A 70394-nucleotide genomic window follows, 5' to 3' on the forward strand; every position below is an offset into this window, starting at 1 on the left:
TGCTTCACAAAACCGGGACATGCTGGAAGGATCTTGGTTAGACAAAATAATATGGGAGCCTGATAGTGATACACCTACTGAGAAGCCAAAGCTTATCATTGATCTTCAAGATGAGCAAATGCTTTTTGAGGTTTTGGATAACAAGGACAGTGAACATCTAAGGCTTCATTCAATGGCCATGATGGTCTCTCGCCCCCTAAAGCCAAGCAATGGAGATTCTTTTGAGCTGATAGATAATGAAGGTCAATTTGGTTGGCAAGATGTTGCCGGTGATAGATATTATTCAAAGAGAAAAACTGCTTATCAACTGAAATCAAATTCTAAAAAAACACAGTGAGAGGCATAAAGGTTTATCAATCCCAACCTGCACTGGGAAAGAAAAAGTCTGCTGCTTGTCGAGGACACACCACTGTTACTGGAGCAGATCATACTGATCCGCGCAAACTAAGCAGGGAGGCTGCACGAGAGGTTCTTCTTCGATTCGGTGTTTCTGATGAACTGATTGCGAGGCAGACTAGATGGCATCAGATTGCAATGATAAGCAAGCTTTCCAGTGAGCAAGCTGCATCTGGGGTCAAAGTTCAGAGTTTTTCTTCAGCCATAGGTGGGGACAAAAATGAGAATGGCTGTGAAGGAAATAATGGCGATCTAGATTCTTTTGCGGGCGATTTGGAAAATCTGCTTGATGCAGAAGAATGTGATCAAGAAGATCTAGGCATAGGAGGTGACCATGAATCCAAGCATGATAAACCGGATGGTGTCAAAGGGCTTAAAAAGAGAAGCCGGCCATCCATCCCTCAGACAGAAGAGGAAATTGAAGACGAAGCAGCTGAACAAAACAGGCTGCTCATGGATGATGATAAGACTCTGAGGAAGAAGAAGAAAGTAAGATTTGTGGAGGAAGCAGGGTTGGCTTCTGGCTCGCAAACATGTTTTGGTATCGAAAATCCAGAGAGGCCATTGAAGCAAATTATTGGTGCAGGCAAAGCTAAGGGATCCTATACTTCAAATGAGAATCCAGTGGGAGATGCAAAAGTTGCTGGTAATCTTCCCAAAAGAAACAAGACCAGAAAATGTAAAGGAAATAGAAATAATGATACTACTGAAGATACAGATCTGATGAATAAGAAACTGATAATATCAATAAATGGAGATAAGGGGTTTCAGGAGAAGAAGTCAGCGAGACAGAGTTTCAACTGTGGAACATGTGATCAGCCTGGACACATGAGAACAAACAAGAACTGCCCCAAGTATATTCATGGAGAAGATATCCATAGAGCTTCTCAAAAATCGGCTACTCCAAATCCATCTTGTCAATCTCAGCCAAAAACAAGGGCAAAGGAGCTGATACCTAAAAGCTCTGCAACTAAAATTTCGGTGATCGAAGCTTCCCAGGTTGAAAACCTTGGTCTGAGCACAAAGCTTCCTAGATTGAAATTCAAATGTGGGCCTAAAAAAATGAAGTCTGAAAATGTGCCAGTTGAACCCCCTAGTGTGAACCATGATACTGAATCACAAAGGGCAACTGTTGTTATACAGGCACCAGCAAATACAGATAGAGAAGAGGTAGAAAGTTCCCAACAGAGAGGGCCATCTGCGGAAGCGAAGAAAGAGCTGCATCGATATCATAAGAAAATTGTAATTAAACTTCCAAAAAAACTATTGATTTTAGATCATGATCATCAGGTCGATTTGCGTAAAGAAAATATACAACTTTGACTTCATCTCAGATGGCAGAAGCATCAATGAAAGAAAGTAGTTGCATCTCTTGTGTAAATTTATGACTCTGAGTTGTAATTTGCGTAACAATCATTTAACCAATAATACCATCTTTGAAATAAGACTTTCTCTTAAAGATTTTTCTTCCCAAAACTATAGCTGCCTCCCAAAATTTGTCCACATATGTATCAGTTCCGAAATAATTTGTGAATGCTCAAACAATAATTCTTCGGTGAAAGGCAACCAAGACACCAGCAAACAAAGTTACAAAACTAAAGTTAATTTGAGGGTGACAAAGAAAGAGACTCTACATCTATCGAAACACATGTACCTTAAGATACTTAAAAGAAAACTTACGAATCAATAGGCTGCTTGAGAAAAGTAGAATTATGTGATAAAACCCAATGACAGAACAACTACTTTTATTTCGATATTCATTTTGAAATCTTCTTGTAAGGGTAGGAGATTTAGTCATAAAACCAAAAGGCTCAGTAATTTTAGGATCACTTGCTTTACTTCTAGAAAATCAATACTTAGCCATCATGAAGGATTGAGGCTTTCTGTTTATTGAAAATGTTAGTTTACTGAGAAGAAACTAAGCAAAATCATCAGCATTCAAACGAAAGCACTAGAATCTATTAATCCCTAAAAAGAAGAACAAACTTAAACAATAACAGAAAACCCTACTTTCAAGATACCATTTTCATAAGACAAAAAGTAGATTGTGAAGTCATATCTTGGGAAAATCAATTGAACAAAGAAAACGATTTTACTTCTTAATGGGGAATATGTAATTGCAGCTTCTTTGGAGCAAAGGACAATAGCAGACAATCCATCACTCTAACTCGTTGATACCCATTGCTTGTCACTATCATCAGTATATATTTCAACATACATTCAAATATACATAACCTGTATTTTCTGCTCACTAGTGTCTGACAATCTCAAGGATATGCTGATATCTATAACTTGCATTGGGAAGATATACAATTTCTCATTAAGTTATAACTTATAATTAAAGGAGATTTATCAAACTCACTTAACACAACAAATTGACAGACATTATTGAAATGATTAAACATTTCAATGAGGAAAAAGAAAAAGAAAAGACAACTCAAGGAGTACCTTTTCTGAATATTGTCAGATGATGAAACACAAACTTGCCGAGCAAACATATTGATCATTTCATCCACCTCCTGTCTTGATACTTCATTTATGTCTCGAATCTACAGATTATATACAAAAAGGTAATAGTAGTTTAATGTTAAAAAAAAATTGTGAAGTGATCCAACAGGAAATGTCGTTTGAATCCAATTTTACCTTATTTAGTAATAAGTTCTTCGGTGGCTCTTTCAAGAGCAGTTGTGACAGAAGTGAGAAAAGAACCAAGCAAACTATGGGAGGAGTTGTCGTCGGTGTGGTGAGGTGAACATGTCGTTTGGGAGAGTGCCAAGAGAGAAGAGAATAAGGCGGGAAACATGGAGAGGAATGGAATTAGATGAATTAAGAGTCTCATGATCTGTTCTTTTATGGACCTGACTTGTGGTTCACTGCTTCGGCTTCCCAGTCTCAAGCTCAAATTTGCAGCTAAATTTTTTCAATTTCGGGTTTCAAACTTTCAGTCAATTGGCTAGGCGGGCGCTAGGCGGCTCGGCGGGCTCTAGGCGGGCGCTAGGCGGCTAGGTGGTTTCTAGGCGGGCTCTAGGCGGTGGCTAGGTGGCTAGGCGGTCGCTAGGAGGCTAGGCGGTCGCTAGGCCGGCTCTAGGCTGCTAGGCGGTCGTTAGGCAGTCCCTAGGTGGCTAGGCGGTCGCTAGGAGGCTTGGCGGTCGCTAGGCGGCTAGGCGTTCGCTAGGCGGCTAGGCAGTCGCTAGGGGGGGAGCTAGGCGGCCAGGAGGATTGGGTCTTTTCTCGGTGCCGAACCCCGGAGGACGAAGCAGTGACTGCGAGTGCAAGTTCCGTCCTCTGCGAGTGCAAGCTTTGTGGAATATATTTAAATAGTATAGCCGCGCGGCTATACTTTTAAAATATTCGAATCTATTTAGACAGTATAGCCAAGCGGCTGTACGTAAAAAAATTCGAACGCATTTGCAGAGTATAGCCGCGCGGCTATACTCTTTAAATATACAATTTTGTCATATTATTTTAGAGTTTGGGGCTAAAATACAAAAAACATGAGAAGAAGGTTCCAACTGCACATCATATCTCATTGAAAAATCTACAAATTACTGTCCAACTTCTTAAATTACCGTGACAAGAAGATGAACTAGGTATGCACAATGCTGGAGGATGGTGATAGCTCTCTTTATAAGGCATAAGGTAGTTCTTTGTTAGTAAGTTACAAAAATATGGAATGCAATGTTTTTCACCATATAAAATCATATTCACCTCGATACAGTCATATCGATGGATAATGCCAAGATATTAAGCAGCTGCTTTTTGTACTTGTGTATTCACTTTGTCTGCACATCAAACATTGCATCTAAACTAGCCTGCAGTTGAAAGTGTTAATAAATTTCAGTGTAATCTATTAGACATACCTTCAAGACAAAAGAGAAAAGATGAACAGGATAGAAGTTCTAAGAACTTGTGACCAAACCTTCACACCACTCATTAACTTCAATGTACTCAGCGAGCCTCATTTTGTTAACCTTCTTAACCTACAACACGAGCAAATATACAACAGATTTAAATAATAATAATAATACAATAGAAGCCAAAAGCTTAATATATTTTTGGTTCCTGAGCAAATATCAAGCCTAGAGAGTACCATCATCCATTCTTGTTGAAGGTCAGGATCTGCTGCATATGCTCGCAAGCCAGTTGCAAGTAATGCCCCACGCTTTATTCCAACCCAAATGTTCTTCACGAACAAGCACTCTCATGACCTCAGCTATCTTTTAGAGATGGGTGAGAATCACTGACCTGCAGAGCACCCCCCTAATTAAGACAAGGAAAAATGAGCCTAGGAAAAAAGGAAACAGAAAAGCAAACATGAATGACCATCAGAGGAAAGTAATAAATATAAGTTCATTGTAGCTAAACAAGCTGCCAGATTGGGTATTCCCTAGAAATCAACATATGATAAAACACATACTATTAGGACTTAGACCTTCTCTGGAAATTCATCAAAGTTACTGTGAGCCTCTTTATATCTCCGAATTATGTCTCATATGGATGCTGAGACAAAGACATATATTGTTGCTTCAATCGCAGTTCCTTCCCCTGTAATACAAAATAAAGTGAAAAGGGAAACATACTAAATGAGAATATATATGAGTTATCCGCATAGAAACCAGGTAACTGAGTTGATGACTTTTCTCCGGAACTTCTAAGAGAGTACATTTCTCAGAAACATGCAGATAAAACAAAAAAACAATAATGATGTTTAATGTTTACATGGTGGATAGAAACGCAGGGAAATAAGATATGCAAAAGTAAGAAGGAAAGCTTGGTGTTGGTGAGAGATAAGACTTTTGGGGCATAGGCATGAAGAAAGACGTGCAAAAGTAAACAAGGAAGGTAAAAAAAAAAAAAAAAAAAAAGGGACAGGATGTTAAGTTTGACATTATTTGGGTTAGAGTAATTATTATTTTTAATTAAGAGTAAATTGGGTTTTTGCTTGAAGAATTATGTGTCAATTTTTAAAATCTCTTATATTATATTTAATGAGGTGGCGTACGGAAGACAAAAGTCATGCATATCCAAGCAAAGGTAAAAGTCAGGAATTTAAGAGGAGAAATTGTCAATTCCATTGTTTGGCAAGTTAAGTTCGGAATTTATTAAATAACATGCGAAAAAAATCATGAAAATTGGAGCATCAAATTCCCGAGTTTAATTTCCATCAAAATAGGAGTCATTTAACAATTTCTATAGTGTCATTTACAAAATTCGACATACATAAATCCAAATATTTAAATATTCAATTGCCATAAATTGAAATGATGAAAATCAAAATTCCGTCATTTTAGAATTCTATGTAATTTTCAATTTTTTCATCCAAACGGAAGGTCATGTTTCCCTCCTATAATAAACTAAGATCATCATTTAATACAACATTCAAGACCAATTTGTCCCCATTAATAATTTAGAATTACAATTTTATCCAACAATAAAAACCTTTTGTAATTTTTATTTTATTTTATATATTTCTAACTTAGGTATAATTGGAAAACTAACCAAAGTTTGCTTTCCATTGTAGAGATGAGAGAAACGCATGCTAGTCTAAATACTTATTAGTATTACCAGTCAATGAAAGATTGAATTTCTTCAAAATGCTAAATAAATAAATAAATAACTTTAATTTTAATTACCTAGTGCCAAAATCCACATATTGAGTCCAACTTGTACATGTATGAGTATGACACGATTTGTTTTCTTCTCTCTTATTTTTTGTCTTTTGGTGTGGAAAGCTTGCGGCCTTTTACCTTTTATTTTTGGACAAGTTATGTGATGTTTTTAATTTTTTACCTTCTCACAAAAAAGTTGAAACTTTTAATTTCTCCCCCTAACAAACTTAATTAACAGATGAGTTCGTTTTTCTATTCTCCTCCTAAACTAAAGTTGATTTAGAGGACTTTAGTTGGCTTTGCTAAAGACTCTTTTGTTATAAGAGGCAACAAGATGACATGAGAACAGAAAACACAGCACAATCTTAACTACTGTTTACACAATATCAACTAGAGCTCTTGCATCTTTTCACAATGTTGGAAGAGGCGCAAGATCGAATCTCCCGTCTCCGTTAATAAATAAAAAAACTATAATTAACATAACACAGCATAAGATAAAGGATCAGATAAGGAGAGAATCAATGTTGATTAGGAAACTACACTTGCTAGCGCAAGCTTTAGCAGAGCAAGAACAAATAAAGAAACAAACATCATATTAGTACCTGGGCAGCGCCACCAAGGCTAATGGGCTGGACTGGCAAGATTTTTTAACTGCTGTTATCCAATGGTTCACGTTCAAACTGGTTTTTTTTTTTTTTTTCCAAATAACTAACAGCCATCTCAATATCTAACGGCCCACATTCAATCAAATAAAGTTCAACAGTATAAAATAGAATCCAAAGTTTTACTATCTATCAATCTAGCTCATATCCAAATTTTCACGAACTCCTTCCTGCATATATATCATGATGGCTTTAACTTTTCAAGCTCCATCAACGAGCTCAAGGGCATCGATCTCATCACCATCTTCCATTCCAAGCTGCACAAAGTTAAGCAGCAACTAATAAGAATCAATGGACACATGATTGAAAACAGAAATATATAGTGCTTGACTTTAAATTCCACAAGAAGCATAATTTTTGTTCAAACTGGCTTTGATGCATCAAAGGGCATCAGGTAGTAAAGTAACAATCATTTCACCAACAATTAAATTACAGCTTGTGATGACCTATCATGAATTCGATGGTAGTCGAACCTAAGCCCTGTCGGATGTAACACAAAGCCAACAAGCTATAAAGGGTAGTTTTTAGCTGTATACAAGTCATGATGCATAATATAATCCCCACTTTGGAGAAATACAACAATAATCTACATTATCAACTACAACTAATTGCATCGAGCCCTTTTGAGTGAAAACCGTAAACGTAGAGGGTCCATTGAGCATTCTCCCACCCAAAAGGTAGTATAATATTTAGTTCACGCTTGGACTTAGTAGTGTGTTCCGACAAGGCCCGTGACACAACTCTTGCAACAATGAAATTTATTTTCATGATGATTAACATTCTAAGTAACTTTTATGAACTTTTACCTCCTCCGGAGTTTTGTTCTTCTCGAGTCCGACGCCATCAAACGTGAATTGCATTGATTTGGGGTCAAGGGAACGCTTTTTGCAGAAGGCTTCCATGAGTTTTTGCAGTTTGATGCTTCGTTTAACCCGGAAAAAAGTTTGAACTCCATCCTACACGTGGATCTCATCATATAACAAATGAATCCCATCAAACTATAGTGGATCTATTTATTCTAAGATATGGCATTATAATTCAGTGATAATTTGGTGATATATTCAACAGAGAAAACATGAAACTAAATAAGGTACGGCGGGTAGAAAAGTCAATGTACACAATCAACAGAGAAAACAAAGAAATTAATTAACAAAATAAATAAACAAGAAGGAAAGATGATTGGTAAACTAACAAAACATTGAAATTTAAGGGGGAAAAAATGATTGGTGCTTGAGTTAATTGAGGGCAATTAATATAAAAATCATGAGAGAGAATATTTTATCCATCTTAGTTCTTACATAAACCCATCAACCCCCGAAGTCTCCCTCCCAGTAACCTCAACGGAAACCCAATTTCTTCCTTTCATTTCGTTATAGGAAAAGGAAAATTAGAAAGGGAAAAAGAACAAGGTTAACATATTTCATTAACAACACATGCAAGGATAAGAGTTGGAGATAATCAAACCTTGTTGTACTGAACCTTGAGCTTCACAGTGTCTTCATCAGATCGACCTCTAGACATCTTAAGAGCTAGGGTTTTTCCTTTCTCTGTGTAACTGTGTTGTGTTCTTGGGAGCTTTTTTTGGAGTCAGAAGTTCTGTTCTTGGGAGCTTTGTGTCTTTGTGTTTTTCTTTTCGGTTTTTTTTATTTAAGTTTTGTCTGAAATAGTTCATGCGTACGTACTACGTACATAGCTTTGAAGAGCAGAGCAGGTGAGGTGCAATCAATGTAATAGATTTGGGAAGGTTACGTGCTGCACCAACTTCAGAGACTGACCCGTGACTTTCCCTCTTTTGGTAAATAAAATTATGACTTGTAAACTATTTTTAATAAATGATTTCAAAATGAAGGGTATAATGGTAACTTCATCCAATTTGTTTATTTACAAATTGGATTAAAGTTCTCTCCCCATCTCCTTTCGGAAATATTTTTGCTCACCACTTAACTTTTTATTTTGTATTTATAGAACTATGGTTATACTCATGAACATATGTCAAATGTTGAGAAAGATGATGAGATCAGAGTACACATTGGATCAAAGTAGTGAGCAAAAATACTCTCTATCATTTCCCTCCTAATATGCCACACCCTCAAACTTCTACAAGTCAGCTCACCATTGCAAGTCTAGTAGTAAATTGTTATATCCTGGTTTTTTTTTTTTTTTACCAAGTGAAAATTGCAATTATATTAACATCTAGATAATATAATCTTTCTCCCATCCGCCACAAAAGCCTAATGCAAAGACAACTGATTTGCAAGTCAATGCTATTTTTAACCATGTTATACCCCGTTGGCAAGGCCAATACAAAGACTAACATAAGGATTTAGTGAAAATCTATTTTCTATAGAATTGATTTCAACTGAGCATCATGAACAATTTTATTTGTCAAATCATATGGAGTTTATAACTATGATCGCTAATGAAATTGATTAATTTTAATTTTGAGTTAAAATTCATGTTTCATTGAAAATCTATTTTCTATTAAGTTGATTTCAAAATATGAATATATTTGGATCAAAACTAATTAGCCTTGCTGCATGAATTAAATACAATAAGGAGTGGACTGTTGTGGAATGTAGCTTATTTTCAGTCTTTGATATCTCATAACTTTGTTACCCACAAGACTTTGATTGCAAGAGAACGAATTCACTGGTCAATTAACATAAACCACATTTACATATTATACATAACATTAGATATAATAAAAAACAGATAGAGGAATTCGGATTCCATTTCCTCTATGAACTTGTACCGATTATCCCGCATTGTCATCAACGAAACATTGTAATTTTGAAAGAGGTCCCCAATAATTATTGATGAAACAAAAATAAAAAATAAAAAATTGGGCCCTCGCGTGAGTGAGAGATCAGAATTTCTTATATTGGGCCCTCGCAGGCTTCCAAATTTCTGGGCCTCTAATTTCTCAGTTTTCTCCACAACGCTCAGCCCAGAGGCAGAGACCTCCTCTCGCTCTTCACTCAAAACCCTAATGGAGAGCAACGAACGCTTTTACTTGCTAAATCCCAACATTTGTGTGAGAAGACCACCGATTCTTCATGAAGCAGATACATATATAGATGTATATATACATATACCCTTTTGCCAAGCACCTTTGAAAGTAAAAATTGGGGCAAAAAAGAGGATACTTTTAAGGCTCCAGCAGCAATCCCTAACAGGCCTGAAGAAAGCAGAGGGCGCGAGGGAGGAAGAACAACATGGGTTACGATTCGTGTGATGAGGAAGTTTACGAGGAGTTTGGTAGGGGTAATCGATTTCTGGGGTTCATGTTTGGCAATGTCAATGAATCTGGTGATCTTGACGTCGATTATCTTGACGACGATGCAAAGGAACATCTTGCTGCGTTTTCTGACAAGCTCGGCCCATCTTTGATAAAACTAGATCATACGGATGTTGAACAAGAATATGATGGTAACAAGGCTGACAATGCAGTTGATTATTTTGATTTTGATGAGGATTTTAAGGAGGAGGACCATGACCCCTTGTTGCCCAGAAACGAATATGATCTTTATGTTGATCAAGTCCCATTGGCTTCTTTGGTGCCCACTACCACCACGGGTTCTGTGTTTGATGATGAAAATTATGATGAGGAGGAAATTGAAGAGCAAGTGGAACATGATCATGTGGTTGCAACTGAAAACAAAGTTGATGTTGATGTTGATGTTCAAACTATTTATTTACCAGCTGAGGAGGGTCAAGTGTTTTCGGATAAAAGTTGCACTTTAACTCCCACTCCACTGCCAGTTCTATGCATAGAAGATGGATTGGCTATCTTACGATTTTCGGAAATCTTTGGTGCAGATCATGATAGGCTTAGCTACTCCGCTCCTAAACATAGGCATACGAAATCCATGGATGTTTCTGATGATATTGTTGAAGACGACGAAGAAGAGGCATTCTTGCCAGGATTTCAGTCTTTGACAGTGAAACATGGCATCTCAGTGTCCTCATTCAAGGATGATGATTCGAACTTCACAAAATTAAAAGACTCGTGTTTTGTTGCTGAACCAATGAAACAGGATCTAACAGTACATGTTTCTGAGGAAAGGGAAAGGCAATCACCTTTGGTTTCTAAATTTTTCCCTCTTGATCAACAAGACTGGGCAGATGGAATTGTTTGGGGCAATTCTCCTATAGCAAGCGACAGTGACGTTGAGAGTTGTGAAATATCAGGACCTGATCATGAAGCCTCAGTTAAAAATGACACAGAACCTGATAATGGGCCACAAAATATGCTGCATAATAGCTCATCTAGTAATTCATCACTTACTTTCTCAGCAAGCAGATGCCATCCCCAAATTTTGAGCCTAGACGTGGATGTCAGTGCAGACGGTACAAGGCAGAATGCTGGTGAGAAGCTTCAACAGAGTGATGGTGCGAGGCAATTAATTCGCAAACTTGCTTCACAAAACCGGGACATGCTGGAAGGATCTTGGTTAGACCAAATAATATGGGACCCTGATAGTGATACACCTACTGAGAAGCCAAAGCTTGTCATAGATCTTCAAGATGAGCAAATGCTTTTTGAGGTTTTGGATAACAAGGACAGTGAACATCAAAGGCTTCATTCAATGGCCATGATGGTATCTCGCCCTCTAAAGCCGAGCAATGGAGATTCTTTTGAGCTGATAGATAATGAAGGTCAATTTGGTTGGCAAGATGTTGCAAGTGATAGATATTATTCAAAGAGCAAGAGGCATAAACACACAGCGAGAGGCATAAAGGTTTATCAATCCCAACCTGCACTGGGGAAGAAAAAGTCTGCTGCTTGTCGAGGACGCACCACTGTTACTGGAGCAGATCATACTGATCCGCGCAGACTAAGCATGGAGGCTGCACGAGAGGTTCTTCTTAGATTCGGTGTTTCTGATGAACTGATTGCGAGGCAGACTAGATGGCATCGGATTGCAATGATAAGCAAGCTTTCCAGTGAGCAAGCTGCATCTGGGGTCAAAGTTCAGAGTTTTTCTTCAGCCATAGGTGGGGATGAAAATGAGAATGGCTGTGAAGGAAATAATGGCGATCTAGGTTCTTTTGCAGGCTATTTGGAAAGTCTGCTTGATGCAGAAGAATGTGATCAAGAAGGTCTAGGCCTGGGAGATGACCATGAATCCAAGCATGATAAACCGGATGGTGTCAAAGGGCTTAAAAAGAGAAGCCAGCTATCCATCCCTCTGACAGAAGAGGAAATTGAAGATGAAGCAACTGAACAAAGCAGGCTGCTCATGGATGATGATAAGACTGCGAGGAAGAAGAAGAAAGTAAGATTTGTGGAGGAAGCAGGGTTGGCTCCCGGCTCGCAAACATGTTTTGGTATCGAAATCCAGAGAGGCCAGTGAAGCAAATCATTGGTGCAGCCAAAGCTAAGGGATCCTATACTTCAAAAGAGAATCCAGTTGGAGATGCAAAAGTTACTGGTAATCTTCCCAAAAGAAACAAGACCGGAAAATGTAAAGGAATTAGAAATAATTATGCTACTGAAGATACCGGTCTGATGAATAAGAAACTGATAATATCAATAAATGGAGATAAGGGGTTTCAGGAGAAGAAGTCAGCGAGACAGAGTTTCAACTGTGGAGCATGTGATCAGCCTGGACACATGAGAACAAACAAGAACTGCCCCAAGTATATGCATGGAGAAGATATCGATAGAGCTTCTCAAAAATCGGCTACTCTTAATCCATCTTGTCAATCTCAGCCGAAAACAAGGGCAAAGGAGATGATACCTAAAAGCTCTGCAACGAAAATTTCGGGTGGTTGAAGCTTCCCAGGTTGAAAACCTTGGTCTGAGCACAAAGCTTCCTAGATTGAAATTCAAATGTGGCCCTAACAAAATAAAGTCTGAAAATGTGCCAGTTGAACCCCCTAGTGTGAACCATGATACTGAATCACAAAAGGCAACTGTAGTTATACAGGCACCAGCAAATACAGATAGAGAAGAGGTGGAAAGTTCCCAACAGCAAGGGCCATCTGCGGAAGCAAAGAAAGAGCCACATCGATGTCATAAGAAAATTGTAATTAAACTTCCGAAAAAACTACTGATTTAGATCATGATCATCAGGTCTATTTGCAAAAAGAAAATAGGCAACTTTGACTTCATCTCAGATGTCAGAAGCATCAATGAAAGAAAGTAGTTGCATCTCTTCTGTAAATTTGTGACTGTGAGTTGTAATTTGCATAACAATCATTTAACCAATAATACCATCTTTGAAATAAGACTTTATTTCTTCCTAAAATTATAGCTGCCTCCCAAAAAGAACCCAAAATTTCGCCACATACGTATCAGTTCTGAAATAATTTGTGAATATTTCAGGGTGACAAAGAAACTGACTCTACACCTATCGAAACACATGTACATTAAGATACTTAAAAGAAAACTTAAGAATCAACAGGCTGCTTGAGAAAAGTAGAATTATATGATAAAACCCGGTGACAGAATAACTACTTTTAATTCAATATTCATTTTGAAATCTTCTTGTAAGGGTAGGAGATTTAGTCATAAAAACTAAAAGCTCAGTAATTTTAGGATCAGTTGCTCTACTTCAAGCCTGATGGCTTTCTGTTTATTGAAAAAGTCAGTTTACTGAGAAGAAACTAAGCAAAATCATCAGCATTCAAACAAAAGCAGCTAGGGTGGTCATTCCAAAATGTTATAAATAGCTCTAGACATGTAAGAAACTTGAAGAGAGCAGGCGTATGCATAATGAACCTACAACCAGATCAAGTTTTAACTTTTGGGAATGAAAGGACTGTAAGTAGAGCATCGCGGTGCTTTTGGAACAAGCTTCTTTCTTAACCTCCTTATTTATTCCTCTTTTAACAACTGCATCACCACAATGCATATTTCAGAGAGGGGATTATGATGATATAACCTCAAGAACTACAACTATTCTTCACACATGGTTTAAATTCTTCAAGCTCAACTCTCATACACATATGCTCAATTACCACTAGCCAATACAACACCCCTACCTAACAAATTTGGTCAGACTACATCTGCCACATACAAAACAACTCAGAAATGATATTAATCAAACAAGTTCATCATCAAGATGAAGGTTTGGTCAAAAGTTCTTTGAACTTCTATCCTGTTCATCTTTTTCTCTTTGGTCTTGAAGGTATGTCTAATAGATTACACTGAAATTTATTAACACTTTCAACTGCAGGCTAGTTTAGATGCAATGTTTGATGTGCAGACAAAGCAAATACACAAGTACAAAAAGCAGCTGCTTAATATACTTGGCATTATCCATTGATATGACTGTATCGAGGTGGATCTGATTTTATATGGTGAAGAACTTTGCATTCCATATTTTTGTAACTTATTAACAAAGAACTACCTTATGCCTTCTAAAGGGAGCTATCACCATCTTCCAGCATTGTGCATACCTAGTTCATCTTCTTGTCACGGTAATTTAAGAAGTTGGACAGTAATTTGTAGATTTTTCAATGAGATATGATGTGCAGTTGGAACTTTCTTCTCATGTTTTTTGTATTTTAGCCCCAAACCCTAAAATAATAAGTAAATTTGGCCTTTTCCAAAATAATATGACAAAATTGTATATTTAAAGTGTATAGCCGAGCGGCTATACTCTTCAAATCTGTTCGAATATTAAAGGTATAGCCGCATGGCGATACTCTTTAAATATATTCCAACGAACACGAATCTTGCACTCGCAGATGACGGAACTTGCACTCGCAGTCACTGCTTCGTCCTCCGGGGTTCAGCACCGAGAAAAGACCCAACCCGCCTAGGCGGCCGCCTAGCCGCCTAGCGGATTGACTGAGAGTTTGAAACCCGAAATTGAAAAAATTTAGCTGCAAATTTGAGCTTGAGATTGGGAAGCCGAAGCAGTGAAGCACAAGTCAGGTCCATAGAAAGAAGAGATCATGAGACTCTTAATTCATCTAATTCCATTCCTCTCCCTGTTTCCCGCCTTATTCTCTTCTCTCTTGGTTCTCTCCCAAACGACACGTTCACTTCACCACACCGACGACAACTCCTCCCAGAGTTTGCTTGGTTCTTTTCTCACTTTTGTCACAACTGCTCTTGAAAGAGCCACCGAGGAAGAATCCTTACTACTAAATAAGGTAAAATTGGATTCAAACAACATTTCCTGTTGGATCACTTCACAAAAAAATTTTAACATGAAATTACTATTACCTAATCTGCAGATTGGAGACATAAATGAAGTATCAAGACAGGAGGTGGATGAAATGATCAATATGTTTGCTCGGCAAGTTTGTGTTTCATCATCTGACAATATTCAGAAAAGGTACTCCTTGAGTCAGTGGCGGATCCAGGATTCTCGAGCCAAGGGGTCACAGTGTAAAAACTTCGAAATTTTTATAAATTGCTATTGTACTAATATATTAGTTAAATATGTCACTGGGTATAGACTAAAAGGTTTAATTAAAAAACATTTGGGCCAAACCTTTTAAAAAGACCTACAGGTTATTAATAAACATTTGGGCCAGACTTATACATGGCCCAGACTTTTTTTAAAAACCTAGAACTAGTGAAACGGTGAGTTTAAACTAAAATGAGGCATAAGCTAGGCAAATCACCGACATCATCTTCTTCGCTGCCTCTGCAACCCAAAAAAAATTCAAGTCGTGGTGCTGCCAGATCCGAGCAGCTGCGTCTGGAAAAAGTTTAGAGAGCAGCGCAAGGCAAGCCCACAGGGGACTTTCATCGAGCACCTTGCACACAAGGGGTCGCTCAGCTAACGGCCAAGGGGTCGCTGGTGGAGTCCACGGCTAGATCTCCTGCATTCCAAGGGGTCGTCTGACCCCTCTTGTCCCAACGTGCGTCCGCCACTGCCTTGAGTTGTCTTTTCCTCATTGAAATGTTTGCTCATTTCAATAATGTCTGTCAATTTGTTGTGTTAAGTGAGTATGATAAAACTCCTTTAATTATAAGTTATAACTTAATGAGAAATTGTATATCTGCCCAATGCAAGTTATAGATATCAGCATATCCTTGAGATTGTCAGGCACTAGTGAGCAGAAAATGCAGGTTATGTATATTTGAATGTATGTTGAAATATATACTGATGATAGTGACAAGCAATGGGCATCAACGAGTTAGAGTGATGGATTGTCTGCTATTGTCTTGAAAGTAGGGTTTTCTGTTGTTGTTTAAGTTTGTTCTTCTTTTTAGGATTTAATAGATTCTAGCTGCTTTCGTTTGAATGCTGATGATTTTGCTTAGTTTCTTCTCAGTAAACTAACATTTTCAATAAACAGAAAGCCTCAATCCTTCATGATGGCTAAGTATCGATTTTCTAGAAGTAAAGCAAGTGATCCTAAAATTACTGAGCCTTTTGGTTTTATGACTAAATCTCCTACCCATACAAGAAGATTTCAAAATGAATATCGAAATAAAAGTAATTGTTCTGTCACCGGGTTTTATCATATAATTCTACTTTTCTCAAGCAGCCTATTGATTCGTAAGTTTTCTTTTAAGTACCTTAATGTACATGTGTTTCGATAGATGTAGTCTCTTTCGTTGGCACCCCGAAATTAACCTTAGTTTTGTAACTTTGTTTGCTGGTGTCTTGGTTGCCTTTCACCGAAGAATTATTGTTTGAGCATTCACAAATTATTTCAGAACTGATACGTATGTGGACAAATTTTGGGAGGCAGCTATAAAAGTTCTTGCAGTTAATGCTGATCTGCTCAATGATTTTCACAAGATTATAGCTGCCTCCCAAAGAAAGCTCCTCCAAATTTTTATGAGTTCTGGAAATATGCATCTAGTTTCATACAAGAGTTCTTCAGCCACCGACAAAGAATTGAGGCAAGGACAGCTGCAAAGATAATTAAAGTCAACATATAAACACTAGCAAAACAATTATATTACATTGAACTTAAGTAATCTTGAGATTTAGACTTACAAATCTGCAACAAACATCAAGGCTTCTTCAGTGCACCACCCAGGTAGCTTGAGAAAAGTAACAATACCGTTGCTACAGCTAATGACAAACATTATAAAAACAGTGACAGAAAAAAATTCCCTACTAATTCCATATAAAAATTGAAACTTTCTTAAGAGGGTAGGAGTTGTCAAGAAAGGAAGGACCTCCGCAACTGAAGGGTCAAATACTTTTACTTCTGGAAAATCAATACTCAGCATAATGGATTGGTGCTTGCTCTGTACCATGACTTGCAAACAAAAGGGACATCACAAAGCAGCAAGACCAAGCCAACTCTACCAAAAATATTCACGAGACAGTCAATGTGCAACTCCTCCCATCTTCGTTGATCCTCCATCTACAACAAAGCAATGCAGCTATAAGTAAATCTGTCTTATAATTATATATAGAACCAAATGCTACCAAACGATTGCCAATGGACATGAAAAAGATATCACTCGTAAAAAAATAAAAGACATCACTTGGAAAAGAATTAGTACCTCAACGCAGGAGAAAGCTGGAGATATTAAAGTAGTTGAAAGCAAATGGACTTCCCATATGCTCACCCAAATTTTAAAAAAATAAAATAAAATAAGAAACAGAGCGTCGGGTTTATGCATTACCAATTTTTAATCTTTCGGGAGGCAAAGAATATGACTTTCGGTTTCCCCAGAAAAAAAAAAAAAAAAAAAAAAAAAAAACACACACTCCAATTACACAGCGAACTGCTAGAAATGAGTGTATCGTTTGCTCTTCTCAATAAAACCCGAAATTCCTTGTTGCTGATCAATTGCTCTTCTAAATACCCAACTAAAATAAATAAAAGAAAATAGAAATTCATCCTACCATAAACTGAATCTTCATAACTACCTAGCTAGAACACCTAATTCAAAATTTCTGAATTCTCTCTCCTCAGTTGTAACATCTCACATCGACCAACGGAGAAGGGGTGATGTACCTTAATGTGCCCAACTCCATCTAGCACACAAGGCTTTTTGGAAGCTGGCTTCAGAGTCATAGGAACTCTGAAGTTAAGCGAGTTTGGGCTAGAGTAATCTCAGGATGGGTAATTCACTGGAAAGTTGCTCATGAGTTCTCAGAATCAAAACCGTGAGGGCAAAGAGGGGGGTCCAAAGCGGACAATATTGTGCTACGGCAGAGCCGATCCCGGGATGTGACAATTCGGTATCAGAGCCACTCTGCCGTGTAGTGCAAGTGTGCCGACGAAGACATCGGGGCCCTAAGGGGGATGGATTGTAACATCCCACATCGACCAATGGAGATGGGGTGATGTGTCTTATATGTACATGCCCACCTCCATCTAGCACAAGGCCTTTTGGGAGCTCCGAAGTTAAGCTAGTTTGGGCTAGAGCAATCCCAAGATGAGTGACTCACTGGGAAGTTGCTCATGAGTTCCCATAAACAAAACCATGAGGGCAGAGAGGGAGGCCCAAAGTGGACAATATTATGCTACAGCGGAGCCGATCTTGAGATGTGACATCAATCATCACTTGTAACTTGTAAAGCTTACACACTTTTAAGTATTTTTAAAAGGGAGCTGATTTTCCCACTCCTTTTTTCTCCACTTACACTCCCTTTTGTTTTTTTAATACTTTTTAATCAATTTTTTTCTTTATTATTCTTTCTCTTTCCTATTTTACCCTTGATGACATGGCAAGTGAAATACTCACTTTGGTGTTGATGTGTGAAAAAAAATAATACATAATTCTTTAAAAATAATATTTTGAAACCAAAAAACATAATATCCAAACCCTAGCCACGCTCTTTCTCTTCTCCCTTACACACCCACCCTTCCGTGTTCTCTCTCCCCTGTTTCTCTCTTCCCCCCTCTTTCTTCAACAACAACCAAGCCCACCCCTTCTCATTTTCTCTCCCTCTTTTTCTCTCTTCCCCCCTCTTTCTTCAAAAACCATCCAGGTTTTTTTTTTAAAGTTTTGGGGTTTGACTGTGGCTATAGGTGGGGCGATAAGGTCGTTTGTGGTTGGCTACGTTGGGGCAGCGATGGCTATCGGTGGGTGGGTGGCTGTGTGGGGTGCGGCATGGGGGTGGGTTGAGAAAGCTTTAATTGGTTTAGCTGAATCACAGAGTGTAAAGCTCCTTGAAGCGAAAAGCTTCAGACCCAAGCATTAGAAATTTCTCTTTGTTATCACTTAGTAGAAATGTTACAAGGAAGGACAACAAGTCAGTGACATTTGAGAATTTGGTGGGAATAAAACATGATTTTGACTGATGTTGCTTTTGGAGATGAAATAGAGAAAGTTGGCTTTGGAGATGAAAAATAAAATTTTGGTTTTTGAATTTGCAGAGAGAGGAGTAGAGAAAAGGAGTCGAGGGAGTCCGAGCCATTGATGTTGTTAGGGCTAGGGGTAGTGCAGTGGTGGATGGTGAGGGTGGTAATGGGGTGGTGGGCCTGAGTGCAGAGATGGAAGGAGGAGGGGGCTGACGGAGAGAGGGGGGTTGTTGGGGCTGGGGAAAATATTTTTGTTTTGTTTTGTAAAATTTTAAAGAATTCATCTATCCATTGAAAAATATGTATATTAAAAATGAAGTGCAAGTGGAAAAATAATAATATAAAAGTGAAGTAAGATAAGGGTAGAATAGGAAAGAGAAAGAATAAAAGAGAACAAAAGTGAATAAAAAATATTAAAAAGTAAAAAGGAGTGTAAGTGGATAAAAGGGGAGTGGGGAAATCAGTTTCCTTTTTAAAATTGTCACAGTTGTATGAGTAATAAAGTAAAAATAGGCCAACAAAAAAGGTGAACAAAATGACCAAGAAGTGTCTAGTAGGGTAACAGAGGGATTGGGGTACAAAAAAGTGTTTGTAATCTAATTAACTTCCATTTCTTCGATTCGGAGGAAAACTTGAACGTAACTTGTTTCATACACATTTCTCACAATTCCATATTTTGTCAAGTTCATACTACTTGAAAACTATATAATAGTTTAGGGAAGATTATATGTAGTGGGCTGCAAGAGCTGCAGTTCCCAATTCTAGCAATGAAGAACTTATTGGTTGTGATCTGGTATACAAACTTGGGGAAGACGTATTATTCTACTAGGTTATATTTCCTGGCCCTAACTTCCCTTCCATTAATATAAAATACGACCTTTTCTTCACCATTAAGGACAGCTGCAACAGTGGAAGCACAACGAAACACAAGGGAGGCATAGCGACGTTCCCTGCCTCCTTGCATATACAGTACACAGCTTCAATTTCTCCAAATGTACTATCAATTTTAAAAAGAAAACCAATGTTAATTAATGATGAAGGAATTAACTAATACGAAAATTGCATACGTACTAAAGTTCGTGTATATATATATATATATATATATTTATTTATTTATTTATGCAAAACCGATATATAACAAGCCATCGATTGATAATGCATGCATGCATGCATTTATATATATATATATATATATATATATATATATATATACACACACACACATACCTAGTGAAGAAGTGTATGATTTCATGTTCGCGAGTGATGCCTGTTCTGGAGAATGTCAAGAAAATGGTTCTCTCGTGATCATAATATTGCTGAATGGCGTCCACAGTCCACTTCCTCCTCATGAGTGCCCTTTCATCCTTCAAACCTCCATAGCCCTGTGGGTGAGTTGGAATTTCTGCAAAATGGTGAGCCATGTTGGAAGCGAGATAGAAATAAAATGAAAATGAAAAACAACTGAACATTCTTCTTTACTTCTCATTCTCATATCCTACATGTTTCATATAACCATTCACCGATTCTAATAGGAACATTCATAATAACAACTGAAGTGAAATGCAATATAGTGGGGTTTGCTGCTGTTGAATTTTTGGAGAATGATTGTTAGGACTGGGGGAGTGTCCACAAAGGGGTATATTGCTCTCCAGTTTCCTTTGTGACTAATCCATCTTCTACCTTCAACTTGAACAAATTTGGAAGTTGGCCTTCATTTTTTTCTTCAACATACCTTGCATAATCGAGTGACTTATCCAATCTAAGGCACGCTTAGGTTATAGAAAAAAAAAAAAAATTGCGTCCTTTACAGGGGCATATCATGGAGAACCAAACAAAGGGTTTGCATTTACTAATTTTGGATGTCAATCATCTCCTTGTTCTAGAAATCCTCTCTTTTAGTAACACAACTCAAAAATGAATTACATCCTTGGATTTCTAATGAACTATTGGGATTCAAATGAGTAACCATAGCTAAGAAAAGAAGAGGATCTAGATCCTTATAATTTTCGGTTCGTGTTATTAAATCCTCTTATTCAATTAGAAATATGAGTGATATACCACACAATTAATTAAATTTGAAAATTCCAAAGAAACAAAAAAATATATACAGTTAAAATGAATGCTTATATGTTGAGAGACTACGAATTTGTTCTATATGTGTGATTCTTACTTGAATATGACCAAATTCACAGCTTCACATCAAAACGCCAACAAAGAATTAATCCTAGATATAAACCTTGTAAGACATATTCAAGTAAGGTTTTAGCTAAAATCATACTAAAGAGGAAATCGAAGAAGAAACTGGAAAAAGAAAAAAAAAAATTAAACTCACTTATAATGTCACCATGGAAAGTCCTCGAGGTAGGCCATTTTTTGTAGTCAATGTTATCAATGGTAGTCCATCCAGTAGGCTCTCCATTCTTGTATACAACTGCACAGGAGTCCTGCACCACAGCCATCATTACCACTAGCATAGCTAACACCTTCATCGCCATAATCATGGTTGCTAGAATCTCTGTGATCAAGATCAGTTGTATATCATGGGAGTCACAGGTTGGAGTTTTGTTTTATCTCTTTTGGCTCTTTATGTCGATCTGAGTACGTGTACCTCTTTATTTTTTCTAATAATAAATTTGTCTCATATCCGTTTAGGTTGTGTAAAAAACAAGTTTACTAATTTTTTTTTAGGTCGATTGTTGTTTTCTTTAATCAATTACTGTTGCTTGATTTGTTCTTTTTTATCCAGTGAAAATTTTCATTAACAATCTAGTTAGAGGGAGTGACAAGGGTCAATACACTCGAGGAGGTGGTACGTCCACATCATCCAGAAAATATTACCTTCCTTCCTCCCATCACATCGTCAAGGGGGTGTCAATGCACACATGGAAAACCTCAAAAGGCGTGTCAATGTATGCAAGTGTACAAAAATAAGACTTTCTTTTCAAAAGCCCAAAACCAAATAAAACCAAAAGTTACAGAGCCCAGAATCTGAAACCAAATAAGTGAAAAATCCAAGGGGAGCCCATAACTGGCCACGAAGAAGTTAACGGCTACTAATTCCTAACAAGATTGGGAAACAAAGAAAACAAGGAAGCCGCTCATAAATACCCACTTACCCAAAAGAAACACCAAAAAATAAAAAAACTAAAAACCCACTTCCCACCCCTCCCTCTCTTCTCCTCTTTCAAGTCTAAAACGATCAGAACAGAACCCTTCTCTCTCGGCTCCCCACTGTAACTGTCTTTCGTGCTCTCTCTCCTCTCTCTTACCAGGTGATCTCTCACTCACTCTCTTTCTTTCTCTCTCTCTTGTGCCTTTCTCTCTCGAATTTCAAGAAGAGAAGGGTATATAATTGATTTCTTTGTATGCAAGATTTGATTTTTAACACACTTGCAGCACGCTAATGCTTTCACTTTGTCTATTAGGGTTTTTCTTTTTGTCTTTTATTTTCTGGGTATATACCTATTAGGGTATTTGATAAATATTGTTAATTTTTTATAATCAAGTTTGAGTGCTGCTAAATTTACGATATAAAAATTGGGACTGGGGCCGCTGGGATATGCGGGTCTTTTAAATTCGTAGGGCTAAGGATGAGTGGGGCCCTCATGTGGTGCAATTACCACAGTGGGGTTCGTCTTCAAATTTCAAAACCTCATCGGTTGGAGGTGGAGTGGAGGTTTACTTTTAAGCTTTACCTAGGACTCTTCAGGAGAGGAATTTCTGTTCATCTGGTTCTCTAGAAATAGAGATGGTTTGTCGGGCACGCATGCATTGTAGTTCAGTGATCAGAACCATTTATTTTGTTTATTCGTTATGAGATTTTAGTGTTTTCTAGAAACAGTGTGTTCGCTTGTTCATAAGCTATCTGTCTCTTCTTGCAAAACAAATCCCTCTCCTAAAACTCCCTCCATCCCTCATCATGTGTCATATAATGTGATTAGAGAGAGAGAGAGGTGTATCCCGTTTCAACAATACATACAAAATTATTTAAATTTTTTTTGTTATTGGTTGCTATTCCCTAAAAGTCTTTCTAACTTCATATGGCAGGTTGCATCAGTGTGATGAACCAAGGCATCAGTGAGGAACCAGGGCACTAAATTTCTCTCCTTGATATCCTGTCCTGAAAAAGAAAATTTCCCGCATTCGTTTGCCGGGAAATTTTCTGAGAAACGGAAAGAAGATCAAGATGGAAAATAATCCAAGAGAAAATGCCTTGGCCTACGTACTGAATCAAGTACAAGGAGTCAAACATTTCAAGGATGCTCAAGAGAAGTTAAAAAAGAGCATATATGATAGAGGCTTTCTTCTCTTCAAAAAGGTTAGAGAGAAACTTGGTAAAGACAAGTTCGTCGAATTCCTAAAGCAACTGCAAAGGTATAGCAATGGAATTATAGATTTGACTGAGTTTTTAAACTTGGTGGACGATGGAGTTCGAGACGATCAAGATCTTATGAACGACATTGATGCTTTCTTGGAGCATTGTGATAAGGAGCAGATGAATTGGTCGCTTAGGAATGAAAGTTGACCTTTAACAAGTTTTGTTGTAGTTAGTTCCATTCACCATTTTATGAACTTGTGGATTTTGAAGGTGTGAATTTGTTGAACTTCTCTTTTCTGCTGTAACATTTGAACCAAGCTTTTCATCGGTCTTTGTATTTTTGGATATGACCCTGGCTAGGTTAAATGTTGAGCTTTGCGAGCTCCCTATTATGAACTCGATGCGCAATTGTTATTTCCAGGGGGTTTTACATCCTCACCTTCCACAAGTCAATCATTTTTGGTCCTCTACATTGCAAATCAAATAATGCGATCCTCAACCTCATGCTCCTCGCATCAGTTTTGTCTTTGCCGTTCAATCCGTCAAATTTCATCACGTGACCACAACTTTAGGGGCACCTTTGTCAAAGCTATGTGTGGAGGACCAAATGATGACTTTTGAAATCTTGAGGGAGACTTGTCAAAGCAATGTGGAGGACCAAATGATGACTTTTGAAATCTGAGGGACCACATAGATAGATTTGCAAATCTTACAAGTATGACTTGATTCCCGTTCCTCCCACTATGTACGATTAAACTGGTTAGTCCAAGATTGAATGCATGCATTGTTGGGAAGAATAGTTATGACTTATACAAACATCGCAAGAAGAAAACAAGGAAAACTTCTCTGGAGAGTTGCAGTTACATATTTCTCACCCTTTGCAGATCTGTATTCATCACATTTTTTTAAGTGTTGGGATTTCCAATTGAGGGTTCATAAATTAGGAATGGGCTTTCTTTAGAACGCTACAAGTACGAGAGTAATATCCGATGAATGACACCAATCCTTGTATTTGTTTTCACAAGTATATGCTAAGCATATTAATATTAATACCGTACAAATTTGTCACTTCATGTGTTATGCTTTGTATGGATTGGTAACACCAATTAGGATTAAATTCGTATTTCCTATCAATATTCAAAATTCTGGATTGGTATAAATAAAAGGCAAGGTGCTCCACTAAAAACTTGCACCAAGGTAAGAATACAAATAGTACATTTACAAAGTTGACATTAACTTACAGCCAAAACTGGTATTTGAGAGATCACGTATCTATATAATCTACAGATTGAATGGTCCTTACAAGCTCCTTCAAATTGGCCAGGACATGGCGTGGTCCTAAGCTCTTAACACCAATGTAATTCAAAAGCTGCTCTAAATCCTACATCACACCCAAAAAAATATGCTAAGGTCAACTAAGTATAGATAAAATGCAACAAAACCGTGACATTTAATGGTTAAGAAATTAAATAAAGCAAAACAAAACCCCCAAAAAAAATTCCTTCACTCACTAACAGAAGCGGAATTTTAAAAACAAAAAAAGTATCTTTGTCAAGGCAACATGCAGATGTAAATGCTGGAAGTACAATGCCAGATTTGAGTGGGTTAAGGAGCAGCAAGATTTTGTTGTCTCTTCTACCTTCTCTCTCTATTCCTACATCAATTTGGTTTCAGGGAAAACCTCGTGCTCGTTCTAAATTATTGAGTTACCACGGTTACCATTCCCAAAAAAAAAAAGATTCAAAAGGAGAACTTTAATACACACAAATGCACAAAGATCAAACGAATGAAAATATTATAACCATACGCAAACTAACGAAACTATTCTAGTCTCAATAGGTGTTATGGAGCCCATGAAAAGATATGAAGAAAATTGCACCTTGTTTAGTAAGAATACAGCATATGCCGCTCTCGTTGTGTCTTGACCATCTAAAAAGAGAGGGAACTCCACATGCTTCACATCTGTGGAAACCACTGTATTTGATGACAAATCAGATGAAGTAGCCTCTACGGATGGTCCATAATCAATAATATAGGAATGTGAACCACCCAAGCGCAATGGATAACGCAATGGAACTTTTAAGTAGGAAGCTATAAGTAAGACAGCCTGCATTCAAAATCAATATAATAGAGCATTTTTATTTGAAACAACTATGGCTAAACAAACAAAACAAATTGCCCCCAAAAAAATGTACTTCAATATGACCGCATAACTGTTACTGAACGAATATAAATTTCTTCTGGCACAGGAAAATATTATAGCATTTTAAAGTAGAATCATCTAAATTTATCATGTATGAATTGACAACTTTATAGTTTATATCAAGCAAAGAAAAAGTACTACGCACATGACCGACATATCCCAGGGCAGTTGCAGACTTCTGAACCTCCTTCTTGTTGGTGAAAAAACTCATCATTTTAAAAGGCAGCATAGTTAAATGGAGACCCAAAATTGTCAATGTTCCTTGATTTGCAGGTTTAAATCGAGCAGAATTACCTGTATTGAAGAAAAATATAATCCAAGTATCAGAGCACAGCACAATACATTACAAGAGGTTATTAGCCTTGACACCACGAATATATTAATTTTTTCGCAATAAATACTCTACACAAGAAAATAAACCTGAAAATGGATATTGCGGAACTGTCTGGCCAACAAAACCTTAAGAATGTATAATTATATCAAATAAAATAAATAATAACAGTGAAAATCATTAAATATACAAAGCAATATAGACAGTATAAGATCATGATACATATTTTGAATATATAAATAAATACATAGATACAAATACGATATACGCAAAAAACTTCAAGAGCGAAGATCCACAATGTGGACAGCCCCGCTGTTTGAAAAGTGATATATTTTTCCTTTTCTTTAAAGTTTTCATTTACAAGTTGCAACAGAGTTTATTCTTTAGAGCCTAATAGAGTTTAGAGGTTACGGTTTAAAATTTAGCTCTAAGGTTAGGTTTAGGGGGTAAGCCCAAACTCCAAATCCTAAGCCTTGGATGGAAAGAAAAAAAACAAAAACAAAAATAACGTAACTATCAAATGCCACAGGACATTTGAATGCTTACGTTCACTTAAGAACTATCCCGCAATCCCGACTAGCAATATCATAAGGAAATTGCCCATATTTTAGATAGAGATCGAGGTCAAGAACGTAATTTAGACTATCTAGAGAACTCCAAAGAAACAAGCTTTTAATAAAGGAAATAAGGACTGAGATTCTGGGGAAAAAAAATTACCAGTACATAACCCCATAAATTCCTGAGCACTTGTACAAATTAAGCACATGGGAAATATAATATATATATATATATATAGTTGAGATAGAAAATATTGCCATGATATCCAAAATTTCATGAATGTGGATAAATAACTAGGAAGGAGCTGTAGTAATTGCTTGAACTATTAGCCCCTTTTTTCCTTCCATTAGTCATATGGGTAATTATTGATTCTACTACGGCTACTCTTTTTTAAGATTGCAAAAATTAAACAAGGTCTTGTACAACATGAAATAAATATCACAAGGTACAACTCGCTAGCATATACCTGATCTACTAGTGTTAGGAAATGAATCAAGTTCCTGTTCTTGTGCAGGACCCATAGTGAACTTTACTGGATAGAGCAATGAAACTTGTGATATCATATGTTGTTGTCTCCTTCTTAGCATCTTTTGCAAGTTTTTAAGACGAACATACCCCTTTTCTGTGGAAAGTAGCCGATTTGATTCCTGTAATGAAAGTACAATCAGATTTTTACCAGCATATATCAAAAACTAAAGTTTAACAGTAACCATTAACCTTGAAAAGGCACATAGAGAAGAAAAATTAAAGGTTTTTAAGAAAAGTATAGCATGATGAGTTTTGAATTGAAATGGATCAAAGCAAAGCCAATAGAAAATAAGAGTCAAACAAAGAATTGATGAAATGAAACAAAAGAATAGAACATATGTGTACATATGCACAACAACTACTAGTTTACCAACAATGAAAGAAACTTTCAATTCAAAAATGACCCAATATAAGTAATTTACACTAGTCATATATACATTCCTTATTAATGGTATAACTTAAATTAACTGCAATGGAATTTTTGGAAGAAAAAAAAATGCAATGCGAGAAATTTTTGCTTCTCAAGACGGCTAATCCAAAAGAAACTAGAGTTTATATTTCACAAGCTAATAAGTTCTCTTTCACCCAACCACTGTTTGGTACATAATAGTTATAATCAATTCTACCTCCAACCGCTTCCTAGCAACTGATAGAGCCGTCCCAGCAACCAATAGTGACCTAAGCTCTATACTAAGCTGCTCCTCTTTCTTTTTAGTATCTTCCACAGCAAGCATAGAATGCCTCGACATGTTTCCCAACACCATTTTTCTAGCCTCCAATTTCTGGTGCATCTCCTCAAGCTCATTTGATCGACTCAATGACTCAGCTTCAACCTGCCAACAATATTGCCGCCCGCTAACCCGCGGGCTAATCAATTAAGTAACAACACAATATGTCAATGACAACTTAGTGCACAACCAGAATACACTTTCAATTAGTCCCAACTCCTTTAAATGCCCTAACCAAAAGCCAATGCACAGTCAAGGGAGGGGGATGAGGAACCCTTTACATTTTTTTAATTCCTTTATATAGTTACTAACAAACTCAATAACTCTATTTTTCCTTGACTTAAAATTTGGGTCAACTAAGCAACATTTTTATTATTGTAAATACTAACCAGCAGAAACCAGAGACAGTAAGGCACTTTTACTAATTTCTGAAGATTGAAGTATACAAACTACGCTGCAATGCTTTATTTGATAGACGAACAAGAAATGAGACAGCACAAACAAATAAGAAACTAGTATAAAAATTCTGACACTGAGTAAATGTAAATTTAATGCATGTTCTTTTCTTACATCAACTCGGCAAAAAAGAGAGGAAAGTTTAATAGCCCAAATGACTCAACTTACAAGGTCCTCAATAGCCTCGTACCACCAGTTTAGCTGAAACTAGATTAAACTAATCTAAAAAAGAATATTTATATATCCATGCCCTCAGAAACCAAATTAAATCCGCATACCAGTGGCTCAGCTAAAAAAGAAATTTCTTTTACCTACGAACACCTGAACAATTCTAATTTTTCCCTCTAAATCTGCTAATTTAGTAACTAAACCCAGTTACATCTAAATAGGTAACTGAAGAACTTTTTAACTCCAATTTGTAACTGCACAAAAAATAAAATTAAATATCCCTATTCACTCACTTTTTTTTTCAGAACTTAAGACTATAATACAACTAACATCAATATCAAGAGCACGAAGCATCCACTAAAACCCTACCTCAATGAGAGATTCGAGCTTCCGCTGAAGACTCTGTTTCTTCTCCTGAGCTTCGCTGAGCGCAGAAGAAAGACTCCACAACCTCACAAGCTCTTGCTCGAATTCTTCCCATTCGATCACCTTCACATTTTCGGGATCGCTCTTCTTCGGCTCTGCGGACAGGGTTCGGTCTCGTTCCATTAAGAAAAGGAGAGAGAATTTTGTTGTGGTTCGAATTTGAGACGGGGCCACGGGATCGACATCATCGTCTCAGAGTCGCCAGTTAGGGTTCAGAACTCATTTTCTGGGGAAAATGTTATGGTTTCCTTTTTTTTTTCTCGGGAAAATTTGTTTCTTAGACCACTTTGAAAGAAGGGTTGGTTAGGCAAAGAATGACAAGTGGAAGGAAGACTGGAAGTTATTCAGACGAGGATATAAATGTCATTTCAGTATAAATCAGATCTCTGCAGTAAAGTTCACCCGGTTGCATAGGATACAGCCTATAAAAATCAATTCTCTTTTTCTTCTTCTTTCGAGAAATTATATTGTGATACGGTATTACCACGGCAATGTGGTAGTACGGACTAATAAAATTATGATATCTAGCATTACTGTTATTAGAAAGAGAGGAGTTTCATTAGAACGACTGTTAACGCCGTTTACTCTCTTCCTCTCTTTTTTTTTTTTTAAATGTTTCTTTCAAAGCAAAGTAACCCTAACACGTGAATTGTCATTGGAGTATTCATAAAATGTAATTCACGTGTTAGGGTTACTTTGCTTTGAAAGAAACAGAAAAAAAAATTAAAAAAAGAGGAAGAGAGTAAACGGCGTTAACAGTCGTTTTAATGAACCTCCTCTCTCTCTCTAATAACAGTAATGCCAGATGTCATAATTTTATTAGTCCATACTACCACATGACACTGCCACATGGTAGTACCGTATCACAGTATAATTTCTCCATAAGTTTGAAGCAGAAAATAAACTCGAAAAATAAAAGTCAGAATTTATAAATGAACATATAACAATATCCTTCTTTGATTTATAAACAAAAAAAAAACTTAGAATATCTATATGAAAAAGAAAAAAAAATTAAAATTTAGATGTGATAGATTTCAACTTTAAATTACATCTAACTAGTTGTCATTTATAAATTTAAGAAAGAAAAAAAAAATCATGGACAACTTTAAATTATGATTGAGCACTTATTTTTACTTTGTTCGGTAAAACTGTGACATCCCGAAATCGGCTCCGCCGTAGTACGATATTGTCCGCTTTGGGCCCCCCTCTCTGACCCACACGGTTTTGTTTCTAGGAGCTCACGAGCAACTTCCCAGCGGGTCACCCATCCTGGGATTGCTCTAGCCCCCAACTCGCTTAACTTCGGAGTTCGGCCTACGACTCCGAAGCCAGTGAGCTCCCAAAAGGCCTCGTGCTAGATGGATGCAGGTGTGCACATATAAGGCACATCACCCCCTCTCCGTTGGTCGATGTGGAATCTTACAATCCACCCCCCTTAAGGGCCCGACGTCCTCGTCGGCACACTCGCACTACACGGCAGAGTGGCTCTGATACCAAATTGTCACGTCCCGGGATCAACTCCGCCGTAGCATGATATTGTCCGCTTTGGGCCCCCTCTCTGCCCGCATGGTTTTGTTTCTAGGAGCTTACGAGTAACTTCCCAGTGGGTCACCCATCCTGAGATTGCTCTGGGCCCCAACTCGCTTAACTTCGGAATTCCTACGACTCCGAAGCCAGTGAGCTCCCAAAAGGCCTCGTGCTAGATGGATGCGGGTGTGCACATATAAGGCACATCACCCCCTCTCCGTTGGTTGATGTGGGATCTTACAAAAACTCATTATATCTCTTAAACAATGCTTGGTGTTTCAAAAAAGAGTTAATCATATTTTGCAAGTGATTAAACGATAGGGAAATATTTCATTCATGAAAATCGTCGTTTTCAACAGTCACTGAAGGCATAAAAATCTCCAAAGGGCACGGGTCACAATAGTCATTCTATAGTGAGGGTTATATATATGGCCCTTAGGTGAGACTCTATTTCTTAACCGTTCGATCAAATTAATTAATCGTTTGATTAAATTAATAAGTATGATCCAATGATTAAGAGATAAAACTTCACCTAAAGACTATATATAAGTCCCTCACAATAGAATTCTTGCGGGTCAATACAACTTTCAATGGGGAACAAGAGGTAAACATATATGACGAACCTCAACAAATGACCCAAGAGTTACCAAGCTGGCCCAAAGCCATAAGCAGAAACCCATATAGAGCAAAACAAACTCGCACCAATACAATGGTGTACTTGAATGACCTTTTGTTCATCTCAAACAAAGTCCATCATTTTCAGAATCTCAATTGAAAAAGACCATCGTTTCGAAAATCATAACTTCCATAAAAGAGAGTGATCCGGCATATGTTAAAGTTGATTCTGACTACTGTTAATACACCGTTTAGGGTTCCAAAGTTGTGAACGGAATGGGAAGCAAAGCTGATATAATAATGACAAACCAACCAGAAACCAATTGGAGGCTCCAATTTGGAGCATCCCAATTCGAATACCACCAAGAGTATAATGAACATGCTTTAATAAAGGCCACAAGATATCCACTCAAGGATATATACAATATTATCTCAAGAAATAACCAAAACTCAGATGACTCGACAGTAGTTGGATCCATCAAACCAAGAATTAAAAATACTCCAAAGCCAAATATATAAGGTTGAAAAAATTATCCATTCGACAGACGCAACAAAACTTGAAAATTAAATAGTCCTCAACTCTCAACATCCCTCCTTAAAAAGGCGGAATTGACTCAAACATAAACCAGCAATGTGTCACCACCGCCTGTCCAGCACCCAGTTCTGAGCGCATACACCGGAGATGGAGCCCAGAGAACTAGCAGAAGCAAAAGAACTACAGACTAAACTGGCTAAACAATTTAAAAACACACAACTTAAATATGAGTCTTTAAAAGCAATGCATAAGTTTGCATCATTGAAATTTTGATACTGTGACATTATTCTTCACTTCTTCTTGGCAGCAGACTTGGTGACCTTGGCACCACTGGGATCCTTCTTCTCCACGCTCTTGATAACACCAACAGCAACAGTCTGACGCATGTCACGGACAGCAAAACGACCCAATGGAGGGTACTCAGAGAAAGTCTCCACAACCATGGGCTTGGTGGGAAGCATCTTCACCATACCTGCATCTCCGTTCTTCAAAAATTTGGGCTCCTTCTCAATCTCCTTACCAGACCTCCTGTCAATCTTGGTGAGGATCTCACCGAACTTCACAGCAATGTGAGAAGTGTGGCAATCAAGAACTGGAGCATATCCGTTACCAATCTGACCAGGGTGGTTCATGATGATGACCTGGGATGTGAAGTTCGCAGCCTCCCTGGCGGGATCATCCTTGGAGTTAGATGCAACGAAACCACGCTTGAGATCCTTCACAGCAACATTCTTAACATTGAATCCGACATTGTCACCAGGCAGTGCCTCCTGAAGGGCCTCATGATGCATCTCTACAGACTTAACTTCAGTGGTGAGCCCAGTTGGTCCAAAAGTGACAACCATACCAGGCTTGATAATACCGGTCTCAACACGGCCCACTGGCACAGTTCCAATACCACCAATCTTGTACACATCCTGAAGTGGTAGACGGAGAGGCTTGTCTGAGGGCCTCTTGGGCTCATTGATCAAGTCAAGAGCCTCAAGAAGGGTTGGTCCCTTGTACCAGTCAAGGTTGGTGGATCTCTCAATCATGTTGTCACCCTCGAACCCAGAGATGGGAACAAAGGCAATTTTGTCCGGGTTGTACCCAACCTTCTTCAGATAGGATGAGACTTCCTTCACGATTTCATCGTACCTTGCCTTGGAGTACTTGGGAGTAGTGGCATCCATCTACAAGTAGCAATAACAACAGAATACAAACAAGTTAAAAAAACAAGACTTCAGTGCAATTTGTACAAAGAAACCACAACCAACAACACAGGATGTAAAATGTAAAAACAGAAAGGAATACATCCACTATCAGTGATCAAATAATAATACCAGAGACCCAGAATGGAAGCATAAATGTAACCATATGCAATAGGCAAAAGCACTTAGATATTTAACAATATGTGACACAAAACAATAAAGCATTAGCTATTCTGTAAAACTTAACAAAATCATAACAGCACTGTGAGGCATATCAAAACATTGCAGTGAATTGCTTAAAAGACGCGGACCCAAACCAACAAAAAGAAGAGAGAGGGAATCGAACCCTCAATAGTTCACAGAGAACTATGCCACCAGGCAATCCCTCCAATACATAAACATAAACATCTTCTAATAAAGTGGACACTACCCCTAGTTCCGGACACCATCGATGTCCACAAATGCAAATCCCAACAACCAACAGTGCATTTGAACTACAGGAGTATCCCTTTATCAGACAGAACCAGCTGCTAGCAAAAACTCAGTTCTAACATATGAGAATTAAATCATATAGCATTAGCGGTTTTTATACCTTGTTACAGCAGCAAATCATCTGCTTCACACCAAGGGTGAAAGCAAGAAGGGCATGCTCACGGGTCTGGCCATCCTTGGAGATACCAGCTTCAAAACCACCAGTGGTGGAATCGATGATGAGAACAGCACAGTCAGCCTGTGAGGTTCCAGTAATCATGTTCTTGATAAAGTCACGATGTCCTGGGGCATCAATGACTGTGCAGTAGTACTTGGTGGTCTCAAACTTCCACAAGGCAATATCAATGGTGATACCACGCTCACGCTCAGCCTTAAGCTTGTCAAGCACCCAGGCGTACTTGAATGACCTTTTGTTCATCTCAGCAGCTTCCTTCTCGAACCTCTCAATGACACGCTTGTCAATACCTCCAAGCTTGTAGATAAGATGACCAGTTGTGGTCGATTTTCCAGAGTCGACATGGCCAATGACCACGATGTTGATGTGAAACTTTTCTTTGCCCATTATAAGCGATTAAAATTTACCTGTGAAATCAACTATTAGATCTCAGAAAACAAAGAAACTGTTGAAAATAAAATCCCAAATAACAACAACACATTTCAAAATTCTGAAGACCACAATTACAAGAAACATATATATATATATATTATAATAACTTTTAAATTATTAAACAAACATATAATTTCTAAAAATCTTGGAAAAAAAATCTCAGCAAGATTAATCATAGCATTTAATCCGATGAACAGAATAACTTAATCGAAGACAATAACGAGGTAATCCCAAAATCAAGTCCTTTTGTTCAGTAAAAATATTAACTCTACTACACTGTGAAAACCTATAACACTTCAGATTGGTTTTAAGAAATCGATCTATTATATAACAGACTAAGTTAAGACCATCAAGTTTCTCAGATTATTATCAAGAACAAACTAGAAAAGCATGCAACAAAACGAGCCGAGAACAAAACACAGGTGAGCAAAAATGAAATCAAGAGCACAGATGAAAACGAATACAAATCTAAGATCTACAAAGTAAAAGAGAGCAATATACGAGAGTGAAGAGGAAAATACCACAGATCTGAAGCTCAAACGCTAGGTTCAAGCAGAGCGGCAGAGGCAGTGAGTAAGAGAAGGCAGGGTTTGAGAAGCGCTACGTGACTTATTTATAGGCTGAGAGAGTCGGGGAAATATCTAGGGTTTGCTTTGAGAGACCTAATGCCTGCCGTTTTGTTGGTTTACAACGCTGCCCCTGAGTCGTACTCGAAATGACGAGTTTGCCATCCTGGATTGCTGATCAAGTAAGAAGTCAACGTGAATATAGGAATTTTTTTTTTCCTTAATATTTGGCCGGTTTTGGTTTAGTGCTAATTAATAATGGTGCTTAGAAAATTGTCAGAAATGGCCAAACTGGCGAATCCCGTGTCTGTAGGAGTCGGATCCCCACTTTCAATTTCGTCTCAAATTGAAATTTTGATCGTTTAATTTCCTTTAAACTAAAACTCTGAGCCCTAGACTTTAAAAATAAAAAATTTAATGAGATTCACCCAATAAATAACAAATAATACTTGGACATCTAATGATAGTGTAACGTATATCATTAAGTATTTATGTGTGTGGTTGGTTGATGAAAAGAAAAGTAAAAGAAGATTGGATGTTTGGTTGCATGTGTTAAGAATTTTTATTTTATTTTTTTTGGTTACAACATGTGTAAAGAATTTTTGTTATAAAGGCTCAAGGCTCCTTTAAATTGAAATCAATGGCAAATGATCTATTAGTATAGTGATTTGGAATAATTGCTTCCTCCAGGTTCTAAGTTCAAATTTTCTAGTATCCGTTAGTGTGTGTGAATTTAGTATACTATCACCTATTTCAATAGAACAAATCCTCAACAAAAAAAAATATAATGAATGTGGTTAAATTTTAGTAAATTTCCAACGAAAATGACTAAAATATTTATAACAAATTAATAATAAGTGTGAAACCCACACTGGTTCGATCTATCAAAAAAAATGAGCCAAGCTTTTCCAAAGGCTTAGTTATATTTTGGGCTCCGTGATTTGGGGCCTTGACAATTTTTTTCAATCACTTTTAAATATGGGTAAACACACAACCTTAAAATTAATATCCTTACATTATTGGCTAATTTGTTCATTAAAATATCAAACTAACTGACAATTTATATTTTGACATAATGGTGCAAAGTAAGAGTGGATATGGTCTGGATTGGATCAGTTTCATTTTAAAATTACGGTCGAACCAATTACAATATAATGATTTAGTTTGGTGCAGTTTTTACAAAAATTACAAAGAAAATCGAACCAAGTCAAACCAATTAAACACGGTTTAGTTTGACTTGGTTTAATTTGGCTGGCTTGGGCTTAAGCCTAATTCTATTTCCTTTTGAATTGTTTCAACATTGTTAACCCAATTACAATAATTAAAAAATTCACAATTTGCACTATACTTTTTTCATTTTCTAGAGTATCAAACCATCCTAAAACTCAACATGCCATAAAACTTCAAATTTCAATAACTAATATAGCTACAATTCAAATATCTATATATAGTTACTACACCTGTAAAATAAAAATAAAAATAAATAAATATACATGTAGATAGTCCAATTCGTTTCAGGGCGGTTATACAAACTCAAAATGAACAAAACCAAACCATATAGGCCCAATTTGGTTTTTAAACTGTTTGACTTTTTCTTGATCAAAACCAAACTAAATCAGTCATTACAGTTTGGATCGACTGATTTCATTAGTTCAACCGAATTGATGCCCACTCCTAGTACAAAGTGTAACTGACCTTAAAGTAAATGACATATGTGGTAATATTATTGAATTGTGTGAAGTGTTAAGGATAGTTTAAAATCACTGGTTCATGAATAAATGTTTATTTTAGTGGCAATTTCAACTTTTATGTAGGAATTTATATCCAAATATCGTTTATTATATGTAAATGTTCTCATATGTGAATTAGGCTAAGTGATCAAGGTAGTGTGCTTGGCTCCTTGCGATTGTGTTCAATATGCCTCCCTTGAACTCCAGTGTAACACTCCGACTCTAAATTTAATTCCTATTTTAAATTATTTAAGTGAATTTACGAATTTACCCTTAGAGTAGGGGTAAATTGGTCATTTTCTTGCCTGAAAAATATTTGGGGCAGTGACTGGTATTTTTGGGTAGGTGGTACTGAGACGAATTCGTAGACACGCGGTAGGCTTGAATCGGAGTTGTAACGAAAAAGCTACGAGCAAAACATCGACAGTGGCAAAACCGTAAATATTTCAAAGTTTGAGTTTAAAATATCTGACTTCTCTCTCTCTCTCTCTCTCTCTCTCTCCCCCTCCCCGAAAACCCAGCAGCGACGGTTCCACCGTCGCCACCGCTGCCACCGGCCACGGCTGGCCTCGAGACCGGTCCCAATCGAACCGCGGTCGCTCGCTCTTCCTCTCCTGGCCAGCACCGTCCCTGGAACCACCGAATTCCGTCGGAAAATGCTTGGAATCGCGCCGGTTTGACAGAAACTTCCAGCCGATCGATCTCCCTGCTCCGGCCACCGTTTCTGGTGAGTGAGGTATGGTTTCTCACCTATTTTCCGAGCTCTAGCTGATGGTTGGATAGGATTTCGTTAATTTTGAGCCTAGGATAGTCGATCTTCGGTTTGAAATTCTGCCAATTTTGGGAGTTTGTGTTCGGCCATTTTCAGTCACTTTTTGGGGTAGGCCCAAGAACAAAAGTGACTCTAAATAGGGTGTTGTACCTAGGGTAGGAATCTTGAGCCGAGATGTTGAGTTTTTCCGACGAAGCTTTATCGCTTTGGACACCCGTGCGCTGCCGGCACGTGTGCGGCGCGTGGGCACTGTAGCAGAGGGGCATATTTGTCCCAATGCGATCTCCTGGTTGTCACGAGTACGTAGGATTCCGCGGATCTCAATTCGGACATCGTTTGACTATCGAACAGATTATCGCATATTGTGCGTTATCCGGGTTCGATAGGTTCCGACCGTTAGATCCTTTCCGAATTAAAATATGTTGTTCTAGGTATTCCTAGGATCGTATAGGAATTCGCGGATCGTGAATCGGAACCCCGGATGTTCCGATTCAATAACTTAAAGTTTGCATTTTATAATAACCGTCCGATTGTGCGATCGTAAGTGATCTAACCGTCCGTTTTGGACTAAACTTGCGAGACGGGTATCTGAGACCTTGTGAAACCTTTAGGAACTTTCGGATTGTAAAACGGAGGTCGTGGGTCCCGTGGGCCCGTTTGACCCAAATTGGGAAGTTTGACCGCCGGTTGACCGAGTGTCTCCCGAAGCTGTTCCATCATCCAAATTGGGTAGTTGGACCTTAGAACGTCTCGTTCCTAGTACATTTACTAGAAACCTAGGAAATTAGGATATTTAATTTAAAGTACTCGTTCGAAACGTTTCGTATTAATCTCGTATACGTATTCTGAATTAGGTACTCCGACCACGCATACACAGCAGGCGGAACCCTCTCAGGGTCAAGCAGCGTTGGACTACTTGTGAGTGGACTTTGTTTTCAAATCTTATGCATGGTTTTATTGATGAAAGATTTATGCATAATGTTTTTAATGATTTATTGAATATATTATATTCATGAGTTGAACTTAATGTTTTTATAGCGCTTTGGTAAAATATTGTGGGTTTGGTATAGTTGGGTATTGAAAGTAAATTTTCTATGGATTTTGGGAAATACCATGCATGATGTTTTAAAATGGTATTTTGAATATATTATTTATGAAATTGTTGAAAGTGATATTTTTATGAGGCATTGAAAATATATTTTGGGTTTTGACGTATTCGAGTATCTTGAGTATGAATATATGGATTTTGGGGATTTCTATATATATTTGGCTATGTGTGAGGTATTTGGGTTGTTGAGATGAGATTGTGGAAAGTGGTGAATATAGAATGTCAGTTTGGTGTGCTGTAAGCACTACCCTATGTACCTCCCCAGATGTGGAACTTGGATACGGAGACTTGAGATACGGAGACTTGAGATACTTGGAATTGTCGGGACCCGGGGCATCCTTGACAGGATGTTGCTGTAGACCCTTAATTGGGTAGTCTGCGCGCGTAGGACTGTTCACAAACGTACGGGTTTTGAGGTTATCGACGGTACGTTCTGGCTGAGAGTTGGTCCCCCAGTTGGACGGCTCGTTCCCTAGTCACATGGTGGATTGATGACTCATCACGAGGACTCTGCCAGGGTAACTAGTCAAACAATCCCCTGGTTGGATTGTTTCCCCGGTACAACTAGGTGATGGTTATATTTATACTATATATATATCTCTTATATTATATATTTATATCTATTCATTCATTCTTGTTTCTTGGTGTGGATACTTCCTTGCCGGTCGTGCCAATGGGTATGCTTTCGAGAGTTTGGATGTGGGATTTATAAGTTTTTGGATGGTGGGTTTTGTAAAGCGTTCTTTATGGATTTTGGACTTGGCATCTGGTATTGATTTGTTTTGATATATATATATATATATATATATATACTTGAGTATGACGGTTTTGAGGTGCATGGGATTTCTTGCATGGTTTTCTAAACGGTGGGGTTATATTACGTTGGTTTACACTGAACTGAATTTATGTTTGTCCACTCACAATTTTCTGTTTTGCGCCCCCCAGCCAGTAGTTGACTGAGCTCCGCAGCAGAGCCGGATCGTGCGCTTCCGAGCCTTGAGTCATCGTAGGACTCTTTCTTCCTGTTATTTCCTTTGCACTCTGTTTTGTTGAAATTGAAGTTCTTAGACATGCTCTGTTATCGCCCTTGTTAGGGTTTGAATTGTGAGGCCGGAGGCCATTTTGTAGTAAACTGTTTATTCGCTGTAAAGCATGCTGCTGGTTGGGATTATTCTGTATTTTTATGCAGGTTGAATTTTGTTGGGTTGTTCAATTTATAGGGGAGACTCTGCCAAAATTTTGGTAGAGAGTCTCGGTTTCTAGTAAGTGGGCCCGGCATCGGGGTGATGTCGGAACAAAGACGGGGTCCACTCCTGTCTCCGGGGAAATTCCGGGGCGGGTCCTGTCATCCAGGCCCCGTTTGGTTCATGGGGAATGAGATTTGGAGATAGAAAATCAATTGTTTTTCCATGTTTGGTAAAGTCCAAGCATGAGAAATCGTTACCTGGGCCATGAGAAAGTATGGGGAAAGTGAAATCATCCTCCAAACTTGGATTTTGTTTTCCCTCGTCATGAGAAAGTTTGGGAAAATGAACCAATATTAAATAAATATTTTTCATGACCATTTTGTCCCGAGTAACAATTTAGAATTACAATATATCATTATGCATTCTTTTTTTATATGATTTAATATGGGTACAATTGAAAATGTATACAAATTTTGTTTTTCATTCTCACTCAAAACAAACATGGGAAAGGAAATAAAGTGATATCTCCCGGTTACTTTCCCAGCATTACCAAACGTAAGAAATGAATCTTCCATTTCTCATCTCTTAGGAAATGACATGGGAAATAATTTCCTCTCAAATTCGTTCTGTGAACCAAACAGGGCCTTAGAGTAAGTAAAATATTTCTTCGTTAAAAAAAAAAGTACATATACATTAAATTACTTCATGTATTCGTGCTTCATATGTTTTCATTAATTGACTAAGATTTGTCTTTTCTTAATTGATTAGGATTTTGTGTTTTAATTAGTTGATTATGAATGAAAGTGCTATCATTTAATTTTTCAATGTTATTTTATTCTAAAAAGAATTTCATAACTTTTACATTATGACTCCATGCTGTAAGAGTTCTGAATCCGCTACCTATTTGATCACTTTTTCACTATAATGCCACCTAGGTCTAGGCACGGATAGGTTCAGTACGATAGAAGTCTCTTCGGTTAACCAAACCAAAGATTTCGGTAGACCATTTTCTCTTCCGTTAATTAAACCAAAGACTTCGGTAGACTTCGGATCGATTAACCTAATATTCGGTTCGAATTGGTTCGGTAAGCCGGTAGTACCGTAATAAAAACATACTAATAAAAATACAATTTATAATACTTCACATAACATAAGTTCTTGAACAAATACACCAAATTATCCTTGTAAAATATAAAAATCCAATAGTTTACTTTATCCAAGTATGAAATCAAATAACTTAGTCACTATATCATTCAATATATACTCAAGATGTATTAGGAGCCACTTGTGTTTGTTGTTTGAACATTTGAGTGTTATTTTTACTGAATTCTCTACATTTATGTAAATGATTTTGACTTTTATTTTGCGTTAAGTTCTTTATTTTTTCATGCTGAATCCAACCATGTAAAGAACATAAAATATGGATCAACGGTTGGAAAGTTACAGGTAAAAAACAAGACAAATGTCGAACCTGGAAAACATAGGAAATTCATAAATTCCTTTATGACCAAAAAGTGCTACAGTACCCGAGTGATAAAGGAGTGATAGAATGGTGATAAAGCAGTGATACAATGGTGATAAAGAAGTGATACAGTAGTGAGTCTAGGTCTGCATATCTTTGATGAGATGCCAGCCTGCATTTCTAACATCCTGGCTGCTGATACTAGGGGAGACTCTAGGCCTCGTCTTCTCTGCTTCTAGGTGGCTGGCTTGTTTCCTTGGGCGTTAGTCCCTTCTGTTACCAAAAAAAAAAAAGTGATACAGTAGTGATAAAGGACTGATACAAAATGTTGATTGTATTTATCTTTAGTTTCTTGTTTTGTACTTAAATAATAAAATAAGTACAAATATCGGTTCAGTACGGATTTCCGTCGGATTAGGAATATTGTTTCCGTTAACCAAACCGAATAGCTCGGTACGGATTGAATCAGAATAATTAAAATTTAAAAGTAATTATTTAACCAAACCAAACTAAACTACCGATACGGTACGGTCGATATGCGAATAATTCGGATGAGATGCCCATCCCTAACACCACCTCATGTATAACGCTCGTATTTTAAAAAATAATAATTAATGGGCTATGAGTGATAAGAAACCAGAAATTTTTTTGGGAGCAACCACGGGCCAACCCACCTGCTACATACTTTTGGGTCGAGCAGCCCACCTGTCAATGCACTTTCGCTTTAATAAAGAAAAAAAAAGTTATAAAAAAGAAAAGAAAAAGTTATACAAAAAGAAAAAAAATACAAAAAGAAAGAAAAAGGAAAAAAAGAGAGGAAAACTTCAGGGAGTGCCAGACTCCTGATTTCCACCGAGTAGGTGCAAGAGAGACAATCTCGATAGCTTTCATCAATGGCTGGCGTATCTCTGAAGTGCGGGGACTGTGGGGCTCTCCTGAAGTCCGTGGAGGAAGCCCAAGAGCATGCCGAGCTTACCTCCCACTCCAACTTCTCTGAGTCAACCGAAGCTGTTCTCAACCTCGTCTGTTCTTCTTGCGGCAAACCATGCCGATCCAAAACCGTATAGTCCCTACTATTTCTTTCTCTCTTGAAATTCAATTGTTTTTGTCTTTACTCTGAATTTGCTCATCTGGGTCAGTAGGATTTCAGTTTAATTTTCATATACATTAGTTGGAATTCAGCATCTTTGTTTCTTAGTAAATTTTGAAACTTTTGGTTGTTCTGTTTTCTATTATTTTCAAGTATACTGAACTTAATGACCAGCAATGTTTTTTTAATTTATCAAAGGTACTTAGGTGTATCAAAAACGGGATTGATCCTCACATTATCTGTTATATACTGTCATATTGAAATTTTTGGTCTCCTTATTAGATTTGCTTTTCTGGGTTGTTGATTCAAATTCAGTTTCATGTGGATTAAATTAAAGATTTTTTGGTTATTCGAGCTCAGAGAGTGAGGAATGTGGTAGCAAGCTGAGCTCACTGAGTAATTATCGCATGTGTGTATATTTAGAAGATTGAAGATTAGACTATTATTTTCTTGGCAATAGAGAAAACTCGTTTGATGATTTTTTGGTGCTTGGATATGTTTGATCATAAAGGAAAGTGATTTGCATACCAAAAGAACGGGGCATACCGAGTTTGTTGATAAGACTGCGGATACAGTAAAGCCGATAAGTTTGGAGGTTCCAAAGGTGACAGCTTCAGAGTCCGAAGAGGCTGTTGGTGCAAGTAGACAGGCAGAAGGTACTTCTTCCGGTTGAGTGTTTTGTATATCTTGAGGTTCTGTTCAGTGAAAGCATGAAATTTGATCTTATATATTTGGAAAGCTTTTTAGTGCAAATAGGTTGGATAGGTTGGATTTGTACAGTTTTTCGGTAGATGCTATATTCTGTATGAATTTACCGTATCTGTGCAACAATATGATGCATAACTAGAGTTTATGTTGTTTGGATGTTTGATCCTGGTGCACTTCTTCCTTTCTTTGTGCCTTTTTTTTTTTGGCATGCCTTCCTTCCTGCTGTTGGAAATCAGTTTTATTTGAAGGGCTTTGGTTTTTTTTGGAGCATTAATTTTGTACCTCTGTGTATCCATGTTCTATTCAAATTAAGTCTGAATATATACTATGATAACTTTGGAGATATGCATAATTCTTCCCCCAATGCATGGATTTGCACAGAAGTGCATAAAGTTATATGACTACCTATACTTGTTCTCATCGTTGTTTTGTTAATGGTCGTTATTCCTATAAACAAATATTAATGGTCTTTCTTAGAAGTTCTTCACTAAGAAGGCTGTCGGCAGTCAGTGCTTCTGCTTGTTCAGGTCTAGATTAGAAATCATGGTTGTAGATGAACATGGAAGATGCATTTTAACTTTTCAAATTAATTCTGAAGTCAGGCTTTACAACCTGGTTATTTATGATAGGAAACATACTGCCATTGGCTGGTTTTTTCTTTATGGTTAGTCATTTCTGTTACTCTTGTTTATTGACTCGATGATTACCTGATCAATGTTTCTTCATCTAGAAATGGTTGTTCCAGAGGTTGACAAAAAGCTGCTTGAGGAACTCGAAGGAATGGGATTTTCAATAGCCCGGGCAACCCGTGCACTTCACTATTCTGGTGAGCTCATGAAAAAAAAAATTGTATATTTATTAAATGATATTGAAGCTTCTTACATTTGGCTTGCTTTTAGTGGTTTTGTTTATGTTTTACCCCATCTTTTGTTCCCATCAGAAAAATGATGGATGCTAATGATTATTAGGAGACTTGTGATTTCTGTTAGTTGAAATACTGCATGATTAGGACTCAGGTTCATTTGTTTATAGTTTTGGGGCCTGTTCTTCTTGTAGCTACCATTTGAGATAGAGCCTAGAAACAGCCTGCACAGTGGAAAGCATTAGAAGAACTAGAATTCATAAAAGTTGAGCGAGTGCATACGCTGCTGTGCTTATTAAATTTATTGGATTTCACAGAGTATGAAATTCTTAGGATTCAGCTATTTCTGCTAAAACCAATGAGCTCTGTTCTATATTTAATGGTTTCTAGGCTTGTAAGCGTGTGAATTTTTTCATTTTGAAACCGTTCCACATAATTGAAAATTTGCGACCTGACAATATTAATTCTCTCAGCTCATAATATCTTTTTTTTCCCAGGTAATGCTAGCCTGGAGGCTGCAGTCAATTGGGTGGTTGAACATGAGAATGATCCAGACATAGATCAAATGCCCTCAGTATGATACCTTCATTCTGATCCTTGATATGAATCATGTGCATCTTCTCCTCTCTCTCTCTCTCTCTTTCACACACACACACACACACACACACACACACACACTCAATGCAAACACTTTGCGGCAGAAATGGTTGGGGCAGAAAAGGTTGGATAGACTGGTTATGTACTTGCATATCTTTTGTACGATGATGTTAATGATATACTACTGGTTGAGAAAATATCACTTACTCACACACTCAATGCAAACACTTCGCGGCAGAAAAGGTTGGATAGACTGGTTATGTACTTGCATATCTATTCCATGATGATATTAATGATATACTACTAGTTGAGAAAATATCACTCACTCACTCACACTTTGCGGCAGAAAAGGTTGGATAGACTGGTTATGTACTTGCGTATATATTCTATGCTGATATTAATGATATACTACTGGTTGAGAAAGTATCTTCCAAAAAATGTATCTCAATTAGGGAAGATAGGAGGAGGTTTGACATCCTAGTGATGACTATTAGTAGAAATCAAGTTTTATAAATTTATCTATTGGAAACTGAACAATTTTATTTAGTGGATGATTTTGGTGTTGGAAATTTCTAGGGCATTATTTTTCTTTAAGAAAAGTCCAGGATTTTTTTATTTGTTTATTTAATGGTAAATCTTACTAATGCAAATTTTATTTGCCTTATTCCAAAAATAAAAAGAGACCAGACTCCTTGACAATTAGCGGCTACCGCACTATAAGTTTGCTCTCAAGATTTTACAAGGTGCATGCTAAAGTGTTGGCCCTGAAATTGAGAGAGGTTTCTTAAGTAGTCTATCAGTGGTGCGAAACGGCTTTGCCCCCTTTCAGTAGGGGGGCGAAAGGTTAGACCTTAGAAAGTCAGCGAACAGCGGTTTGGGAAACAACTTCTCAATCCCAAGGTGCTTTAGTGAATGAGAGGCAAAGTTTAGACATACTTTTGGCTGGTTATGAGGTTGTGCAGGGCTGGATATAGAAAGATGGGAAAGGAGGAAGGGTTGGTTATTAAGGTTGACTATAAGAAGGCTTGTGATTGAGGTGATTAGGGATTCCTAAACTTGATGATGGAGGTTAGAGGTTTTGGTGAGAGATTGTTCTTAGGGACAGTTTGTGTTTGTTAAACTTAAGACTTATGATTTTGCTTGACATTGTAATGTCTTCTCAGTTACTGGGTTTCAGAATTTGGTGAATAGTTTAGCTTTTTATTGTTTGTTGTTGCTTTAGAAAAAGATAAAGAGAGAGAACTTCAGAAATATGTAAAACTTGCCTACTTATTTGTGCTCAGGTACCAGTCAACACCAAAGTTGAGGCTCCAAAACCTTCTCTCACGCCAGAGCAATTGAAAGCCAAGCAACAAGAGCTTAGGTAGTGCTTTTTATTCATTCTTAGTGTCACTGATTAGATCATCTTGATCATACCAAAAAAATGAGATAATCTTGATATCAAAGTTATTGCAGATTCTAGTTTCTGCTTGTCATAATAAATCTCATTCTTTTTATTGGATGCTATAGCTCCCAATTTTGTTTGTTGAAGCGGATACGTATTAGCATGTGTAAGGTTTATAATTTTAGATTGAAGCTCCCTGTTCCTCCTTTCATTTATAACTGAGAGCAAACTAATCACTTCAAAAGTCTTTCTTCCCTAGTATGGAAATTGGACTCTGCAATTAACCCTTAAAAGTTAATTACTGGTTATTCAACCTTTCCATTGAACTGGGAGGAATACTCACGCTTGGGCATATGATTCATCCTTTTACTCGAATTTATCGTGTAGGTATCCTTGTATGGACTTGCCTGTAACTTCCTTTGACAACATGGATTTGAGACATACTCATGTTTTAAAATTTCTTTAGACTTGCTTAATGCTTCTCACTATTTAATTCGATTGCCTTGTAACTTCTTTTCTACCATCCTTTAAGGGAGAAAGCTCGCAAGAAGAAAGAAGAAGAGGAGAAGAGAATGGAAAAAGAAAAAGAAAAGGTACTTTTGAATGTCTTCTCTCGTATCTTTACTTGCATTACAAAAGTAACCTTTTCCAGCTATTATGTGCATGTAAGTGCATGCCTGGTAGTCTTATTGTGAAAAAGTTACATCCCAATATTGGACATGCCTTCTGAGAATAAAAAAAAAAAAAAAAAAGAGGAAGGAAAAGAAGCAGAAAATCTTGGACATGCCTTTCCTTTTCGTCATCGTGTATTGTTTGTTCATGTGCGTCCTTATGAAATTTTTAATGCAATTAATTGAAAATTTCAGCTCTTTTATAATATTGCTTATTATTTTGTTAATACTTGATAGTTTATGTTCTCAATAAAAGATTTTGCTTCTTGAATCAATCCTTTTTTTTTTGCTGGTTCAGTTCAAGGAGAAATATGTTTAATTTTTTTGGTTATCTGGATATATATGTTGAAGAATTCTGGTTGGATTCATTTATGTTAGGAAGTTATTAAGAACCTACAAAATCCTGCCCTGTGTATACAATATGTAGTACTTCAGTTTATCTCAATTTTCGAATCTACGTTCTTTGATCAAATGTGGATGATATGTTTATTTTTATTTATATATATATATTTTTTTCAGGAGAGGATTCGAGTAGGCAAGGAACTCTTAGAAGCGAAGAGAATGGAAGAAGAAAATGAAAGAAAACGGTTTATCTTCATCTAGTGATCTTTTGTGTTTGTTTTCCAATCTACCATTATATGACATCAATGCCCTTTTTTCCTCACATTACTTGGATTCATCTTCCATTGGGATGGAAATGTGATTCTTTCTGATAGGATTGTGGCCTTGCGAAAAGCGGAAAAAGAAGAAGAGAAAAGAGCTAGGGAAAAGATTCGTCAAAAATTGGAGGAAGATAAGGTAAAGATATTCAGAGCCACTTTGTTTAATCCTGTACTAAACTAATTAAGACTAAGTTCTTGGCTTTACATGCAATTTGTTAAGTTTTTGTTCTTTTATCATTTGTCTAAAGCTTTCCACTCAGAGACTGGTGAGTGAAACTCACACCTGAATTATGTCTTTTTCTTTAATCAAGTCTGTGAAGCATTATTAGCAGAGGAAACCTTTAATCGAGTTTAATGGACAAAAAAGAATTAGTGGAGGCAAACCTTGTTCAAATTCTTGATTGCCAATTAGTTGAGAAAAGTAGGGAGTAGTTTATTTTAGGAGCCTTTTGGTAGTGGAATGAGTTCTTCAGGAATGAAAGTTCCTTTGTTCATTCCTTGGGGATGAAAGTGAAAACAGTATCTCATTCCACTGTTTGAAAATGCTGGGAAGTGATAACCAGGATATACCTGTTATTTCCATTCCCATGTTTAGTTTTTGTAGGTAGTGATGAAAATCAAAATTTGTTCATTTTTTCACTAATACCCTTTTTTTATAAAAAAATTCCAAGATTTTTTATGGAAAACAAAAAGGTGGTATTTTAATTTATAATGTGGTTGGTTTAGCCATCAAGAGTGCAATAAATGTATTCCCAAGGCATGGAAACTGCGTACCCGAGGGGGTCCAAGGGTTTGATTCCATCCTTCATGGGTGTGCAATTCCTATGTAACATGTATCACATTCCAAGGGACTTGTTTACCATATTTGGAATGACATACCCATTCCCAAACTTCTGATTCGCGAAACCTAACGGGCCCTAAAATATGTAAAATTATTAGAACCATATAAGGCTTAACATAAATTTGAACTTTTGATCTATCTTGTAGGGCATGTGGAGTCTGGATTATTTCATCTGAATTTGTGTTATAAATGCAATGACCATAGGGTTTCTGTAGTCTAGTAAAGCTAAAGCACTGTGCACTAAGTGAATTCCCATTGTGCTTCACATAAACAGCTAGTCTAAATTTTTTGTTTCCTTTCATATTTTGAACTTTCTATGTTGTTGGAGGGTTAACAAGTGTGGATCTGGTCTGTATTTAGATTAGTATAAAGAAGATATCCACCTCCCTCTCAACCCTCTTTTTAAAGTGAATGGAAAGCACTTGCAAGTAATTCGTCTTAAATGTTCACTGGGAAAATTTACTTCTTAATTACATGACTTGACAACTAGGATCGACAAGTAAGTTAGTAGATATAGTACCATGACTTTTCTTTTAGTTTGCTGATGTTGTTTTGAGTTCTCACTCTTTAATCCTGTGTACATCTTGTCCATTGTTTTGTACTGCTATCTCTTCTTATTGAAATTTGTTTCCTATAAAAGAAAGATAAAGGAAAAAAATATATATATAATACACACCTAAAAGTACCTCATTATGCTGTTTTAGAACTTGCTTCCCCCTTTTATCAGTTTGTTGTATCTGTTTCCTTATTTTTTAGATAATAATAAATCAGTTTTCTTTTTCCTTATCTGTTTGTACAGGCAGAAAGGAGGAGGAGACTTGGGTTGCCACCAGAAGATCCTTCAACTGCAAAACCTGCTGCACCTGTTGTGGAAGAGAAAAAGGCATGAGCTTGTTTAAATATATTATTTACCTATAATGCCATTCAGAAATTGTTGAAACCTGTACTGATGCACCTCTGTTGTATTAATGGTATCTGACGTACAGAGCTCATTGCCCATAAGGCCTGCTACAAAAGCAGAGCAAATGAGAGAATGTTTGCGATCTCTCAAGCAGAACCACAAGGTAAAAACTGTTGCCTGTAATGTCAATAATTCATTAAAAACAAGAAAATAAAATTTCAACTTCTTGATATTGAGGGCCTTTTTGTAAGAACCACATACAGGTCTGGTACAAGAGACCAAAAATTAAGTTTTCCTTTCAAGGGTTTCATGATTCTCCTTAGTTTCAAGTGCTCATTTTTGTATTTTTAATGTCACTCGTACTGACACTGTTAAGCCATGACCCTAGATACCAGCCATAGTTACTTTTTTAAATAAGAAGGAAAAAAAGATATGTGAAATGCTATTTCTTGAAAAGAAACTGCTCTCACTTTTTATCTGTTCAACGTTTTGTTGTATGGATTGTGGGCAATGGCCTTATTTTCTCTTTCTGTGCGTAGGAGGACGATGCCAAAGTGAAGAGAGCATTCCAGACTCTTTTAACTTTTGTAGGGAATGTTGCCAGAAATCCCGATGAGGAGAAATATAGAAAAATAAGACTCACTAACCAATCTTTCCAGGTAGAACAACTTATCATGCACAGAAAACAGCTATCTGCTGAGAAATCTTTTCCTGTTATATGATTTTATACTCGTTACAAGGTGTTTCGGTTGGACTCAGATGTTAATGGTTTAATGTTGCATAGACTGTACCCCATTATTGATCTATATTCTTTTAGTGCCCATGTTTCTTGTTTGTTGACATAACTCCTTGTTTGTTTTCTTTGTTATCAATCACTCATTGCGTTAACAGGATAGAGTTGGTTCGTTCAAAGGAGGTATTGAGTTTCTTGAGTTGTGCGAGTTTGAGAGGGTAGAAGGGAGCGAGTTCTTGTTTCTTCCTAGGGACAAGGTTGACATGGCAGTGCTGAATTCAGCTGGGTCTGAGCTAGACTCTGCAATAAAGAATCCCTTTTTCGGTGTTCTTTAAGTTCAAAGATGTTTTCATTATATATACAGTTTTTCTTTTTCGGATTTGGTGAGGTGAAATTGATGCTTTCGGGTTGTTTATTACATTACTACACCGTTTTGGCCATTATTAATATATGGTTATGAATTAAGGGATCTTTACTGCGAATTTCATTTAAGATTAACTTGGATCAAGAAGGAACACCTTAAACCTAGGGTGTCGATTTTCACACTTTATATTTTGTTATACTACCATGCTTTATATGCCTTGAAGTATTTTGCGTTGTAAATTACCTGTATAAGGGATAGGATATGTGGGTTTGTAGATATTTTTTGTCATTGAATCATGCACAGGGTTATGTTTACCACTCCCTCCCATTTCGATTTTGTATTTGAGGATTTTCTTCCAAAGTTTATTTGTGTTTTGATTCACAAGTGCCAATTAAAGTTTACTTATTTTGAAGCAAAGCAAGCCATTCATGTTGAAACCATTTGTGAAAAAAAGTAGTTCTCTGTTTAAAAATAAATTAAATTAAAATCATGTCATACGAAATAAAACTGTGTTGTATTAAATATTCATAAAACAATTAAAAAAAGAAAAAGAAAAAAAAAGCTTTAAAGTATATCTAATTCTCGGTGGGCGGACGAATTCGAGGAATAAGTTTTGAGTTTTTTTATTTTTTTATTCTTTTAAAGACAATTCTTAGAATACATATATATATATATATATATATAGAGACCTTCTCATATTGTCCAGCCCAAGGTACGGTAGAACAGCCCAATACTCATATTGGTCGTGCATAACAGCGTAGCCCACTACTCAATTCAATTCTCATCAGAGACACATTCTCTCTCTCTATCTCTCTCTCACTTCAATTCAACTTTCGTTCAAGAATCAACATTCGGGCGACCCAAAAAAATAAAGAAAGAAGGAATTAAGATTCTTGGCTCAACTTTCTTCTTCCTTCAAACTAAAACCTGGTTCAGTTCTTCTTCTTCCGGGTAATTTTAATCTTTAATCTAGGGTTTTAGAAATTTCTTATCAGTTTTCGTTTTAAATTCTGCCCCTTTCTCTTCAATTAGTCCTTTACTTGGTTTTCAAGTTAAAAAGTCTTCTTCTCCTAACCTGATATTGATTTACCTCATTACGTGTTTGCAGATCAAACTCATTGAATTTGTCTGAGGCTGTGGGAATGATGTTTGGGTATTTAGGTTTTTGTGCAGAGAAGCTTTGTCTATTTTGCTCAAGAGTACGAGCATTAATTCCACCTTTTTTGTCTTCTCTCTTTTCTTGGAACTCCAATAGCCAAAAATACCTAACCCACCTTCAGAAGCTTGACCAGGTATGATTTTTATAGCACGATAATCTATCATTGTCAGGGTACAAATGAAAATATATATATTCTTTAATTTGTACTCATTAAATTTGTTGGATTTCTCAGTTCATCCTGTTCTTAAAAGTTTACTGAAAATATTGATTACATCATGGTGGTTTTAGATTGCAAGATTGAAAATGAATATAATGAAGGAAAAAAAAAAATTTACTTTGAGGTTGGGAGTTGAGACTAGATTGGCTATGTTGAATTTCCTTGTGCTGTCCTTGGTATGCATTTTGGTTATGCATTGTACAATAATATATGAATAAGCCATATTTCTGGATTTCGTTTCTTGTAGATTGATCAACCAAGATGGGAGGACTTACCTCTGGACTGTTTGGTGAATGTGTTTGGAAGAGTTGGTATGAGGTCGTTGCTCTTAAATGTTCCTTTTGTGTGCAAGTCATGGCACAGGGCGAGCCTCGACCCTTCATGCTGGCAACGTCTCATTTTTATTGACACTGAAACTGAGATGGACCTTGAAACTCGTCAATTTTGGTGTTGTGATAATGAAATTGAAGCTGATATTGACATTGAATCTGATCGTCGCTGTTTTGAGGCATTGATGAATAGATTTGCATGTCAATATCGTATGGATGATACCTGTTTTTCTGACACTGGATTTATACAGTTCGTAGTCAATCGTAGCAAAGGACATGCAACTTTCCTGAGGCTACCTGGAGTCTGTCCGGAAGCTGCAATGAAATATGTTGGGAATGTGTAAGTTTTCTCCAAATCATTCAAATGTATTTTGATGTCTATAGATAGAGAGAAAAGGGTGACTCTTTGGTTAAGCTATATTTTCTATGACATGCACTTTGACATTAAAACCATTTTATAGTCACCTGTAAAATGAGTCTTGATGAACTTTTATTTGCAGGTGTCATGGACTCAAGGGTTTGTCTTTGCCCAGACGTTTACTGCTCTGTTCACCAAGCATCGTTGCAGAACTGATTGGTAAGTGCAAACATTTGGAGTTGTTGTCAGTTGGGGGCAGCCATAATTTCGAGGAGATCCTTTTACAATTCAGCATGGGCTGCTGCAAGAATTTTCTCAACATGGATGTGCCAGCTGCTTTAAGGAATAGGGAAGATAATAAGAATGTTCCTGATATTATTCCAAATGTTAGCTTCTTATGCAGCTATAATTTTGAGGAAATCTTTTCACAGATCCGCATTCACTGCAAGAATTTTTGTGGTTTAAATGTGTCGGGTGCTTTAATGAGAAGAGAAGATGTGTTGGCAATTGTCAACTTGCTTCCTCATATTAAGTACTTAATCTTGAGGAAGTCATTCATTGATCGGGATGATCTTGCCACATTACTTCAAGGCTGCGAAGAACTTGTGCTTTTGGATGCAAGGAATTGCTGTGGTTTTGATGAAGGTGATGCTGAAATATCAGTGCTTGCTTCTCATATTGGTAAATTCAGCTGTGAGGGTTCTAGATATGTTGACCCTCTTCTGTGGTTGCGTAGTCACAAATATATTTAGACATTGATGTGAGTGCTTTTCAAGCAAAGCAAAGCATACCCTTATTAGCTTAGGTGTTTCTTGTCCAGTTCTTTCTTAACGGGGTTCGATATTTTAAACGATCTTTCCATGACACCGAAGTGATTGATGGTTGAGATTGAGACTTGTTTCTGTCGGGTAGTGACAGTTGAGAATTGTAAATTCAGTTTGTTGGTAGGTTTGGAGGGTTTATGTAATAGGCTACAGACTTGAACCTTGGGTTGTGTAATTATCTAATATAGTAGATATTATTGTCTGATGATCTCTTCTTTTATTTTATTTTTAGTAATGTAGCTAAAATTGTATTGAAGTTTATGCTCCTGGATATAATTAAGCCCCTTTGTCTGCAAGTCGTGGTTGAGTTTTGTTGTTGTTGTTGATAAAAGCTTGGGGGAGGTGGAAATCGTAGCACTTTAGCCACTTGAGCTATAAACTCCTTGCAAATCGGCATGCCTTTTAGAGTTATATTTATATTTTATTTTAGTTTTGTAAATTTCTACAACACAAACTGAGCAGTGAGTACCTTAAGAAATTAAAATCATTTCACCTGCTTACAAGTTACATGCCTCTACACCCCTCATGATGGGCTCTGCCACCATTAGAAAAGAACTAGCAAAGACGAGATGAAGCCAGGCAACAAATAAGGGTCTCCATCTATATCATCCCATGATCTCTTCAAACCAGCCTACTTACCATGACCCAGGGCAGTGAATTAGCTTCACAAATCCTGGAAGTGCTTGCACACGATCTGCTGAGAAGGCTGCAATGAACTCCCCTAAGCTACTCAGTTAGGACTTAAGAACGGTTTTCAGATCAGCCACTATATATGCCTTAAAAAACTATAACGTTCAATACCTTCCTGATCCTCCACAGGCCAAAATCTTAGGCTTATAAGGGGTTGCACAGAATGCGAACAAGTCCCATCACTAGGCCATTTACCAAATCTTAGGCTTGTTCATTTGGAAGGTATGCCTAGGCTTAGATGTGTGGGAGCTGAGTTTGACATCTGGTAGCTTCCCATCAGTTAAGAGAGTATCTTTCTTATAATACCACAAGGAATTTCGGAAAGAAATGCTAGGAAATTGTGCTCCTTATTTTCGAATGGTGAAGCCCTCAGCAACATCTTGTCAAGTTTTAATTCCTTACATGTGTTAAATTTATACAAGGCTGAAATTGAGGATTTTCCAAGTTCAATCGGCAACATCTTGTCAAGTTTAATTGCTTTACGCGTGTTCAAAGTTTCTGGAACAAAAATCAGAGAATTGCCAAAATCTATTGGCAAGCTTTATAATCTATAAACGTTAAGAATGTGTAGTACACGGCATCTTTGAAGGTTTTCAAAGGAAATGCAAAATCTGATCAACTTGAGGCATGTTTATTTTGACGAGTACGTGGAAGTTGCATTTGGGATGAGACGATTGACTCATTTGCAAACATTACCTTCCTTAACTTTAGATAACGAAAGGAATGATGGAATTGACGAGCTGGGTGGCTTAAACCAATTAGAAGGTGAACTAAGTAGTAGATTTTTGGAAAATGCGAGAGACAGAGATGAAATACAGGAATCTAATTTAGCTGGTTAAGCAAATATACAAGGGTTGACGTTACAGTGGGTTATTACAGGGATATAAACGACAAGGAAATGGATGTATTAGAAGGCCTCCAACCAAACCCTGAGTTGGAAATCTAGAGATTGACAAAATCATGAGTGCTAAATTGGCATCATGGATGATGAGTGGCTTGTTGCCACTCAATTTGAAAGAGATTCGGTTATCCAACTCAGCCATTTGCCAAACCTTAGGCATATTATATTCCAAACGCAAGCTCTGCCTGAACCATTTCAGAACCTCATATTAACTTCGTGTTTTAAAAGCTTTGCTAGTATTCAAGAAATTTTTGTTTTATCAATTCATCCCTCCAACAACAATATGAGAAACTGCTTACCACTGAATGTATATCTATGCAACATTTTACCAAATTACAACCGTTGGAATTCTTGGTTCTCCCATCTGTGGGAAAGATTAGTGATAATCAGCAGCGACTAAACAGTACAGTCAGTTCCAAATTGCTCAAAACGTCCCTTTGTAATCACCTATACACGTTTAAAATCACTACCATACATCCGCTTCTCTTTTGGCGTTCCTCTTTGATTAGTTTTAGTTTTTAACCTTTACTTATTGTGTGCATTCTGAGTTAACTCTTTTCTAATCCAGTATAATGGCTATGTCAATGCCATGTCTGTTGCATGCAAATAGACTTTTATTGTTACTTTGATTTGTAGGTTTTCAAGAGGCCATAAGTCGAAAGGAAGAGCTGGTGTGGAAGATATTGTGTAGGTACTTGAGATCTATTTCCCCTGTTGTCCGACATAGGTGGTGAGTTACTTATTTTGGTGTGGATAATGCATGACATGTTAGGATTCAAATCAAAACACACAGGAGTTGCATTTTTGTTAATCCCAAATTAACTCATGATTCTAGTCTAGATAAGGATTCGACTTGCAAAATTGAACCTAGGTTTCATATTGATGTAAAAACTTACGGTGCTGCCAATTTTATATTAGCATAGCTTCTTACGAGTGTCAACACCACTTCTCTGTTACAAAGTAACCAAGAGAAGTGTTTGGCTCCTTATAAAATTATTCCTTATGTTTCAATAAGAATTATTATTAGTGAATTGATGTTAACCTCTGCTCACGCTTTAATAGTATTTCTTTTGTTTAAATAAGAATAGTGATTGGCAGGCTTTTGTAATTTGTTTGTTTCATGTATAATTAAGTTGATCCTGGTTGCACATTACACAGAACAAGGCTGGCTTGTCATGTCTCATTGAACCAAGACTTGGAGCAGGAATTACAAGAAACTTAGCATTTACGATTACCAGGGATGTCTCTGCTTAAGTCAGTAAAGAGTGGAGTACAAAGTCAGTAGGCATTGAAAGCTGAAATCAAAACTCTCTCAATTGTCAATTCTCTTCTTTTCTTTCTCTTCTTAATTTGTACAGGTATTGCTTTGCTTAAAAACATCCAAGATGAGTTACATGAGAAAAAAGTAAACCAATGCAGAGAAGGAATTCACGGCATGAAATAATTGACCCACCGACAGCCACGCAGGGAAGGCATTCAAGGCATGAAATAATTGGCATGAAATAATTGACCCACCGACAGCCACGCAGAGAAGTCATGAAATGATAAAGCCACCACCAACAACAATTCTTGAGTGATAAGACTAAACGGAGCCACCAATATTTAAAATCTTAAGAGCAAGTACAGCAACTAAGGCTGGACTTGGGCTAGGGGGGTTTGGGAGAAAAAGGTGTTTCCAGCAACAAAAAGCAATTCGAGCAGGAGGTGGGGGCTACCAGACTGGGCTGGCCTGAGGTGGAGTTCGGCCCGAGAGCTGTGATGTCATCGCTGACGCCAGGCTGGCGGTTGCCTTTCGGGTTTGAATTTTTTTTTACAGTTGGCGCGTGCATTGCATGCGTCAATATTAAAAAAAAATTCAAAGCTCGCGCTACAGTAGCCGCCAACGGCTAGCTTCCACGTGTCGGCGTCTTGGCTCTCCAATCTGATTTTTTCCTTCAATCCAACGGCAGCCAATTTTTCTATAATAAAAAAATGAAAAAAAAAATCGGAATTTTTTTTAAAAAATACTGAATTTTTTTTATATAAATACCAACCAATATGCTTCACTTTTAAGACCAAATCCTCGTACATTTTCTTCTCCTTCTATTATTCACTTTCTACTAAATATTTTTTCACTTTCAAGTTGTATTTTTCTCTATCATATTATGGGTTCTTCTAGTGAAATTTTGAATTTTGAAATGTATATGAAATTTGAAATTTATCTGAAACTTGAAACCGAAAATCTTATCCGATATGAATAGTATTGACACGTAGGAACCCAAAAATCTTATCCAATATGAATAGTAGCTGCCCTAGGGCTCCATTTGCGATGGCAAGGGGCTAACTGCTGGAAATGCTCTAAGCCCATTACCTGTCGTCTAGCACTTTTACTTGGTTGAATTTTGTTGGCGAGTCCTTACTTAGTTAGGATTTTAGTTCCTTATTTCATTAGAATTTTGGTTACTTACCAATTATTATTTAGTCCTATTATAATAGAGATTTACTTCATATTGTAATTTAGATATATTTCATATTTTATTTAGGGTTAACACATCTTTGTACTTATATAAATATCTCTATATCAAAGAAGAATAATAATATAAACATAGATGAACACATCTAATATTTACCCTACTTTGTTTGAGAAATTTCACCTATCATAATGTAAGGCCAATATTGATGGTAAAGACGATATACTCATCACATTAAATGACTTGGAACTTTTTATTTCTATCAACGGAGGAGAGATAAACACTCAAAACACTGAAACACTGTACGTGCGTCTTCAATCATCTGGTTTCCTTAGCTATCTTTGCATTCTCTGCTCTCTCATCTCTGTCTCGCACGAGTATGGAAGCTGGAAAGGTGTTAGAAGTTCTCTATACTTTTCCTGTCGAGGGAATACTGAACAAGCTGGCTTCACTTGCTGCTCAAGAAATAAGCCTGTTCCGGGGATTCAAAAAGGAACTAACAAAGCTTCGTCAATCATTACTCGAGATTCAAGATTTCTTAGGCGATGTTGCCCACCAGCCACAAGAACGAGGCAAGGCATTGAAGGACTGGGTGAGAAAACTGAAAGACATAGCTGATGATGCTGACAATGTCTTGGATGAAATCAACTATGAAGATCTTCGCAGGCAAGTAGAACTGTCAAACCAAAAGAGGAAAAAGGTACGCAACTTCCTTTCCAGCTCCAATCCCCATTTGTTTCGTCAAAAAATGGCACATAAAATCAAGAGCATCAACGCATCTTTGTTGGATCTCAAATATGAGGCATCTTTCATTGGACTAGTTTCCAAGAAAATAGATCCAACCCCTCCAGAAATTGGAGGGGCCAGAGAAACCGACTCAATCTTTGAGGAAGATGAAATCGTCGTTGGAAGGAATGAGGATCTGTCAAAGATAATTACAATCTTGACAGACTCCAACTTGGATCAAGAAAATCTTTCAGTAATGCCCATTGTCGGAATGGCAGGCCTGGGGAAGACAACTGTGGCTAGGTCACTATTCAATAAAGATTCTATTGGTGGACATTTTGAGAAGAAAATATGGGTGTGTGTATCTAACACTCTTGAGGTCAATTCGATTTTAAGTTGGATATTAGAATATCTTAACCCAACAAAGGCTGGGATACAACGCCTAGATGCATTGCTTAAAAACCTAATACAAGAATTGGAAAAAAAGAGATTTTTTCTTGTGCTTGATGATGTGTGGAACGAAGATCCTCAAAAATGGAGCAATTTGATGACTTGTTTGTCAAAACTTCATAGTGCCCAGGGAAGCGTTATTATAGTCACTACGCGCAGTGCCAGTGTTGCATCAATCACGAAAAAAGTACTTCCAATGTATGTTTTGAGAAGTCTATCTGTTGATGATTGTTGGGACATATTGAAGAAAAGAGCATTTCCAGATGGTAATGCTCATATTGCAAAAGATCTAGAAACAATTGGAAGGGAGATTGCCAGAAAGTGTGCTGGTATACCTTTAACGGCAAAGGTACGTAATGATATATCAATTTGAAGTTTCTTGCATTTCTTTATTTAATGGGTTTGGGCTGGGCCGAGCTTTAAAGAGGAGAGAGAAAATATCAGGCTCGGATTTTTTTAGAAAATTCAAAGCCCAAATCCGACCCATGGGCCGGGCTGGGTTTAAACGGGCCTACTTCATTAAAAAAAAAATCATAAACTTAATCATAAGGGCATTTTAATCCAAATTTGAGATTAAACTCACTTAATTCTAATATTTTCACATCAAACAAAATTCATAAAACACCCAAAAAGTCACACAACTTAATAAGATTTTCCACAAAAATAATAAAACCAAGTATTATTTTTGAGGTTATTACATAATTAGACCGTAATACGTTTAAAAAAATAATACGTATCAAAAAAATATTTTTTTTAAAGGATGGTATGAATAAATATGCAAATATTTGGTGATGTGTTCAAGAAAAGCATGATTATATTTGGTGGTACGATTATGTTTCATGATATGATTATATTTGGTGATGTGATATGTTCATCTTATTTATATATATATTATTGAATTAATAATTGACACAAATTAATGTGCTAATCATCCAATTATAAATTAGGAATGAGTAAAGAAAAGTAAATGAAATGAAACAAATTATATATGTGATTTAAGTGATATAATCATAAACCTAAATTCTTATTTATACATAATTATATATGTATGCCGGCCTAATGGGCGGGGCTTTCTTGGGCTTAATCGGGCCGAGCCGGGTTTCAGACACCCAAGTCTAGCCCAGTACAAAGCGGGCCGGGCCATCTCAAAGCCCATAACAGGCAAGGTCGGGCTTTTTTTTAATAGGCCGGGCAGGCCCCCATTGGTCCATGAACCCGCGGGCCAAATGATGAGGCCTATTCTTGCCTACTGATGTGGCTCAATTATAATTTGACACGTCTTCTTTGTTAAATATAATTAAAATGAAAAATAAATGCATTTTGAGAATACAAGGTGTCATGCATATTCTATGTCAAAAAGTAAATTATGTCCAAATTAATTAATACGGCTTTTAGAATTCAGATTCAGTCGCTTGACTTGGCGCCAATCCCTCCCTGATCATACGCTTGGGGGGCAGTTTTGGAAAGTGAATATACAAGACAACTAGCTGCCGTCTTATCTCCTCATAGGATTTTGTTATCACACCAGATGTATGCATTTAAAGGGCTTAAATAAATCGTAAACTTACTTCTATCATGCATTTAAAGGGGGTTAAATAAACTGTAAACTTACTTCAATCACGGTTTAAAATCGTCTATGTAATCATAAATAACTATATTTCACCATATCAACTTATCAACTTGTGATAACTCAAAATATAGAAGCAAGGTTTAGCGAATTACCACATCAATAAGCAATATTTTCGTGAATTGTGAGACCAGGTTTGACAACGAGTGTGGTTATTTTCACCTATTTGTCATATTTCCTCACTCACCTTATCTTCAAATATTTAATGATAAATTTACCCCTTTATAAAAAAATCTTTGCACATTATTTATTTCCTTTTGAAAAGAAATCGATGCCACAGTGGCTTCATGACATGTCTAATATGTACTAGTCGCTCCCATTACAGAACAAATTGATGCTAGTTCTGCTTTAGAATCAGCAATTGCTTGCCTTAGCTGTGCCATTAACAAGGGAGACCATATAGGCTGACAAATTCATGTTTTTTAATTGCATTTTACTATATATCAAAGCATCTGTAGTTCTGATCAAGTGCCATTAACAAATTCAAAACATCATTTCATATTACAAGCCGGAAATCAACTAGAAGCATTCCGTTTGGCAGTAAAGAAAGATGAGGAAAAATTTTCAACAATAGATTTTATCATTTAGAATATCGATACCTTTCCTAAGATGAATTTGCTTGAATTAATAATTAAAGGGTATTTTAGGAATAATGATTAGTGAAAAAATATGATTGTGTTTTTTCAAATTTACATAGTGAGTTAGAAAATAAGGTGAGTGGAAAAATATTAATATTGAAGTTAAATTAGTGCACCTAGTTTCATCTCATTTCTGTCCATGTAAATTTTTTTACCTACAATTCATGTAAACGTATACCAACTTGCATGCATGTATATATGCAGTTTAATTGACCTACATTTGATGGTGCCTATCGTTTGAATGCTTATTAATTTACCTATATTTACATGTATGCTACTTTATCAATATTTGCAAGTACAATGATTAGGCATATGTACTTAAAAATAATAGGTATTCACTAAGAAAATACAAATGTTACATTATAAATATATATAGGTATATATATAGGTACCTAGATTTGCAAGTTCAACAATTTTCCTAGATATGTCCTAAGAAAATTGTAGGTAAATTATAAGGTACCTAAAACACAAGGATCAAGACCTATAAAGAGCAAAACGTGTTCTTTCTCTTTGAAAAATTAATTTCAAACTTTGATATAAGTAAAAGGAACAAACTAACTAATCAATTTGAAAACAAAAACAAAAATTATCACGCAGTCAAATTTGGAAACACATCATTTACTCATTGTTTGAATATATATTCCATTAAAAAATCTTTATTTATATAGAAAATAGAAAAAAGACCCCCCAATCCCTAAATTTATGCAAAATTGAAATACCATTACTGGCACTGACTTGCAAATAATTTGTTGAAAAAAATATTGTTACAATGTAATTAGCATCGGGTTTTATGTTAAAAAAAAATAGGTTTTATTTATGGAAAAATAAGGTGATGTGTTGTAGGTAAGAAAAACTGCGTTTGAAGGGGAAAACCCAAATTTACTATTTACACACATGAACATTGGCTAAGAGGATTAAACATTCCAACAAAATAACAGTTTTTGGTGAAATGTTAACATTTACTGGTAACATACAACTAAGTTTTTTGAAAAAACAAGTGATGTTTCCTGTTATTATAGCCAAGTCACCTTGTTAATCTTTAATATATACACTAATTTATGTACCAACAGGTTTTGGGAAGCATGATGCGTTCTAAATATAGTATCGATGAATGGTTGGAAATTCAAAAAAGTAAGATGTGGGAATTACCAGAAGGAGATGAAAGAATAATGTCAATTTTGAAGTTGAGTTTTGATAATTTGAAATCACCTTCTTTGAAACAGTGTTTTGCATATTGCTCAAATTTCAAGAAAGATTTTGAAATGGAAAGGGCAGACTTGATCCAGCTATGGATGGCTCAAGGATTTCTATGTTCTTCTGATAACAAAGATATGGAGGATATAGGTGATGAATATTTTACGATTCTGTTGCAAAACTCCCTCTTTCAAGATGTTATAAGGGATGACTTTGGTACTATTATCTATTGCAAGATGCACGATCTTGTACATGATCTTGCTGAGGTTGTATCAAGATCTGAAATGGAAGATAAACTTGAGAATCAACACGTGGCATGGGATCCTTCCAAAAGTTCCGAAAGAAATGTTGAGAAGCGGCGGTCACTGTTTGTGAATGGTGATCAAGCCCTTAGTATTAATACATTACTTATGAGCTTTAAGGCTTTGCGTGTTTTAAATTTGTACCGGGCTGATATTGAGGAGCTGCCAAGTTCAATTGGCGTCTTGATACATTTGAGGTATTTGAACGTTTCTCGAACAAAAATCAAACAACTCCCTAAGTCCATTGGCAAGCTTTATAACCTACAAACGTTAAGAATGGAGGATACATGGAATCTTAAAACGTTTCCAAAGGAAATGGAAAATTTGATAAACTTGAGGCATGTTTATTTTGATTATGATATGCCAGTTCCATTTGGGATGGGACGATTGGAACATCTGCAAACAATTTCTCCTTCGTTTACTTTGGACAAGGAAAGTAATCGTGGAATTGAGGAGCTGGGTGGCTTAAACCAACTAAAAGGTGCACTAATTATTAGAGGTTTGGAACATGTGAGGGACAGAGGCCAAGCAGGGGCATCAAATTTAGTTGGGAAAGCAAATCTACGAAGGTTGACATTAGAATGGAGCTTTTATTACAGTGTCAGAAAAGAGAAAGACATTGATGTACTAGAAGGCCTCCGACCCAACTCTGAGTTAGAAATCATAAAGATTGACAAATTCATGGGTGCTAAATTAGCATCATGGATGATGAATGGTTTGTTGCCACTCAATTTGACAGAGATTGGGTTAATTAATTGCAGAGAATGCGAACAAGTCCCATCACTTGGCCATTTACCAAATCTTAGGCTTGTTGAGTTTAGCAGTATGTATAAGCTTAAATGTGTGGGAGTTGAGTTTTATGGTTATAACCATGTTAACGGTGCGGCTATGAGTAGGAAGAAGAAAGAGACTTTGTTTCCAGCATTGAAAAGCTTAACTATTGATTATTGCCCAGCTCTAATTAAATGGGAGGAACTGCCAACAGATGAGAAAGTAGCGGTGTTTCCCTGCCTTGAGGAGTTGACTATAAAGTTTTGCTATAGTCTCGAGTTCATTCCAATTACCCTGGGCAAGGGCATGTCATGTCTCCGCAAATTGCAGATTCAGTTTTGTCAGAAATTATCAACCTTGCCGACTAGCTTAGAATATTGCATCTCTCTTCAGGAGTTGGAGATTCGGGGTTGTCATGGATTGACAAGTCTACCGAGTGGGCTGCCATCCTGCACATCTCTTAAGGAGTTGAGAATCGAGTCATGCGACAATTTGATATCTCTGGCAGATCTCGATATATCCAGGTTGCAGTCTCTTTCCTCTTTACATATATTTAATTGTGGGAAATTAAACTATTTGCCAATTGAGGGGCTACGCTCTCTTACGTGTTTAGAATCTATGAAAATGGGTCCGTTTTCGGAGGAGCTCGATTCTTTCCCTGATTTTGAGCTTCCATCACAAATCCAAAGACTAGTGATGAAAGGGTGGCCTAATCTTAGGCCCAAGTCTCTGCCTCAACAAATTCAACACTTGACTACTTCTCTAACATCTTTGGAGATTGATTCTTTCGATGGTGTGGAGGCTCTTCCAGAGTGGTTGGGTAACCTTACATCTCTTACCACCCTGAGTATCACTCAGTGTAAGAATCTGGTGTCTCTTCCTGCCTTCGAAGTTATACAACGCCTCACCAAACTACAAGAGCTAGTGATTGAGGCATGTCCCCGTCTAGGGGGAAGATCCGCCCTCAAGAGCGGCCCAGAATGGCACAAGATTTCTCACATCCCACGTATCGATGGTAATTACAATATTCTCAAATGAAATCATTCAATTCCCTTCTCTCACTTAATTCTCCATAAGTTCATAGTTGGGTACATATTTCTAATCTCAGATTGCATTCATTAGATGTCTTGATAGATTTAATATGGAGATTAGAAATATATAACCAATCCTCTAACATAAAATACATGTTGAAGAATCTCCCTTCTTTTCTTCAGTATTATTGACCCAACACATTTTTAATTAGTTGACGGATGCGAATCATCGGAATCTTTTAGTGATGATGATTCGACCCCTTCACAAACTAGCTAGCACAGTTGGACCACGAAGTGAGTCTACTCTTCTTCTCTCATCAGATTAATCATTAAACTAGATTTTCAGAGCTTTCTACTCTTCTATAGCCTCTGCTTAATGTTTTGCATATCTTCCTATGTACGTTGTTGTTTTGCAGAAGGATCTTACGCAATTGGAAGAACAAATAATGCGCATTAGGTGCAAACTTAGTCCAGGCACTTCATTTCAGTTCCCTTTCCTCTGCATCGTTATTTAGTCGAGATCAATGCAGAAGAAGAAAGAATTACCCTAATAAGCATATCATACATTCCCATCTATCGTTAAGTAGATACTAACCTCTGTTCAATCTACTTAAGTTTGATGCGCTTACACGAATGTGAGTTTATTTTACAGATCAGTTTCAGTAATATGTTCATAAGTTTTGTTGTCATTTCAATTTTTTTATACTTTTTCGGGTCAGGTTTTGATCAGCAATTTTTATCTGCCTCATTCTCACCACTTGATTCTTTTCCAGAGGGGATGGGGATTTATTTGCTATAGATCCTTGCATGAGGTAGTTGAAGGTGTCCATCATATGGATTTGTGAAGCTGATCAACCACGATGTGTCATGGCAAGCACAAACTGATAAGGATGAAATATGGTGGTTTGCAGGAATCATGAGAGAATATTGATACAGACCATTATGTGTTGGCTGCCAGTGGTAGTAATCTTGTATGAGCTAGTTCTTTGCTTGTTATGGCTGAAGATCACAGGGTAGCCAAAAATCAAGTCTCTACCTCAACAACAAATTCAACACTGCACTTGTATACAAGATTTGTATATACAGGATTTCGACAGCGTGGAGGCTCTTCCAGAGTGGTTGGGGTAACCTTACATCTCTTACCCATCTGAGGATTAAGGCGTGTGAGAATCTGGTGTATCTTCCTGCCGTTGAGGTTATGCAATGCCTCACCAAACTTGTTACATGTCCCGGTCTAGGGGGAAGATCCGCCCTCCTGAGCGGCCCAGAATGGCACAAGATTTCTCACATCCCATGTATATCAGGTAATTATATTCTCAATGGAAATCCTTCATTGTTTGTAATTCCCTTCTCACTTTTCTTTTCTTTAGTATTGACCAAACACATTTTTTAATTAGTTGACCCACTCCCACTACGAACAGCCAACCTATTACGAGCATTCTTTTTCAAGTGGTGATGATTCTGAGAGTGAGCCTACTCTTCTTCTCTAACTAATTACGTTCCCTCTCTGATCAGATTAATCATTAAACCATATTTTCAGAGCAGAGATTTCTGCTCTCTCTAGCCTCTGCTGAATGTTTTCCACATCTTCTTATATATGTTGTGTTACTATCAGTTGAATTTGGCACAATTTGTTGGATTTCACTTCCGGAATAGGTGACGCGGAATAGGGGCAAACTTAGTCCAGGTACTTCGCTTCAGTTCCCTTTCCCTGCATTGTTATTTACTCATTTCTTTGGATATAAATGCAGAAGAAGAAAAAATGGTGACTGGGATTGATTAGAATTACCCTAATAATCATATTGTACATTCACATCTTATAATCATAAGATCACTTTACTAGCATGGAGAAAACAATTATTCTTAAAAATCATTCTCCTATTTATATATATGAGAAAAGTAGTCACATGTTTAGCTTCAGTCCTTATCATTTGAGATATATACATTTCCCTAGCAATGTTGTGTTTACTATTGTTTACTTTTGAAGTGTTTTATATGTGTTCATCTGTAGCTTGCTAAATTTCTGACTCTACCTTCATTTGTAAATAAAATACTATATTTATACGCTCTTAGGGGAGACTTACAACGGAAAAATAAAATGGCGATAACTAGTTTAAAGTCAATTTCTTCATTGCTAGCTTTGCAATCTACTGTATTCAATTACTACTGATTTTATCTCTTTCTCATAAATCTATAGCAGTATTTTCGTTGTACATATTATTGCTGCTGCTGGCCTACTAGTTTTGTATCATGAAAACAGACTTTGATTTGCAATGACAGAAATTTGAATTCTCAGATTAGCATAGTTGGCTGATGTGCCAACATTACTTGTCTGTTACTGGCACTCTATGAAGTAACATACAAAAACTTTTGGCTCCTTGATCATTTGTATGATATTCCCTCTGTTTCAGAAAAGATTATGTACACATGATATGTCATCGGTAATTAGATGCTAACCTCTTCTCATTCTTAATGTGAGTTTATTTTACATATCGGTTTCAGTAATATATTCTTCATATGTTTTGTTATCATTTCAACTTTTTTTACTTTTCTGGGTCAGGTTTTGATCAGCATTCATTTGCATCTGCTTCAATCAGTGGAGGGTTAGAGGTGCGTAAGCGGGAGAAATAGCAGCTTGTTTAGATTCCAAGGTGCAGGTACTTGAGATCTATTTCCCCTGTTGTCCTACATTGGTCAGTTACTTATTTCTTAAGAATTATGTATGCTTGAATTATTATTAGTGAATTGATGTTAACCTTTGCTCATGCTTTAATGGTATGTCTTTTGTTTCAATAAGAATTGTGTTGGCAGCAGCCTTTTGTAATTTGTTTGTTTCATGTATTAATCAACCTTTGCTATATGTTTCCATCTTACCACTGGATGTATCTTTCACCTCTCTTCGCTTGTTGTGTAACCATTTCTGAAGATCCTGTGTTATTTATGAAATTGATGATACTCATTTGCAGATTTTTGGGACAAGCATCCATTTGAAGTTTAAAGCGTCCTTAGAAGTTGTTTATAAAAATTTGATGATCTGGAGGGTTTACTTGAGTGATGAGGGAACCTTGCAGTTGTTGATGAACTATTTGTATCTGTGAGGATTTACTTGAGTGATGAGTATCTACCGGCAGTTGAAGGCTCCGAAAACGTCCCCAAAACAAAAGGATGCACCGAGAAGAGCCGCCCAAGTCAAGTGGCAAAGATTTTGTCATATTTCCAAGAGTCAAGTGTACGTTTCATTTATAGTTAATTAACTTAGTGGCCATTAAGTTTTTTCTCTATTACAACACAAAAGAAGAAGAAAAAGAATGAAAGAAAGAGAAAAAAGGAGGAGTCGTTTTACCATTACTATACCCCAAAAAAAAAAAAGTTTTGGCATTACTATACATTTAAGGAATATATTCAACTCTTTAGTGGTTTGGTTTCAATATCTTAGACTTTCTTGCATCATGGGAGAATAAAATTTTTTGCTTTAAATATGACATTGTGTTTTCACAATCTTTGTGGGATAACACTTAAGATTGTTGAGGAAAATTAGGTTTGCTAGTATAGAAGACAAACTAATGCATACAGAACAGGCAAGACACTTCAGCTCTTGCATGATTTCATTCCAATTTTTTGGATCATTGAACAGAAGCTTTTAGTCATTAGTTTCACAGAACTGCTTTGTTTTTCTGGCAATCTATATAATTGCAGGTGTTTATGAGTCCTTGGTGTCGTTGCGACATCTGTAATTTTCTAGTCATTAGTTTCACAGAATTGCTTTGTTTTTGTGGCAATCTATATAATTGCAGGTGTTTATGAGTCCTTGGTGTCCTCATGCGACATCTGTAATTTTCTGTTTCAAATTTTAGTTTTTCTCTTTTACAGGCAAGGAGATAGTGCAATCAATACTCATATGCTGTCTAACCTTTTGTGTACAACGTGTGGTTCATAATGCAGGTTTCAGCTATATAAATGGTGAAGTGATTTTTTTACTTACATATCTTGAAGTACCCTAAAATAATCATAATATATACATGTGCTGTAAGGAAATTAGTATTTCTAGAAGGTGTTGATCTATTTTCCTTTTTCTTGTTTCTGTAATTAAGGTCATGGACTCCTGCATGGTTGTATATCAAAGAGAACAAAGGCCTCTGCTCCTAGTCTTATTTGATAGCATGTCATTTACCTATGCTATTGCAAGACTCAGGTAAAGGAATCTTCAGTTATAAGCCTTTTACCACCATTTGAAAAGTAGAAGGTTATTTTGAACATTTCTTGCTAAGTTGGTCTTGGTGTTATATTGACCATGCATTGCAGAGTCGAGATTGAAAAAGACTCATGCACGTGATGTGCCTGTGGTCTAGAACTTATTGCTTTGGACAAAATGGTAAGCTACTATCCCTTTAATTTGTTTTCTCGACACTCATCATCAAATCTTGAGTTATATTCTTACGAGTTTTGCATCACAGGGTCAACTTGTTTGTTGTTGTGGTGCAGTTTAATTTGGAAAAATGTTTTTCATCAACTTCTAAGAGAAGCACGTCTCGTAGAGAATACTTTTCCTGGCTAGTCAAGCTCTGCGTCCTGTCTCTTCAAAGAAAGATAGTTGAAGTGCTTTTATGATTGACCTTTGGATGTACTTGCTACTTGGGGTTCTATTTCTATAGGGAATAATGGAATGACAGAAGCGAGATAAATTTAGTTTGATGGTGAGAACCTATTTGCTCTTTCTTGTCATATTCTTTGTACTCTTTTTCTTTTGATTAAGTGAATTATGAATGACATCGTCACCCGTGGATGTAGCCCAACTTTGAGTGAACCACGTTAAATATGGTGTTTCTTTTTGTGTTTACTTTTCTTGCGTTTGGTTTGTGGGCTCGAATTATAGAGTTAAATTAAACGTGACAAATTCTTTACTCTGCTTGGCATTGACACATCAAAAGTGTAGTTGCAACTTGCATTGGGTTGTTTTCAGACTCACAAAAATTACTCACGTCAAGCTTATTAGCTTAGCTTATTTAGTCTTGACATAAAACTTATGTACAGATGGCTTCAAAATCTCCATTTATAATTCGATCATCCAAAGACATTTCACTAGGTGCGTGCAGCGTGGCATGGCTACTTGTATCTAGGTTTTGCTCTTTCCTATGACCACTGAAAACTCAACTACACGTAGCTAGCGCATAATGGAAGGAGGACAAATGCAATGCAATTGGGTGTTGGCAATAATCTTTACATTATTAACACCTGGGTCACTACACATACATACATGATTTTACTTGTTATCTATATATAATATATGTTCACGTTGAAAATAAAGTTTCACATCACCAACTAAGAATTAGTGGGTTAAATTTTGTAAAACTGCTGGTTTTTTTGTTTTTTGTTAGAAAAGAAAAGAAAATACAGAACTAGTGGCATTTATGTGGCCCAAATAGAAAAACTGCAACCTGAGGTCACTTTTACATGTCCTACTTTAGACTTGGCGTTGGAGGGCAGCCCAATAAGTATTCTTGATTACAATGTCTAGCATTCTTACCTCAGTAAATTTACAATTCCTAAAAAATACAAAATCCTTTTACTTTCTATATCTCAGAGTAAAATCAACAAGGTAAATCATTTAGGATTAGGTCAGTTATTCTTATTGAACTGCAAATGAACTTCTTATAACCAACGGCAATACTAGAGACATTAACTTATGTATTACATTTTTTTTAGTACACATGATAATTTAAATTATATGGAGGAGGGCGCTTATCATAAACAACTGCCAATGAATCATGGGAGTTCGAATATAAGAATACTGGTATGCAAGTCAAGGTTATTTTTCACTAAGCCAAAACCTCGTTAGCTTTATTACACAAATTTTTGTTTACTAACTAAATTTTTCACTCCTCTTTTGTCCATTTACACTCTTTTTTAATGGTAATTATAAAAAATATTTAAAAAACATAAAGTAGTATAAGTGCACAAAAGAAGCTCTCATTTTCATACTGTAAATAAATAATTTCCCCATTGAGTCTAGATATGAAATAAATAAATTACTGATACATTTGTTAGTAACCAAATGGTCGGAATCTTCTAGTTTATACCTTTTTTAATTGAGTGCAAACTTAATCTAGGTACTTCACTTCAGTTCCCTTTCCCCTGCATCGTTATTTACTCATTTCTTTGGAGATCAATGCAGAATAAAAGTGAATGTAATGGATGAGAATTACCCTAATAATAATCATATTGTTTTTACTTTTGAAGTATTTTATACGTGTTCATCAGTAGCTTGCTAAATTTCTAACTCTACTCTGCCCTCATTTATAAATAAAATCACTATATTTCTGCCCTTTTAGGAGGGACTTACAATGAAAGAATAAAATGACGACAACAAGTTTAAAGTCAATTTCTTCATTGCTACCTTTGCAATAAATCGTTACCATAAATCGTTACTGCTAGTTTAAAGTTAATCTCTACTGTATTCAATTACTGCTAATTTTACCTCTTTACCATAAATCGTTAGCAGTTTTTTTCTTCAACATTTTATTGCTGCTGGCCTAGTTTTGTATCATGAACAGACTTTAAATTGCATGCACACTTGATGTGCCAACATTACTCGTCTGCTTCCAGCACTCTATGAAATAACATAGAAAAACTTTTGGCTCCTTAATCATGGCTCCTTAATCATTTGTATGATATTCGTAATGCTCGTCTGTTGTCATTTCAACAGTTTATACTTTTCTGGGTCAGGAGGTTTGCATCTGCTTCACTCTCACCACTGGATTCTTTTCCAAATGGGATGGGGATGTATTTGCAACACATCCTTGCTGAGGCGATCAGTAGAGGGTTAGAGGTGTGGAAGTGGGAGAAATAGCAGTTTGGTTCAGATTCCAAGGTGCTGATCAGTAGTTCAATTGCTCTAGTGCTTTGGAGGTTCTTAATAGGTGATTGTCGAAGATATCTGGTAACTTCCCATCAGTAATGAGTATCTTTCTTAATTCTTCACAAGGGCAAAATATGGCAACTCATAAAATTGCAGCATTTGGTACTTAAATATTGATTCTAGATACGGATTCTAGCTATAAAATAAATCTAGTTTCACATGTTGATGTAGAATTTTCTGCTGCTGCCAGTCGTAAACACTCATGTCCCTTTTATAGGGAAATTACATGGTAAAGAAAAATTAACTATAGTAGCTGCCAAATCAAAAGTTACAGCTGCACATGCAAATGAAAATAAACAAGCTAGTTGAAAAGGCAATAGTGGTGAAGACTACTGTCCAATTTTACTAACTGCATTTACTGATTGAACTTCCAACAGAGAATTACCCTAATAATTATATCTTACATTTCCATCTATTGATCATAAGATCACTTTACTAGCATGAAGAATATGATTATTCTATTTCTATAGGGAATAATGGGATGAGAGAAGCGAGATAAATTTAGTTTGATGGTGGGAACCTATTTATTCTCTCTTATCATATTCTTTGTACTCATTTGATTAAGTGAATTATCATTTGCATTGTCGCCCATGGATGTAGCCCAACTTTGGGTGAATCACGTTAAATATGATGTGTTC

General features: G+C 36.8%; 7 protein-coding genes, 1 long non-coding RNA gene and 1 pseudogene across 20 annotated transcripts; 6 read left to right on the top strand and 3 right to left on the bottom strand.

The window, feature by feature from the left end:
• Positions 1-1719, top strand: part of LOC109946470 — a 3625-nt pseudogene extending 1906 nt beyond the window's left edge.
• Positions 6690-8544, bottom strand: LOC18793596 (small ubiquitin-related modifier 1). Its single transcript, XM_007223778.2, has 3 exons — positions 8132-8544; positions 7474-7623; positions 6690-6924 (listed from the first exon to the last, which is right to left on the bottom strand). The coding sequence occupies exons 1-3, from the start codon at positions 8186-8188 to the stop codon at positions 6868-6870; spliced, it is 264 nt and encodes an 87-aa protein (XP_007223840.1). The 5' UTR covers positions 8189-8544; the 3' UTR covers positions 6690-6867.
• LOC109946606 (transcription initiation factor TFIID subunit 1-like) lies at positions 9868-12893 on the top strand. The gene is given in 3 exon segments (XM_020554957.1): positions 9868-12018; positions 12021-12437; positions 12439-12893. Coding segments are annotated over 3 exon segments (2847 nt in total). The 5' UTR covers positions 9868-9882; the 3' UTR covers positions 12733-12893.
• LOC109948330 lies at positions 21705-23587 on the top strand. Its single transcript, XR_002270983.1, has 2 exons — positions 21705-22125; positions 22901-23587. It is a non-coding gene; the product is annotated as an uncharacterized LOC109948330 (long non-coding RNA).
• On the bottom strand, positions 24269-28881 carry LOC18791062 (UV radiation resistance associated protein). Of its 3 annotated transcripts, none has more exons than XM_020555199.1 (6): positions 28513-28881; positions 27418-27624; positions 26730-26910; positions 25520-25668; positions 25051-25278; positions 24269-24552 (listed from the first exon to the last, which is right to left on the bottom strand). In XM_020555199.1, exons 1-6 carry the CDS (start codon positions 28690-28692, stop codon positions 24436-24438), a joined length of 1062 nt encoding a protein of 353 aa, XP_020410788.1. In that variant the 5' UTR covers positions 28693-28881; the 3' UTR covers positions 24269-24435. The 3 variants fall into 3 exon arrangements, with proteins under 3 accessions (XP_020410788.1, XP_020410789.1, XP_020410790.1); XM_020555200.1 differs by having other exon boundaries at positions 24322-24552; positions 27418-27658; positions 28513-28615; XM_020555201.1 differs by having other exon boundaries at positions 24322-24552; positions 27418-27646; positions 28513-28602.
• On the bottom strand, positions 31181-34193 carry LOC18789459 (elongation factor 1-alpha). The gene is made up of 3 exons (XM_007222067.2): positions 34057-34193; positions 33029-33510; positions 31181-32418 (listed from the first exon to the last, which is right to left on the bottom strand). The coding sequence occupies exons 2-3, from the start codon at positions 33488-33490 to the stop codon at positions 31537-31539; spliced, it is 1344 nt and encodes a 447-aa protein (XP_007222129.1). The 5' UTR covers positions 33491-33510; positions 34057-34193; the 3' UTR covers positions 31181-31536.
• On the top strand, positions 41127-49337 carry LOC18788642 (UBX domain-containing protein 4). The gene is made up of 12 exons (XM_007222786.2): positions 41127-41421; positions 41962-42106; positions 42889-42984; positions 43518-43594; positions 44901-44980; positions 45534-45594; positions 46192-46259; positions 46389-46470; positions 47975-48058; positions 48162-48239; positions 48616-48735; positions 48968-49337. Exons 1-12 carry the CDS (start codon positions 41254-41256, stop codon positions 49142-49144), a joined length of 1236 nt encoding a protein of 411 aa, XP_007222848.2. The 5' UTR covers positions 41127-41253; the 3' UTR covers positions 49145-49337.
• LOC18789319 (putative F-box/LRR-repeat protein 23) lies at positions 49883-52328 on the top strand. The gene is made up of 4 exons (XM_007225926.2): positions 49883-50124; positions 50282-50465; positions 50797-51218; positions 51379-52328. The coding sequence occupies exons 2-4, from the start codon at positions 50316-50318 to the stop codon at positions 51986-51988; spliced, it is 1182 nt and encodes a 393-aa protein (XP_007225988.2). The 5' UTR covers positions 49883-50124; positions 50282-50315; the 3' UTR covers positions 51989-52328.
• On the top strand, positions 56247-67677 carry LOC18792344 (disease resistance protein RGA2). Of its 11 annotated transcripts, XM_020555239.1 has the most exons (14): positions 56259-57626; positions 60613-62824; positions 63053-63134; positions 63257-63475; positions 63614-63652; positions 63752-64144; positions 64238-64307; positions 64456-64527; positions 65401-65497; positions 65807-66069; positions 66711-66800; positions 66932-67032; positions 67143-67212; positions 67295-67677. In XM_020555239.1, exons 1-3 carry the CDS (start codon positions 56481-56483, stop codon positions 63115-63117), a joined length of 3423 nt encoding a protein of 1140 aa, XP_020410828.1. In that variant the 5' UTR covers positions 56259-56480; the 3' UTR covers positions 63118-63134; positions 63257-63475; positions 63614-63652; positions 63752-64144; positions 64238-64307; positions 64456-64527; positions 65401-65497; positions 65807-66069; positions 66711-66800; positions 66932-67032; positions 67143-67212; positions 67295-67677. The 11 variants fall into 11 exon arrangements, with proteins under 11 accessions (XP_020410836.1, XP_020410835.1, XP_020410833.1 ...); XM_020555237.1 differs by having other exon boundaries at positions 63614-64144; XM_020555238.1 differs by having other exon boundaries at positions 63614-64144; positions 67323-67677.

Source organism: Prunus persica, chromosome G1 (assembly GCF_000346465.2).
Source record: "Prunus persica cultivar Lovell chromosome G1, Prunus_persica_NCBIv2, whole genome shotgun sequence".
Lineage (NCBI taxonomy): Eukaryota > Viridiplantae > Streptophyta > Magnoliopsida > Rosales > Rosaceae > Prunus > Prunus persica.

Bases quoted from the DNA above. Each gene is read 5' to 3' on its own strand.
- LOC18793596 (XM_007223778.2), bottom strand. From the start codon at position 8,188: ATGTCTAGAGGTCGATCTGATGAAGACACTGTGAAGCTCAAGGTTCAG. The intron at 7,624-8,131 runs GTTTGATTATCT...ATCCACGTGTAG, and splicing joins TCAAGGTTCAGTACAACAAG to GATGGAGTTCAAACTTTTTT. The intron at 6,925-7,473 runs GTAAAAGTTCAT...AACTTTGTGCAG, and splicing joins AGAACAAAACTCCGGAGGAG to CTTGGAATGGAAGATGGTGA.
- LOC18791062 (XM_020555199.1), bottom strand. From the start codon at position 28,692: ATGGAACGAGACCGAACCCTGTCCGCAGAGCCGAAGAAGAGCGATCCC. The intron at 25,669-26,729 runs GTATATGCTAGC...TCTTCAATACAG, and splicing joins TCCTAACACTAGTAGATCAG to GTAATTCTGCTCGATTTAAA. The intron at 24,553-25,050 runs GTGCAATTTTCT...GGTGTGATGTAG, and splicing joins CTGTATTCTTACTAAACAAG to GATTTAGAGCAGCTTTTGAA.
- LOC18789459 (XM_007222067.2), bottom strand. From the start codon at position 33,490: ATGGGCAAAGAAAAGTTTCACATCAACATCGTGGTCATTGGCCATGTC. The intron at 32,419-33,028 runs GTATAAAAACCG...TGCTACTTGTAG, and splicing joins TGATTTGCTGCTGTAACAAG to ATGGATGCCACTACTCCCAA.
- LOC18788642 (XM_007222786.2), top strand. From the start codon at position 41,254: ATGGCTGGCGTATCTCTGAAGTGCGGGGACTGTGGGGCTCTCCTGAAG. The intron at 42,985-43,517 runs GTGAGCTCATGA...TTTTTTTCCCAG, and splicing joins CCGTGCACTTCACTATTCTG to GTAATGCTAGCCTGGAGGCT. The intron at 48,736-48,967 runs GTAGAACAACTT...TTGCGTTAACAG, and splicing joins TCACTAACCAATCTTTCCAG to GATAGAGTTGGTTCGTTCAA.
- LOC18789319 (XM_007225926.2), top strand. From the start codon at position 50,316: ATGATGTTTGGGTATTTAGGTTTTTGTGCAGAGAAGCTTTGTCTATTT. The intron at 50,466-50,796 runs GTATGATTTTTA...CGTTTCTTGTAG, and splicing joins ACCTTCAGAAGCTTGACCAG to ATTGATCAACCAAGATGGGA. The intron at 51,219-51,378 runs GTAAGTTTTCTC...TTTTATTTGCAG, and splicing joins ATGAAATATGTTGGGAATGT to GTGTCATGGACTCAAGGGTT.
- LOC18792344 (XM_020555237.1), top strand. From the start codon at position 56,481: ATGGAAGCTGGAAAGGTGTTAGAAGTTCTCTATACTTTTCCTGTCGAG. The intron at 57,627-60,612 runs GTACGTAATGAT...ATGTACCAACAG, and splicing joins GTATACCTTTAACGGCAAAG to GTTTTGGGAAGCATGATGCG. The intron at 62,825-63,052 runs GTAATTACAATA...ATTTTTAATTAG, and splicing joins TCACATCCCACGTATCGATG to TTGACGGATGCGAATCATCG.